The sequence below is a fragment of the Podarcis bocagei genome (genome assembly GCF_964188305.1).
Source record: "Podarcis bocagei genome assembly, chromosome: 3".
Taxonomy (NCBI): domain Eukaryota; kingdom Metazoa; phylum Chordata; class Lepidosauria; order Squamata; family Lacertidae; genus Podarcis; species Podarcis bocagei.
Window position 1 is genome coordinate 87,514,214 of NC_138127.1, and position 59,828 is coordinate 87,574,041.

Here is a 59,828-nt window from a genome sequence, read left to right on the forward strand (position 1 = left end):
CTGCCCAGAGAGATCAAACAGGTTGTACCATTAATAGGTCTCCACTGAGCATCCGATCCTATTTAAAGCTACAATTTGTTGGGCCAAACGCCTTTTCTGTATCCATGAAATATAATAGTATGGTTTTATACAATTCCCTACTATATTATAGTTAATAACTCCTAATTTAAGGCAGCCGGCTATAAAACCATTCTTATGGATATCAATATAACCAACCACAAGCACATCACGTTTCCTGATCAATATGATATTCTAAAGGTTGAAAGGAGTCTGTATAATATGCCTGCTACATTTTACTCTGCTTTGCATTCAGGATTATATTGGTTTCTTTTCAAGAATGATGGAGATTTCCATTGTAATTTGATAGTGAAATGATGGGGTGAAAAGCAAGGAGCACAGAAGAATGAATGGAGCCATCTCTTCACCCTGAACAATAAATTTCCACATACAGTGGTACCTTGGGTTACATACGCTTCAGGTTATATACGCTTCAGGTTACAGACACTTCATGTTACAGACTCCGCTAACCCAGAAATAGTGCTTCAGGTTAATAACTTTGCTTCAGCATGAGAACAGAAATTGTGCTCTGGCGGTGTGGTGGCAGCTGGAGGCCCCATTAGCTAATGTGGTGCTTCAGGTTAAGAACAGTTTCAGGTTAAGAACGGACCTCCGGAACGAATTAAGTACTTAACCCAGGGTACTTGGAAACAATATATACAAGTACAGTGGTAACTTGGTTCTCAAACGCCTTAGTTGATTATCAAATCAGTTCCCGAACGCCAAATTCCCAGAAGTATGTGTTCCGGTTTTTGAATGTTTTTTGGAAGCTGAACATCCGACACAGCTGTCGGTTATCTTTTTCTGGGGCTCCTGCACCAATTGAAAGCCGGACGTTGATTTTCAATTGTCTCAGGAGTCGAACTGTCGTCCGGAACAGTTTAAGTTCGAAAACCAAGGTTCCACTGTACATTTTATGGGGAAAGTGCTGCAAATGGGGGTATTTCTCCCATTTCCTGGATTGAAGTCACAAGGGAACATGAACAGAGGGCTTCTCCTTTAAAAAAAATAACACTGCATGGCTAAAAAGCAAGGCTATTTAATATCTAACTTCAATTTAAGTGCCAGGTCACTACTACTGATTCTGTGTAGATATCCTCACTCCTGAACAGAAGACTAGGTGATGCACCCTGACTTCAAGTATCAAATCTGTTATTGCGTGGCAATTCCCACCCCATCCCCAAGATGAAGTTAAATAAAGACACCGGACACCAAATTTAGGTTAATGGGCGAAAATGGCCACAACTTTATTGATTACAGGAAAGAGCGGTATTGGCTTTAGCATTGGCCCTACCAGACTATCCGGTCTAACCGGGAAGGGTTAAGCACCAACCGGGGGAGCCCCCGAGATGTACATCCCTGGGTGCCCCCCAGGGTATCACCGCTCGGGGGCGCACTTTAGACCCTAGCCTCCGTAGGTTTCGGACGAGGCGACGCCCCCCGGAGTCCTTTAACGAACTACCCTTCAATCTTTGGGGGAGGTGATGGTGTTCCTCCCCCCGTCCTCATTTCCTTAACAATACCCCTGCCAATGCCTAACCGCCATACGAGCCCGGCTCGCGGCCAATACCCTCAGGCCTATAACCAATCCCTGATCCCACTAAAAATGTCTGCCAACGAAACATCGTTTCCCTCATCAGAAAGATGCACGCCATCCCTGCAGTAGAGAGCCTCCCTGCTATAATGGATACCGGGGTGTTCGATGACCCGTCCCCCCATCGCAGTCACTCTACGCGCTACCGAGCGCTCTAGAATCCTCCTGGCTCTATTAACGGCCACAGGATTAGCGGTGTCCCGCTAACAGCGCCTCTCCAGAAAAGATGACCATATAATTGTAAGCCCTGGAAAGGCGGCCCGCAACACCTCCAGATCATTGACAATGTGCCACCTCACATCCACCCCCTTTCTGTAGGCCAGGTCGTTCTCACCCAGTTGAATGACCAGCGCCTCGGGTGGGCCCAGTACAGCAATTTTATTTGATATTGCTGGAAGGAATTCCTCCCAGCGCATTCCCCGACGAGTGAACCAGGAGATGTTAACGTTGTTAGGGAGTAGCAGATCATGGCAGCGGCCCCTGCTAAGTGCCCGCAGTCTTGCCCAGTGGACGATGCTATGGCCAAAGATCCATATACGCACAGTCCCACCACCCGAAAAATAAGAAGGCAAGAAAAAGGGATCAGGGAGGGGTGCAGATGGGGGAGGAGTTAGCGCGATTTCTGGATGTAACCCTTGTAGGCGTTCGACTTCCATCTCCCCAAGTCCATTATCCTTTCAGCCGGTAAACGCATATGAGCGGCTGTGGTGGCCGCCCCTATGCGGAAAGAGTGTGCGGCGAATTCCACTGATGGCAGCCCAATGGCCTCAATCGCCTTGCGCATGACCCTTGTGAACTGGTGTTTGGTAAGGTTGGAGCCATCAGCGTGTATGAAGAAGGGGCCGCCTGTTTTTTGCCTTAGGCAGAGGAACTTCCTGGCGTCCTTAACTGGGCATGGACCGGCCCTACTCGTAGCCTGTAGACGGACCAGGGCCCCTCGGCCATGCTGGTTAGTCTTTGAACTACGGATTTTCAGGATGACCTCAGAGCTAGACAATGACACGTCCTCCAAGAGGAGCCCCCTATTGAAATTGGCCGGATGGTTGTCGCAAACGACCTCGCCTATGTAAAGGGCGCCGAAGAAAGCGAAGGAAAATGCTGAGGAAAATAACCTGGCCTCGTACCTGGACCAACAGATAACCCTGAGCTTAGTACGTAATTGCGCAAGTATGTCGAAAGTTATAGGTCTTCTGCCATCCCTGCTGGGAGGGTGAGATCTGCGCCACCCCTCTAGCATCTTCCGCACCACGAAGTGTGCGCAAGGGTCTACTGAAAACAGAGCTTTGGAAAAGAATGATATCGCTGCCGAGTGAATGTTGAGGGTTTTGGGGGCCCGACCTAAATCGTGGAGACGCACCATGTACTCAATAACCTCTGACTTAGATGGGGGTTGCCCGGTTTAAACCGTCCCTTCTTTTGTCTAAATAGTGTGAAATCTAACCAAGCCTTGTTATAGGATCTTAACGTAGAGGGTGCGATTGATGACAATACTCCCTTTATAGCTTCTCGTTGCCAATACTCCAGAGGTGCTCCGGAAACGGCTGCGGCAGCTGCTGCGCATCCGGCGCCAATGAGCGAAAGCGTTCCATCTGGAAACGAGACAACGCGTCCGCAATGTCGTTATCAATACCCGGTACAAATTTGGCAGAAAAACATAAGTTAAGCTGAAGGCAGGATAAGACAAAGTAACGTAGTAAAGATGCTACTCTTGGGGAGCGAGCGGATTGTCCGTCCAGAAGCATATTCTACGGTCCCTAAACTGTTCTGCCCACAGATGGGTTGCTACAACAATAGGGAAGAATTCTAAGAACGTCAAATCACGAAGAATGGGCTTTCCCTGCCATGCAGCAGGCCAGCGCTGTGCGCACCACTGTCCTCTAAAGTAGACGCCAAAACCCAGAGACCCTGCTGCGTCTGAATGCACCTGGAAGTCTGCATGCAGGGCCAAACTATCCTGCCATAATGAAATCCCGTTATAGCCATCAAGGAACTGGAGCCAAACCTGAAGATCAGATTTTACTGCTCTTGAAAGGTGCACCCTGTGATGTGGCAACCTTAGACCTGCGGAGAGTTTAGCTAAACGACCACAAAACGGACGACCGGGGGGAAACTATCCGGCATGCGAAGTTGAGGTGACCCAAGAGTGATTGAATTTGCCTCAGGGTCACCTTCTTTAGGGGCAAAAGCTGAGAAATGAGCTCCTTTAGGGCCATCAGCTTTTCAGCAGGTAGGCGTGATGTTTGAGTGATGGTGTCAAGCTCAATACCCAGGTAAGTCATAGTGGTGACGGGGCCCTCAGTCTTCTCTTCTGCTAAAGGAACGCCCAGTTCGTCAGCCAAGGATTTAAAAGCCCGCAGCAGAGCGTCGCAATCCAGTGCGTTATTTGCAACCAAAATAAAGTCATCCAAATAATGCCCCACCCCTTCGGAGCCTGTTTTAAATTTTAGTGCCCATTCGAGGAAGGTGCTGAAGGTCTCAAAGGCAGCACAAGCGATCGAGCACCCCATGGGCATAGCTTTGTCGATAAAATAAGAGCCCTGGAATTTAAACCCTAGCCAACGATAGTCCTCTGGGTGGACTGGGAGGAGGCGAAAGGCAGATTCGATGTCGCATTTGGCCATGAAGGCGCCCTTACCAAAACCCCTGACCAACTTCACGGCCTGATCGAAAGAGGCGTACTTCACCGTGCAAAGTTCTTGAGGGATAGCATCATTAACTGAGGCGCCTTTGGGGTAAGACAAGTTGTGTATTAACCAGAATTCGCCAGGCACCTTTTCTGGAACGATGCCGAGTGGTGAGATATGAAGCTGATCAATTGGAGGGATTACAAATGGACCAGCAACCCTCCCCGCAACGATTTCCTTCTGTATCTTTTTCCAAGCAATGTCTGGTCTCTCTAAAACCGATTTTTGGTTAGGGGGGCAACTGGAGTTGGGAGTGAATGCTACCGGAATTCTGAACCCTAAAGAAAACCCTTCCCCTAGAAGAAGGGCAGCCTGCTTATTGGGATATAATTGCAAAAGGGATCTCAGGGGTGGGAGCTTAATTGGTGAGCGGGCTAGGGCCAGCGACAAATTAGTAGCGATTCCCTGCTGCTCCTTGGGCGGGTCCTGTTGTGCCGGCGGGGGCACCCCGGTTTCCCTGATGTGGGTGACCCCTGCCGCCACGAAAGGGCTGAAGCAGTTAACAGCAGGGTGGTTGCCTGCACACTTGTCGCATTCATGCAAGTACTTACAAGAATCGCGCTGGCATACTCTATTAAAGTCCCAGCATTGCTTGCGACGCTTTGAGTCCGCCTTACCAGATTTTGCTTGGTCGTGCGTTTTCTTTTCAATGTTGGGGCCCACGTGTTCCATCCAGCAGTTATTATCTCTCTGGTCCCAGCGTGTGGAAGACAGGAGTGAGGCGTTCCTACGGAATTCCTCATCATACGAAATGGCGGCCTCATCTCCAGCCAGTTACCGGGCCCTTCTCACGTGTGCAAGATATGATGCAAGGTGCAAGCCCCTCTTAGGGTAACATCCCACCACTATCCCCATGAATACCTGGTAACCATTGAGCCAGTTCTCAAATGTACGCTCCACTCGGGGGGACCTGTACCTTTTCTTACCATAATACCGCTTTTTCTCACCTTTTCCCTTTAATTGAGCCGGCGGTAGCAAGGTAAACAAGTCTACATAATCCCCATTCAATATCTTGTTCCTCTTTCTCTTAGAGAGGTGATTGCCCAGGATGAAATCGGTGGCAGAGTGCATTGAGACTTTTACGTCCTCAACCAGCGCCCCATCTTTCCACTCGAGGGTACCGTTAAAGGTTTTTCAGTGGGAATTAGCCCTCCTCTCATGCACCCACAGAGGAACTCCGGTCTGTTCACCCTCCCCCCAATAAGTCTCCATGGGAGCGTCACTATCACCCTCTGAAGAAGAGGTACCTGTTTTGTCGTCAGAATCAGATGGGTCGCTCCTCCTGCTCCTCTTGCTCACATGCTTCTTCTTCGCCTTGCGTTTACCCCCTCGTTTGGCGTTGTCCCGTGGTGTTGGATCACTGTCCGCTGGAACAGCCTGCTGCGGCGGAATCTCATCCTCCGAAGAGGACTCCTCCGAAGGGCTAGGCGGGGCCACAGGATCCTGGAAGATACTAGGAACACCAATCCCCTGATGGCCGGGATTAGAAGGTGCTTTAGATTTTTGAGAAGCAGCCCTTGGCTTTTGCGCCCCGGATCTAGTCTTGCGCCCAGCAACCTTGGATTTCTGGGTGTGCGAGGTCTGTGAACATGTTTGGGGCCGCTTAAGCTGATCTCTGCCCTGATGTGACGTACTCGCCACGGCTGTTGATGGACCAGCCTGGCCCTGCTGGCTGGGGGGGGGGGTGTCCGGGATGCAATCCTGAGATACCTCAACGATGTTGGGATTTGGAGCCACAGGAGGGCTGCATTGTGTGTAAAATGTTTGCTCGATTGAGGCAGCTGGGGGTTGCCCCTATTTGCCATGATAACCATCTCTTTTATGTGTGAGAATGCAGGTGCGTATGTCTAAAGTAAGGGAGCGAGATAGGGCCCGTTCAGTATTGGTAAAGGCGCGTGATCCTTAATTCAACCACCCCTGTTAATTAACTTAAGGACATAAATTATATTTTAATTGAACTGCTCTTTAACCTGAATCAATTCCTCTGTTAACTGAATAATTAATATTGAATAACTGAAGTCTGAGTTAAGCCCTTTAGCACTTTAGCAATTTCCCAAATATATATTTAATAAGTAATGAACTCAGTAAATGAGGGCAGTAGCAGAAAGGCAGTAATAGAAAGGCAGACACGGTGTGTCTGATGGTGTCAGGCCTGCTCGGCTTCCCTTAGATTAAGACGCCACCCAGTGTACTGCTAAGGTTCAGTGCTCCAGCCCAAAAAGCGATATCACTAAAAGCAATGCTTAAGTATAATAAAGATCAGCCGTGCAGGACAATATCCACGGATCGCCTGCCATGAACAACACTGATTTACTATCAATACAGACCAAAGACTGACAGCACAGGGTGGGGTGGGGAGTGTAAGCGGGGGGGGGGGTAGAGCGGGAGAGGTAAGGGGGCGGGTGTTGGGTGAGGGGAAGGGTAGGCAGGCAGCAGATGGATTGGGGAGGGCAACTTAAAAACCTATCAATAAATCAAGCAAATCAGTAGACCAACAAAGGTAGATTAATGAGAGGCAATCCTATCAATGAACGAAGCAAAGTGGCAAGGCAGGCAAAGGTAGATAAATGAGAGGCAAACGATAGGAGCAAGCAAAATTGGGGAATCAGCGCCAGCTGCCCCCGTGGTACCACAATTTAGTATCCCAAGAGGCCGTCAGCAGCCTGCGGGTCTCGGAGTGCCTCACCTAAGATGGCGCCCGGAGAGGCTCACGTAGCCAAACAAAATGGCGCCCGCCTACCTAGTTGCCTCGGCAACCGTATCACAAGAAAAGCCAAATAATAAGCTAAAATATTACCAATAAATCGATCTGCGATTTGGGGACAACGCGAAGCAACACACAATTTGGAATACAGCCACCTGGCCCCGGATCCGAGGATGCGTTAAGCAATCGCCGTAAACAGCTAAACGTAGAAACAAGCCTGCCCTCCCAAAGCCGATACTACAAAGCAAACCTCCTGTGAGCGCTGAAGCAGCTCACGCGAGCGAACCGACGTGGAGGGCAATGTAATATACGGCGGCGCGAGCTCTCAGTCCTGCCGGCTGGCCTCCGGACTGGGAGGTACTCCGCTTGCGGCTAAAATCCAACAATGAGGGATGCAGCTTTGTTAAAGGAAGGATGAGCTCCAATAAGGGTGAGCAGATGCTCCGAGAAACTAAGGCCCTTGCCGGTCAGAAGCTAAAATCACAGTGACGAAGAGGGAAGACCTCAAACCGCTGCTGCTGGGGAACGAAAGGGGCGAGCCAGAGCTACCCCGACCTTAAGTGAACCTGGGAGGGCCCGCCCCTTGCGGCCGCTGATTGGCTGCCGCTGTGGGCGGTGAATATTGATGAGCTGGGGGGGAATCCCTGCTTCTTGCGGGCCGACGCTAGCCCCGCAAGATTGTTGAATGGGGTCGTGAGCCCACAACCCCACCCCCTCTCTAGATCAGGAGTGGCTTTCCAACCACTTCTTGTTTATCCTTGCCCACAAACCTTTGGAAAGTGCCTAGAACGTACAGTACACTGTTGATTCCTGCAACTAACTTGGAAGATCAATGAGTTTAGTAGTGTTTCAATCCTTAAATTTTGACATGACAAACATTATTTTGCATTCCTAGAAACTGAAATGACACAGCCATCGGTCTGTGGGCCTTGTCCGAGTTTTTCATTTCTTCATTTGCCTTTCATGTATGTGTGTTCTCGGCCAGCGAAGGCATTTGCTCTGGTACACTTCCCACAGTGTACTGTGCTATCTGGAACATCTGGTAGAGATCAGCCAGATTCAACTATCCTGTGTACTTTAAGTACAATGTGCGATTATGTGCTCTGCTTAAGGGTTTCCTGTGTGCCCTGAATGCGTTTCTAATGTGCAGGAGCTTTGCGTACCTATATGTTGGGAATACTTTCTCTGGCAATCACACATTGAGAGCTGCTTCTGAATACTAGTTGCTGAAAATAACTGGAGGGGAGAAGACCCTTGTGCTTTGGTCCTTCAAGCCAGTTTCCCACAGGAATTTGGCTGACTCTTGTGATAACAGGATGCTGGACCGGATTGGTCATTGGCCTGATCCTGCAGTCTCTTCTCATCTTCTTAATTTTGCAATCTAAACCAAATTCTGAAATTCTAAACATGGTACAGTTGTACCTTGGTTGACGAATACCTTAGTAGTCTAACCTTTTGGCTCTCGAACGGCTCAAACCTAGAAGTGAGTGTTCTGGTTTGCAAACATTCTTTTGGAAGCTGAATGTCTGGTGGGGTTTCCGTGGCTTCTAATTGGCTGCAGGAAGCTCCTGGAGCCAATTGGAAGCCACGCCTTGGAAGTTGAACCTTTTTGAAGTAGAAAGGACTTCCAGAAAGGATTCCATTTGGCTTCCAAAGTATGATTGTATTACTAAATATTTTGGACATTACCTTTACCATTATGAAATGTAATCTCCATGTTCATTCAGTGAAACCTGGCAGCAACTCAACAAGATAAATTTGTGCATTTGCAACAATAAAACTGTGATCCTTTATGGGTCTACTCAGAAATCAGCACTGCTGAGTTCAATAGAGCTGATTCCCTGGTCTCTTCAATACATAACAAAACAGAGGACATTGTAAGTCCGTCCTTCTTCATTAGGTGGGGGAAATGCATTTAATCTTTCAGGAACCCTGAGACTCAGTCACTGCTCCCATTGTTCGGTGCAGCTCCTGCCCATTTAGTAGTTCAAAAGCATGTTAAGTGCAAGTAGATAAATAGGTACCACTCCAGCAGGAAGGTAAATGGCATTTCCGTGAGCTGCTCTGGTTTGCCAGAAGTGGCTTAGTCATGCTGGCCACATGACCTGGAAGATGTCTGCTGACAAACGCCGGCTCCCTCGGCCTATAGAGCAAGATGAGCGCTCAACCCCAGAGTTGTCCGCGACTGGACCTAACGATCAGGGGTACCTTTACCTTTTACTATCAAAATCTGCTACAAGATTGTTACCTCCGTCTTTTGTATACAGTGAGGCTGCAATCCTGTATGCACCTGAGGAGAAAGGCTCATTGAACTCAATGGGGCTTACTGTTGAATAGGCATGTCCAAGGTTGCAATGTAAATATAGCCTTGTTTGTGGTATTAAAATGGACATTTCTACAATTTAATTACAGTAAAATATAAATATTAAAACCACCATCCATAGGTTAGTGTGCAAGAAGTGAAAATATTGATGATTACCGATCTTGTCCTGCAGTTTTTTGGTCCTAAAAGTGGCAGGTGTGCCAGTGGAGACTTGCAGAGGCCACTGAAGCCCTGACATCAAAGAATCTGTTCCACCCACACTTCAAGTCCTCACTTAAATTGGGATTTTTGTTCTGTGATGAGTGGCTAGTTCATGATGTTATGGCCCACCCATTTATCTTTATAGTCCCTTTCCGAGGACACCATGCTCTCTAGGCTGTTGTTAAAAGGATCAAAGGAAGAAGCTTCTCCACCCTGGAGGAATCTAGTGAAGGTCCACATCTATTCCTCTGTGATTTGGAGCTCTGCTGGAGAACACACCTTTTGATACCAAGATGTCCATCCCAAGTCAAGTACTTCTTGCAATCTCTGTTTTCCTGTTCCTCACACCTGGAGGTATGTTCTTTTTGCAAGAGCTGGGAAAAGCACTGTCAGCCAAGGGAGGCAGCTTAAGTGCAGGTTGACAGGCCTAAGAGAGAAGGCAAATGCAATTTAGGTAGTTTAATACTGAACCAAACCAAACTTAACCCTGCCCCTCCATAAAATCCGAACTTAGCCAATGAAATGGCCCTTCTTCTGTTCTCTCCCTCTGTTGCACCTGAATGGAAAGACTGTTCCTAGGTGATAACTGAGGGAGAGGGTGAGCCAAGGGCAGCTGTTGTTGCAGTAGAGCTGATCAGAGAATCTTAGAGTTGGAAGGGACCCAAGGGTCATCTAGTCCAACCCCCTGCAATCAATGATGGAGTGGCCCTGCTTCACATCTCTTCCTTTACTGCAGCCTGCTAGTCTGCTCAAATTTATTTATTTAAGCCACTCTCCCTAATATTTAAATTTGTGTGTCAGGGGTTTTCTGAGTAAAGATACTTTGCAAGTAGAAAATAAGATTCAAGATTTGAGCAGGCTATCGGTGTCGTGCAGCGGTAAATCAATCAAAGCAGAGTCTTCTTCATAAACAGAATAAAACTTTTACTCGAGAAAATAAAGTTGTTCATAAACAGCATAGTTAAAGAGTATACACAGAGTGCTCATAGCAGCTATCTGACTCTTCACAGAGGCACAGTCTTAGTTACTGATTTACTAGAGTCCTGGAGCCACTCTGTCTGCAACAACACAACACACACACCTAGCTGAGACACACACTGGCTGGCTACTTTTGTAGGGAGAATGAGTCTTCACTCAAGATGAGTCATGGGTCACAGTGACTTAGCAGTTTGCTGTTAACAGTTAGCAGTTAGCAGGCTTGAATGATTGTGTAGGCCTTACTGCTTCTGCTCTCAAGAACCTTTGTCTCAGGACAATAGGTTCCATCATCTAAGAGCTAGGGATGGGTGGATCAATATATTTCCCTCCTGGGGTGGCACCCATTTGGTGCCTATTGTGTGAGGAACAAGCCATCAGAAATCCACCCAGCTTTACAAGCAGAAATATGAAGTGAAATTTCTGGGTGAAATTCCATGTAGCACAAAGTGTGGGGTGGAAAAATTAAATTCTGGTGACCCATGTGTGTGGGTGAACAAGAGAAGAGCCAGCAAGATACCTAGATAAAAAGAGCACACAAAAAGACCCAGGAGAGTTTAAAATCATGTCACAATTTGTGCAGCAGTACAACTAGGGACAGGCTATTAAACCTGTTTTAACATCCCATTTATGGTGTTTCCTGCTTGGCAGGGGGTTGGACTCGATGGCCCTTGTGGTCTCTTCCAACTCTATGATTCTATGATTCTATGATTCTATGATTCATATTCACTTTTTTGACAGTCAATACCTCTATTGGCGATATCCACCATGGGATTTTCCTTTCCAATAAATTTAAATTGACCTTCTGATCACATGATTTAAAAAACCTTTATGAACTTTTACCTTATCATACCACAGGTACGAGTGCTACCCGTACCTGTTGTCAGGACCTTCTAAATCCAAAAGGTCTGTATTTTCCAATGTTATCCATTCCTTTAACCATACGAGACAGGGTGCTTCATAATAGAGATTCATATCTGGTAAGGCAAACCCACCTCTTTCTTTTTTATCTATCAATATTTTCATTTTAATCCTCGGCTTTTTTCCCTGCCAGACGAATCTCGACAATATTTTTTGCCATTCTCTACATTGTCCTGTCCCCTGAATCACTGGAATTGTTTGGAATAAGAATAACATTCTAGGCAAAACGTTCATCTTAATCACTGATAATTTCCGCCTGTTCCAAATTTCTAAATCCTTTTTAATTTCTCTCCATGTGATTTTGTAATTATCTTTATACAAATTTATATTTTTGATTGTCAGCCAAATTCCAAGGTATTTCACTTTATTAACCACCATAATTCCTGTCCTATGTTGCAATTCCTCTTCTTTATTCATTCATTCATATATATATATATATATATATATATATATATATATATATATATGAGAGAAAATAAGCACAGACACATATTTCCTGGCTGCTGCATGGTTGAAGAGAGTGTGAGCATGCAAAGGAAGTGAAGGCTTCACTTCCTCCTGCACTGGAGAAGAGGGTGTGCATCTTAACTGAGTCTAGGGAACATGGTTCTCTTGTCTTACTTTATACACCAATTAGCACTCATGCACACTTATCCTTGACAGCAATTTCCCAGTTTGCATGTGGGTAGCTACGTCTGCTCACATAACAATCTTCCCCCCACCTCTCCTATCCACATGCATGCCTGAGGTTTTCCCCTACCCTCTAGAGCAGATTTAGGAGTGCACGAGGATGGGGAGGGTGGAACATGTGTGCCTATACTGAGAATAGCATCAGCATTACCCGACTACAGGCAACTCCTCACTTGTGCAGGGATTCCATTCCCAGCTGCCACATGCACCAGCAAAACATATATAATTGTGTCCTTCCCTTCTCCGCCCCTGCGCTGCCCTCACCTCACCCCCTTCTGGTGCCAAAAATGCCACATTGACAGCAGCCCCTCGTGGGCTGATTGTGCACAGGTAGGGCGGTGCCTGTTATTGTTTCTGTGCTCTGAAGTGGTTTAGTCATGCTGGTCACATGAGCCAGAAAGCTGTCTGTGGGCAAACGCCGGCTCCCTCAGCCTGAAAGTGAGATGGGCACCGCAACTCCATAGTCGCCTTTGACTAGACTTAACCGTCCAGGGGGCCTTTACCTTTTATTTTACTATATACAGTGGTACCTCGGGTTAAGAACTTAATTCGGTCTGGAGGTCCGTTCTTAACCTGAGGTACCACTTTAGCTAATGGGGCCTCCCTCTGCCACCGCGCTGCTGCTGTGCGATTTTTTGTTCTCATCCTGAAGCAAAGTTCTTAACCTGAGGTACTATTTCTGGGTTAGCAGAGTCTGTAACCTGAAGCGTCTGTAACCCGAGGTACCACTGTATACACCAAACTCCCAGTCAATAGGGAATACAGACACAACTCATTGGAGAGCACCTTGGATATTTTATGTGAAATCCAGTTACTCATTGTCGTGGTGGTGGTGATGACCCAAACATTCACTCTTTTTTCTCTTCCTCTTTCCTCCCTTCCACCCCTTGTCTCAGATGGGAAAGTTTCTGGGAAAGTACTTGGTTGCAGGAAGCCTAATTCTCCGAAGTGTGGTTCTATAGCTTATAAGCCAGAGATCGTAACCCATTATGAACTCCACTGCTGCAGGGGTAAGGATTTATGCAATGGAAAATTGTAAGACAGGCTGAAAGCAACATCAAGATTCTACACTCCTGCAAACAATAAAAGTTTGTGCTGTTTCCCCTTGGCTTGTCAATTTTTTATTGTTTTTGTTTTAATTGTTCTATGTTGTCAGGGAACTGCCATCAGAGGGAAGAGGAGAGGTAAGACGCTCCAGTGATGCAGGGGAGGGAACTAGCAAGGAGAGAGAGAGAGAGCTTCCTCGGGGGAAGGAAATCCAGGGGACACCAGGGAGAAAGGGGAAGCTGAGAGTACAGCGGAGGGGAGGCTCCGAGACTCTTCTAGTGAAATCAGCGGAGACAGCACAGGACCTCCGCTTGGCACGCCCATGCTGCGCAGAAGGCTTCCACGCAGAGAATCTAGGAGGAGACTTGGAGTCAAGCAACTTTTATGTTGGAAGAAATTTAGGTCACGCCCACTGACGGATTCTGCCAGTGACTAAGACAGTCGTGTTTCAAGGGCTGTCAAACCAGGGAAAGTTTTAGCTATACGGCTATCTTGGAGCAGTTTGCAGTTTAACCACAAGCAACCCCGATTCCCATTACAGCAATCCATCAGTCACTCATTGCTTGTGCGGAGAGCAGCAGAGGCAGCGTCATGAGTCAAACTGGAGGAGCAGGCGCCGGAGAGGGGGCCAGGAAGGAACCAACGCTCGAAGAGAGAAACAGAGAGTTGGAGCAGCAACTGGCTATCCTAGCGGCGCGGCTGGATGAAAGGCGGACTCAGGATGCCCAGGGGAAGCCCACCCCCATCGCAAGAAAGGTACCGGGACTAGTGCAGAAGTTTTCAGGCAACCCCAGAGACTATAATGCTTTTAAGACAGAAGTGCAATATGCGCTGGACCTGCAGTATGAGGACTTTGCAGACGATGGGGGGAGGGTCGCTTTTGTGATAGGGCACCTGGAAGGCGGGGCCAGAGAATGGATTAGGCTCTTAATGGCATCAGAGAATGCCGCCTTAAAGGACTTGGGGAAATTTTGTAGCGCCATGGACCATATGTTCTCAAGTGATGTGGAGCAAAGCGTGACACGCCAGCAGCTGATGGGGTGCAAACAAGGGAACCAATCAGTGAGAGAGTACTGGTCACGATTTGCAATGCTAATCCACAAACTCGGGTGGGAACTGGGTTCAGAACCAGTGCAAATGCTATTTGAGGAAGGCTTATCCTCTTGGGTAAAAGATGAACTTTCCCGCTCGCCCCGCCCGCAATCGATGGACCAGCTGACTAAAATGGCGCTTGCTGTGGGAGTACGCCAAGTGGCGCGCGCTCTGGAAAGGCGGGAAGGGAGAGCGGAGCGTTGGCATGACAATCGCATTCCAGACGTGCCTGGGCCACCTGCACCGCCCGCGCCACCCACGGAACCAATGGAAATTGGAGGAGCGCGCGCGCGCAGGGTTTCAAACTCCGGCGAGGTTCACAAGAAAGAGGGGAAAACGACCAGGAAGTGTTTTCTCTGCCTACAGCCGGGACATTTTGCCAGAGTCTGCCCTCAGAGAAAAGTGTGGCAAGGAATGGTGGGGGCCGCGGGGGGAGAGCAGGAGCAGGGAAACGGCAAGGCTTGGCTGCAGGAGAGCGGGCACAGCAGCCAGGCGAGCAACCAGTGAAGGTGCCCAAACCAGATCCCCCCCCCGGGCAGCCATAGCCATAGAGGTGGTGTTAGAACTCCCCAACGGACACCCTATTAAGGTGAAGGCATTGCTGGATTCTGGCAGCTCTTGCAACTTCTTTAGCAGGGATTTTGCACTAGAACACCAACTCCAGGTGGTGCCTCTCGAACACCCCCTGCAAGTAACAACCAGACCCCTCCCATGAAAATGAGGGTCGCCAGACACACTGAGACAATTGCCTTTCACGTTGCCACATTAGCAGGGCCACCAATCATACTGGGAATGAGCTGGCTAGCACTGCACGATCCAGTAGTGGGGTGGCACCAGCGGACAGTCACCTTTGGGTCAGCTCACTGCGTAGAGCACTGCCACGAAGGGGAAGCCCCGAGGATGGCAGTAGCCAGGGTGGTAGGGATGGCGGTGGGAGAAAAGGTGAGAGTACCACCTCAGTATGCAGACCTGGAAGAAGTCTTCAGTGAGAAAGAGGCGGATAGACTACCCCCTCACAGGCCCTTTGACTGTCAGATCAACCTACTCCCAGGGGCTCAGTTACTAGTGGGTAAGCTGTACGCCATGTCGGACAGGGAGATGCAGGAGTTGTGGAAGTTCATTGACAAGAACCTGAAGAGGGGCTTTATACGTGAATCAAGGGCGGTGGGGGGCAGTCCAGTGTTCTTTGTGGACAAAAGAGACTCCAAGGAGCCCCGCTTAGTCGTAGATTATAGGTCCGTCAACCGGGTGTCGGAACCAGTGACCTTCCCAATGCCCAGAATTGATGACATTTTGGCCAGGGTAAGGAAAGGGAAGGTTTTTACCAAGTTGGACCTTCGAGGGGCGTACAATTTGATAAAGATGAGGGAGGGGGATGAATGGAAAACCACGATGTTCACCCCTCTGGGGGCCTTTGAGTACCTCGTGATGCCCTTCGGATTACAATCGGGCTCCAGCACATTTCAAGCTTTCATGCACCACGTGCTGGGGTCCCTGCTGTACAAGAATTGCGTGGCCTTCCTGGACGACGTGCTTATCAGAGAACGAGGAGCAGCATGTGAAAGATGTCAGGGAAGTGCTGAAAAGGCTGCAGGAGCACCAGCTGTGGGTCAAACTGGAGAAATGCCAATTCCACGCCCGAGAGGTGGAGTTCCTGGGTTACAGGTTGTCGGACAAAGGTTTGGCCATGGACCCAGGCAAGGTGCAGGCGGTACTAGAATGGAAGGCTCCCAAGACCCGGAAGGACGTGCAGAGGTTCCTGGGGTTTGAAAACTTCTATAGAAAGTTCATCAAGAACTTCGCCCACTTGACGGCACCAATAACTGATTGTCTCAGCAGCAAGAAGAAGTTTGAATGGACAGCAGCGGCTCAGGAGTCTTTTGAAAAGCTAAAGAAGGTGTTCGCTTCAGAGGAGCAACTCTTACACGTGGATCTGCAGAAGCCTATGAGGGTGGAAACAGACGCGTCAGACAGAGCGGTGGGAGCTGTGCTGCTCCAGCCAGGAAATCGATCAGAGTGGAAGCTGTGTGCCTTTTTTTCTAGGAAGCTGAACAAGTCAGAGCAGAACTACACGGTGTATGACCGGGAATTACTGGCAATTCATGAAGCCTTTCGACGTTGGAGACATTTTCTGATAGGCGCGAAGCACAAGATCCAGGTGTGCACGGACCACAAAAACCTGGAATATTGGAGGACTGCTCGAGTTCTCAACCAAAGATAGGTGTGATGGGCACAGGAGTTTTCCAAGTTCTTCTTTGAAATTCAGTATGTGCCCAGAAAAGAAAACGTCAGGGCAGACGCCCTCTCCCGTAAACCAGAGTACGTGGAAGGAGAGGGAGAGCCAGAAGCACGACATGTGATACCCGAGGACCGATGGGTGTGTGGGGGAGTGTTGATAGGGAGACAAGAACTAACCAGGTTGACGAGGAATGACGAGTACGCACAAACTAAAATCAGGGAGATACGAGACGCAGAAGAAAATCAGGGGGGTTTTGAGGAAAAGGAGGGGGCGCTGTACTATAAGGGAGCATTGTACATACCAGAAGGGGACTTGAGGAGAAAAGTACTCAAACAACTACATGATAACCCCACGGCGGGACATTTTGGTCAACACAAAACCATGTTGCTTGTCACCAGGCAGTTCTGGTGGCCAAGAGTGAGGGAAGATGTGAGAGAATACGTAAGGGGGTGTTAGCGCTGCCAGAGGGCTAAAGGGGAGAGGGCACCACCCGCGGGGCTACTGGAGCCCTTACCCACCCCGGAAAGGCCATGGGAGGGGTATCCATAGATTTTATGACCGATTTACCCAAGTCCAGGGGGAAAACAGCAGTCATGGTGGTAGTGGACTTGATGACCAAAATGTGTCATTTTATTGCTTGCTCGCATGCAGTGACAGCAGAGGAGACAGCCAGGCTGTTTATAGATCACATTTTCAGGTTGCATGGCGCCCCCTTGAGGGTTTTGTCCGACAGAAGCAGACAGTTTACTTCCAGATTCTGGAAGAAGCTCATGGGCCTGCTGGACATCGAAGTGAGCTTCTCGACAGCCAGACACCCGGAGACCAACGGACAAGCAGAAAGAGCTAATAGCGTACTTCAGCAGTACCTACGCTGCTACGTCAACGAAAGGGGGAACGATTGGGTGGAAAAGCTAGCGCTGGCTGAATTTGCATACAATAACGCTGAACATGTGTCCATGGGGATGAGTCCCTTCATGGCCAATTACGGGTGTCACCCCAGGGCCTTCCCAGGGGAGGGGGAGGGGAGGGGGAGTGTGCCGGCGGCCGAACAATTTGTGGAAGAAATGGAAGCTTTACACCAACAACTTAAGGTTAACCTGGAGAGGGCTAAGGAAGTATACAAGAGGCAGGCAGACAAGCACTGAAGAAGAGTTTGAGGGGTGGCCAGCCTCAGAAGAGGAGGAAGGAGGGGAAGCCGAGGGAGAGGAATCCGACTGGGGAGATTGGGCAGCGGAAGGAGATAGCAACAGATGGAGAGCGGTGTTTGACTCTTCTGAGGAAGGGGATAGCTCCTTCCCGGGGTTTCCCGCATCGCCGTCCAAGGAACGGACGGGAGAGGGGGAGGGCCCTGGGAGGGATGTGGATGTCAGGGAACTGCCATCAGAGGGAAGAGGAGAGGTAAGACGCTCCAGTGATGCAGGGGAGGGAACTAGCAAGGAGAGAGAGAGAGCTTCCTCAGGGGAAGGAAATCCAGGGGACACCAGGGAGAAAGGGGAAGCTGAGAGTACAGCGGAGGGGAGGCTCCGAGACTCTTCCAGTGAAATCAGCGGAGAGAGCACAGGACCTCCGCTTGGCATGCCCACGCTGCGCAGAAGGCTTCCACGCAGAGAATCTAGGAGGAGACTTGGAGTCAAGCAACTTTTATGTTGGAAGAAATTTAGGTCACGCCCACTGACGGATTCTGCCAGTGACTAAGACTGGGCTGTCAAACCAGGGAAAGTTTTAGCTATACGACTAGCTTGGAGCAGTTTGCAGTTTACGCACAAGCAACCCCGATTCCCATTACATATGTGAATTGGTCTAGTGGTCTGGGTTAGCAGGCAGGGTCTGGGGGTTTAAAATGGAAAATATTCTACAACGCTAAGCATTTAGGAACACTGAAAACCGAAGGGGCTTTGGTTTCAAGAGAATGGTGGGTAAATTTATTATGGACAATGTGTTGATTATTTAGTTAATTGGAAAGAATTTACTGGATCCCTAAATTCAAACATGGAACTGAAGACTCTCTGGTAATAAAGAGCCCCCCCCCCAGTGTTTTAAAAATACAGCATTAAAGCATGGGAATATGGGCTGTTAGATCTTCTAGAGATCCCATTCTAAGTCAATTACAGTGTTTCCCCTTTCTACCTTCTGTAATATTTAATAAACCACACCGTTTAGTAAGTTAAAATGGTTTTACTTACAATCTCCAAAGGTCAGATTCATGTGTTTTTGCATACAGCAGCAAGAAAAACTCAGGCTGAAACCTTGGGTTACAAAATATGGTAGAAAGTTTATAAACATAAGAAGAGTCTCCTGGATCAGGCCAATATTTTATCTAGTCCAGCATCCTGTTCTAATAGGGACCAACAAGATGCCTGCAGGTAAACGGCAAGGAAGACCCAAACACAAGAGCACTCTGCTCTCCTGCAGTTTCCAGCAATTGACCATGGAGGCAAAGCATATGCCTCAATCATAGCTAATGGTCATTGTTGGCCTCCCACTCCATGAATTTGACCAGTTCTCTTTCAAAGGCACCTAAGCTGGTGGCCATAACTGCCTCCTGTAGGAGCCAATAGCTCTGTGGTCATATGTGAACGATTCCATTCACTCACAAAAAGGAAAGCTGGTGTTGAGGACAGCATCCTCACAGAGCATGTGAAAAGTATTGCTAATTAGAAGGGCAAGTGTATTATGTTTATGACACTATGGGCTCATCCCAAGATGTGCCTCCAGCGTGGCCCACCATCTGCTAGGGCTGATGGGAACAGAGAACAGCTAAGACAGGCACAACATATATTAAACAAGTGCCCAATGGGGTTGCTGCCATCACCATTGGCTATAGCACTGCGCCATCTCTAGTTTGTGTTTGCCAATAGATCACATCAAAAGAAAAGACAAGAGAAGAAATCCAATATATGAACACGGTGCCCCATATATACTAAGCCTGTACTTGGCTATGACTCTTCTCAGAACAGAGATGGAGACATAGCTGTCAACTTTTCCCTTTTCTTGAAAGGAATCCTATTTTGAATAAGGGAATTTCCCTTAAAAAAAAGGGAAACGTTGACATCTATGGATGGAGAATCTCTTCCAGATGTTGTTGGACTTCAGCTGCCAGCTGCCCTAGCCAGGATGGCCAAAGTATTTTAATTGTGTCAGTTTGACAAGATTTCTCTACCACCTATTTGACAAAAAACCCTGTAGTTTTCATAAGGACATATAAAATATTCATTAAAAATACTGATAAGACATTAGATAGAGTTACAGAGAGGGTGTCTCTGAGAAATATTAATGGGTAGGCACTTCCAGGGAGTAGGGGCTATGCTAAAGGAACAGTTTATTGGGGTGGATGTGTTGAATAATACATATAATAATACATATTCTCTCTATATAGCAGACAGATGAGGAATCAGAAGTTCTTGGGAATCAGGTGGGGGATTCCCCCCGTTTCTTGGATTGAAGTCACAAGGGAACAAAGGGAACGTGAACAGAGGGCACCTTCTCATTTTGAAATAACATGGCATGGCTGTTAAATTGCAAAGCAATTTAATATGTACCGTATTTTTTGCCCTATAAGACGCCCCAGACCATAAGACGCACCTAGTTTTTGGAGGAGAAAAACAAGAAAAAAAATGTTCTGAATCCTAGAAGCCAGAACACCGAGAAGGATCGTTGTTCTGGCTTCTGGGATAGCTGCGCAGCCTCTTCAGGGCAGCGGGATGAAGGCTCCCCATGCCCTGAAGAGGCTTCGCGTGGCTAAGCCAGAAGCTAGAACAGTGAGAGGGAGCGCTCACAGTGATCCCTCTCACTGTTCTGGCTTCTGGGATAGCTGCACAGCCTGCATTCACTCCATAACACACACACACATTTCCCCTTACTTTTTAGGAGGGGAAAAGTGCGTCTTATAGAGCGAAAAATATGGTAACTGCTTCTTAATTGGTAACTCCGTCCAATTCAGTGTGGATATCCTCACTCACAACGTGAGGGCTAGGTAATCTCTCCAGACTCCAAGCATCATATCTGTTGTTTCAACCACTTCCTCTTTATCCCTTTGAAAATGTGCCTGGAAAGTACACTACATCCCTGACTCCCCCAAGAGCTTTGAAGATCAATGACTCTAGTAGTGTTTAAGGGAGCTCCCTGTCCCAGATCCACTAGCAGTTTAAGAAGGTGAGCTTTATTTTTTTAAAAAAAAAAAATCCTCCCCCACAAGTGTTGTGGCCAATGGCATGGCCAATCCAGTCCAGCATCCTGTTGTCTATTCAGAGTCCCTAAATGCTTAGCTTTGTAGAATAAGGTAAAGGGACCCCTGACCATTAGGTCCAGTCGTGATCGACTCTGGGGTTGCTGCACTCATCTCGCTTTATTGGCCGAGGGATCCGGCGTACAGCTTCCGGGTCATGTGGCCATCATGACTAAGCCGCTTCTGGCGAGCCAGAGCAGCACATGGAAACACCATTTATCTTCCTACCGGAGCGGTACCTATTTATGTACTTGCACTTTGACGTGCTTTCGTACTGCTAGGTTGACAGGAGCTGGGACTGAGCAACGGGAGCTCACTCCATTGTAGGGATTCAAACCACCGACCTTCTGATCAGCAAGTCTCTGTGTTTTAACCCACAGTGCCACCCGTGTCCCAGCTTTGTAGAACACAGTGCCCAAACTGTACTCATGAGGGGGGGGATAGTACTTTCTCTTTCGAACCCCCAGCCCCTGCCTGCTTTCCCAGACCACTGGACCACTTCTCATAGCTCAATTAAAACAAAAACAAGAAAAATTGACAAGCCAGGGGGAAACAGCATAAACGTTTATTGTTTGCAGGAGTGTAGAATCTTGACGTTGCTTTCAGCCTGTCTTACAGTTTTGCATTGCAAAAACCCTTACCCCTGCAGCACTGGAGTTCATAATGGGTGATGACCTCTGGCTTATAAGTTATAGAACCACACTTCAAAGACTTATCCGTCTTGCAACCAAGTATTTTCCCAGTAACCGAGACAAGGGGTGGAAAGGAGGAAAGAGTAAGAGAGAAAAGCGTGAATATTTGGGTCATGACCACCACCATGACAATGATTAACTGGATTTCACATAAAATATCCAAGGTGCTCTCCAATGAGCTGTGTCTGTATTCCCTATTGACTGGGAGTTTGGTGTATATATTGCATCAGAGTACAGAAATAAATGCAGGCACCATCTTCTTGCGCACAATCAGCACATGTGGGGCTGCTGACATGAGCAGCATTTTTGGCACCAGAAGGGAGTGAGGTGAGGGCAGGGCAGGGTGGGGGCAGAAAAGGGAGGGACAGAATTACGTGTGTTTTGCTGATGCATAGGGCAGATGGGAATGGAACCCGTGCACAAGTGGGGGTTCCATTCCCACAACACCAGAATTAATTTTAAAAGTTGGCAGGTGTCAGTATATAGGTAGAAAAAATCAATTTCAGAATTCATAGGGCTGAAAGGGCTGGAGTGGGGTGAAGGGAAGGATCTGTAAAGTCTGAGTCAGAAGTTCATAGATCCCACTTGAAAAAGCCCAAAAGCGCTGTGTAATACGAAGCTGAATTAATGGCTTGAAACATAAGTTTTGATGAAAATACAGAGTTGATGAAAGTTTTGAAAGTAGAGGAAATAAGAGCGAGTGATGTATATATATAGCCAGTTAATTCTTTTTGATTAACCAAGAAATCAACACATTGTGCATAACACTTACCCACCATTCTCTTGAAACACAAGCTCCTCATGTTTCATGTGTTCCTAAATGTTTAGCTTTGCAGAATACAGTGACCAAAAATCTCACCTTTCATGCTGTTTGGGCTGCTTTTTTCCTTTTTAAATCATTTTTCTTAAGTTTCACCTTTTAACAATCCAATCAAATTACATAGAATGTTCAAAATTAAACAAATACATATCAAATAGTCCAAATATTCAGCCTAAATTATAAATATTTTGTTGGGACTTCCCATGCTTCAAGTTTGGCGGGCTCTGATCTGTTTGGGGTTCTATCAGATACTGCAGCCAAAATAATACTCACCCCCCCATCTTGGACATCAGTGCATATAGTATATTTGAAAGAAAGGAAAAAACAAGAAAGGTTGACAAGCTGAGGGGGAACAGAATAAACGTTTATTCTTTGCAGGAAGGCAGAATCTTGAGGTGGCTCTCAGCCTGTTTTAAAAGCTTGCATTGCAGAAATCAGTATCATCACAGCACCTGAGTTCCTGAAGCATGTTGTTTCGCTGTAAAGAATTTTCACACCGCACTTTATCCTTCTTTGCACAATCGAGTATTTTATCTATAAACTTCTCATCTGAGACAAGGTGTGAAGAGGAAGAAAGAGGAAAAGAGAAAAGAGTGAAGATATGTATCATCCTCACTCTCAGTCCTCACAATGATTAACTGGAATTCACTTAAAATATCCAAGGTGCTCTCCATTAAAAAGCCTGGTAATACTGATGGCTGAGAAATTCAGAAACAAAAGGGCTGAATCGAGACATATATATATATATATATATATATATATATATATATATATATATGAAAATGTGTTGTAAAGTTTATAATGGGAAATCACGTTGGAGAAAGATGGGACTCCACAGTGCCATCCAGTGTCATAATGTTATAACGCATAATATAAAACGCTTTTTCTTTACTAATGCAGCTGAGTCCAAGGTTTATTACTCTGGGGAAACAAAGCTATTCTGAATACATGTCTCTCTCCACCTTCTTCTACAGCCCCTAAATCTGATCTAGAAGGTAGAGAGAAACCCACAAACAAGTTTAGGAGGCACATACGGGACTGAGGGGGGGATGCTTATTTTGTGAGCTGACCTTGGTACCCACATGCATACAGTGGGATATTGCAGTGAAACATAAGTATGCATGGAGGCTTTGAGACCAGAGAGCTGTGTTTTATAGAATTAGGTCGCACACCCACTTCTCTGGTGATGTAAGTATATTATTTGACCTTCTTTTCATTATTTCAATGTGCTGGGGAGGGTGACAATAAATTTTCTGCACGGGGTACCACCTGACCTTGATACACCACTGGGTGATGGGGGAAATAAGACCTTCTCTTCCTTTCTACACTCACACTCTCTTCAACTATGTAACAACCTGGAAAGAAATGTCTGAGCTTGTTGCATACAAGCTCAGACTGCATGCTTGAAGCTATGCTTCTGACAAAGACATTTCCATGAATTATTCCACTTTGTTGTATCACTAAGCTGAAGGAAATGGAAAATAAGCAGAAGGGGAATGTGGACCATGGAGCCCAAACAAGGCACTACCTTTGCAGCTGTTTCTTACTTTTATAGGTGATGATGCCAACACAGATTCCTTCATCATCAACTTCACATGTTTTGTGTTTGCATGGGACTCCTGGTATCACAACGATGCATTTTATACAGAGGCGAGCATCTGCTCCAAAAGAGAATACAAAAATGTTGTGAATAATGGAGGGTTGCTTTGATCGATGGATTATATTTCTATGCCACTTTTCATTCAAAGGAACTCCAAAGTGTCTTAGAAACAATGAATGACAATAGCATCATAGAGCATCAGAAATACAGCAGAAATCATATAGAATAATTAACAATGTTTTTAAAAAGTAATAGCCAAATGGCTACGGAGTTTCCCTAAGCATCTGTAAAATGTGAAATGGAGAAATGGAGAAAGAGGCAGCCCCCAGACCACTTCTGAAGGACTTTCTGCTTGTAAAAGTAAAGCTGGTTGGATTTTTCATGGCTTGTTCTTTAAAGAATTGACCCCAAATTGGATTAAAAGGAGTTGGCACAGGATGGGAAAACACTGAGCCATCCACCCCTAGCTTTGAGATGAACCCATAGTTTGCCCTGATCTTGTTTTTTAAAAAAATAATAGTTTTTATTAAAGATTTCTTGTGCTACAGAAGGCTTGCCCATATCGGGAGTTTTATTTTCTGTTTGCAAAGTATCTCTACCCAGTAAAGGAGTCAGTTTCCCTGCTTGAATATTAGGGAGAGTTGCTTAAATACATAAAATGTTGAACAGATTCTAACAGGCTGCAGTAAAGAAAGAGATGTGAAGCAGGGCCACTCCATCATTGATTGCAGGGGGTTGGACTAGATGACCCTTGGGTCCCTTCCAACTCTAAGATTCTCTGATTCTCTGATCAACTTCACTGCAACAACAGCTGCCCTTGGCTCACCTTCTCCCTCAATTGCCACCTAGCAACAGTCTTTCCATTAAGGTGCAACAGAGGGAGAGAACAGAAGAAGGGCCATTTCATTGGCTAAGTTCAGATTCTATGGACAGAGCATAAATTTGGTTTGGTTCATACTTCAGTATGAAACTACCTGAGTTGCATTTTCCTTTTCTTAACCCGCCTCCCTTGGCTGACAGTGCTTTTCCCAGCTCTTGCAAAAAGAACATACCTCCAGGTGTGAGGAACAGGAAAACACAGATTGCAAGAAGTACTTGACTTGGGATGGACATCTTGGTATCAAAAGGTGTGTTCTCCAGCAGAGCTCCAAATCACAGAGGAATAGATGTGGACCTTTACTGGATTCCTCCAGGTTGGAGAAGCTTCTTCCTTTGATCCTTTTAATGACACCTTAGAGATCATGATGTTCTTGGAAAGGAAGTATAAAGATAAATGGGTGGGTCGTAACATCATGAACTGGCCACTCATCACAGAACAAAAATCCCAATTTAAGTGAGAATTTGAAGTGTGGGTGGAACAGATTCTTTGATGTCAGGCCTTCAGTGGCCTCTGCAAGTCTCCACTGGCACACTTATAGCAGATTTTGATAGCCAAGATGTGTAAATAAGAAGCAGAGTCTTGACGTTCCTGAAAGACTAAATGCATTCCCCCACACCCAAAGAACAAGAAAGTGTTATAGGACTTCCTTTCAACATCCTTTGTTTTATTTCGTACAGTCACACCTCATGTTGCGTCCGCTTCAGGTTACGTGTTTTCGTGTTGCGTCCTGCAGCAACACAGAAGTACCGGAAAGGGTTACTTCAGGATTTTGCAACTGGTGCATGCGCAGAAGCACTAAATCACACCGTGCACATGCGCAGACGCAGCGCTTTGGCTTGCATCAATTCCATGTTATGGACGGGCCCCCGGAATGGATCCCATCCATAACATGATGTTCCAGTGTATTGAAGAGACTTTATCCACTCAGTCAGTAAACCTACACCCACTTACCAAGGAGTAAGCGCCATTTAACTAAGTAGATGTCACTTCTGAGTAGACCCATGCAGGATCACCTTTTTTCAGGTTTCATTCAATGAACATGAAATGTGACATGTAGTGTTAATGGCAATGTCCAGATTATCTAGTAATACTTTATTTAGAATTTCAGCATTTGGTTTTGAGTGCAAAATTAAGAAGATGAGAAGAGCCTGCTGGATCAGGCCAATGACCAATCCGGTCCAGCATTCTGTTCTCACAAGAGTCAGCCAAATTCCTGTGGGAAACTGGCTTGAAGGACGCAAACACAAGGGTCTTCTCCCCTCCGGTTATTTTCAGCAACTGGTAATCGGAAGCAGCTCTCAAAGCGTGATTGCCAGAGAAAGTGTTCCTGACAAATTGGCACACAAAGCTCCTGCCCATTAGAAATGCATTCAGGACACACAAGAAACCCATAAAGAGAGAATGCAATTGCACATTGTACTTAAGGTACACAGTATAGTTCCATCTGGCTGAACTCAGATAGCAATGTCCCAACTCCTGCCTGCCTCCATATAATTTCAGTACACTGTGGGAAGTGTACCAGAGCAAATGCATCCGCTGGCCAAGAAAGCACATACATAAAAGGCAAATGATGAAATGAAAAACTCACAAGGTCATAGGCTGATGACTGTTTCATTTCAGTTTCTGGCCAAAAACCTCCCCTTTCATGCTATAAGGCATGGAGAGTCCTCCCCTCCCTTCAGTGACTTCAAAGACAAGAATTAACAAGCACTTTCTATTTTATAGTCCTTTTTATTCAGTCATCTGGTTGCAAGCAAAAATCCATATCCCTCCACAAGGAGCGAAGTTAGCTACTATGAATCCTCCCCTTTCCATCTCCCACAACATCGCGGGCGTCAACAAGAAGTTCCTCCTCTCTGCATTCTTTGTTCTCTAATACGGACAGACCTCCTAGTTTTGGGGGAGGGAGGGTCTCCCATACTCTAATGTCGTCTCTGCTGGCTGTTCCTTCCCTTCTGTTTTTCTTTCCATTATCTCGTAGCTAGGCAACTCCTGTCTAAGATGCTCTGTGTCAAAGAAGATCTGATCTGCCTGAGAATGCATACCCCAATCCTCTGATTCAGACCATTCCCTGACACATGCTGATTGGGCTGTTCTAGGATACTACGGGTGGCATTGTGGTCTAAACCACTGAGCCTTGGGTTTGCCAATCAAAAGGTCGGCGGTTTGAATCCCCGTAACGGGGTGTGCTCCCATTGCTCTGTCCCAGCTCTTGCCAACCTAGCAGTTCAAAAGCACGCCAAAAAGTGCAAGTAGATTAATAAGTACTGCTCTGGCAGGAAGGTAAAGGACGTTTCCGTGTGCTGCTCTGGTGTCGGTGTTCGTTTGTGCCAGAAGCAGCTTAGTCATGCTGGCCACATGACCTGGAAAAACTGTCTGCGGAGAGGACAAACAGTGGCTCCCTCGGCCTGTAAAGCGAGATGAGTGCCGCAACCCCAGAGTCGTTCGCAACTGGACTTAACTGTCAGGGGTCTCTTTATTTTACTGTACCTTAGGATACTGCAGCTGAAATAGCACTGACTAATTTGAACCCACTCCTCTTTTTCAACTCCAGGGAAATTCTGAAGGTGCAAGGGGTTCATGCCAGTGGCCACACACATTGACTAAGAAGAGGCAGGCAGCTTATACACACATGCCATGGGAGAGAAGCACTATGACAACTGACACATTTGTTAATTTTGGATTCTGTCTCATTTCTTGATTCCTAAATTCAGTTTTCCAGAATTCCACAACAATTCATTATTTTAATGATATTTGGAAGTAATTGTGCTGGGCCCGGGGGTAACACGAGAACCTTGGTCCAAGTCCAGTCCAGAATCTAAAGGTTCTGCTAGGAGTCAGTCCGACAGGGTCAAGGCAGGACACGAGGCAGGAAACCAGGCAAGGACAGGTACAGGATCTGGCATACAGCAATGTTGCTCCCGCAACCTGGGGCGGGGTCTGACAGCCTTTTATCTTTGTTGGGGTAACGGCCGGTCTTGATCCCCCAGCGACTCACCTCCCTGTTTCACTCGAAGGTGAGCACTCCTCCTGCGAGTACTCAGGTCTCTCCTTCTCTCAGACCTCAGCCTCTGCAGCCAGGGAGACGTCGTTGTGTTACTAGACCCAGGGGCTGCCTCAGCCTCCCCTGACCAAACCGGTAGTGGAGCAGCTGTAACTGAGGGCCCAGCTGAAGGCAACAAGGTAATCCCCGCATCTGGAGCCAGGGCAGGCTCAGGCACCTGACTCGGCCCAGTTGGTGTTTGTTGCAAGGGAACCTGTGCAGACTGGGACTCTTCAGGATCAGACCCCAGACTTGGTTCAGATGATAGGCAAAGGATCCAGTGCAGACTGAGACTCCTCTGGTTCCGAGTCTGAGCCTGAGTCCCAAGCCATCACAGTAATACTGTCTCCAACCCTCGGGGCAAAGCATAACTATCATGGCTACTAGGCACGGATAGCCTTAACTTCCATTAATATGTCCAAACATCACTGAAAGCCATCCAAATTATTTGCCAGTTCCAGCAAGCTCTTCTTACATTCTTAATTTTCACTCAAAACCAAAATCTGAAATTCTATTTTTTTTAAAGTGATATTTATTAAAGTTTCAAAAGGTACAAAAAACAAAATAGAAAAACAAAAACAAAAAAGAGAAAGAAAAAAGAAAAACACAGAAAAAAAGGTTCCACCTTTTAGATCTCATTTTCAGTAACTTCCTTTCACGACTTCCCCACACCTGCCCTTCTTGTATTCCAGATCCAATTATTTGTTCAACAATTTTTTATCCTTAATGTCTTAACCTTAATTTGTTAATATATTTCTTTGTAATAAGTTTAACCCTTAGTTCATTATTATATTTAGTTCCGTTTATAAAACAACTTTTAAATTATATACCTTAGTCATATATAAAAAGAAAGAAACAAAAAGATACTTTTTCTAAGATTTACCCTAATTCCCTTCCACGAATTCCCCATTCTTATAATAATAAACAACATAAAATTTTTACACTGCAAAATAACGATCAGGCCCCCTTTGGACTTCCAAACCCCACCCTTCTCTCCCCGGTTTCAATCCCAAACCATAGTCCATCTTTTTAGCCTGGTGATCTTACGTCCGAGGCTCTCAAATCTCTCTCAGTCCCTTTCAGCTGGCTTCTTTGGAGGTCTCTTATGATTGACACCCAAACTCGAAGAGATACTTTCTCAATACTGACCATGATCCTTCCAGCCAGGCCTACTTGTTTAGAGGTGGAGCTCAAGCTCTGTTTCTTAAATCCATGTGTCCCAAATAGTCCAGCTTTCACCTTGGTCGAGCTTGAAGTCGTCTTGACAGGTCCCCGGCTCTCGTTTTTCTTCTGTAACATTTCGGCCACCCCTCCTTTCTGCTCCTCCTGTTCAGCAAGTGTCTTTTCCTCCTCTTCGGTCTTTGGTTTCTTTTCTTGTCCAGCTGCCTGTGTTTTGAACATCAAGTCCTTTTCCAACTCAGTAGATATGTTTTCTGTTGACTTCGGTTTTGTAGGACTTGTAGACAAAACATGGCCTTGCTCATACATCTTTCGCAGCTTTCCCATGAGAAAGACAAGCTCAGCCAAATCAGCTCGTATTTTCTGACCTATTTCCATTCTTGTAATGTCCGTGAATCCCCTCTAGAGGGATTCTGGTTACTTAATATTCCTTTCACTTCCGATCCAAAAGTCAAATTTATTTGTAACAATCTTTCTTTACTTTCAATACTTTGTAGCAATTTAACCGGCTAAAGCTAAAGCTTTCAGTTTTTTCCGACTTTGACAGCTAATTTGACAGCTGTCAAAGTCTTCTGTAAATCCTCAGCAGGCTCTTTTCACGGGTTACTCCCGGTCTCGAGAAAAGTGGCACTTAATCTAAACAAGTAGACTCTTGTCCTCCAGCACAATAACTTAGACTTTTAAATCCGTGGAATTAATAACTTTTATCCAATCAGGAAGAAAAAACAGCTCTTCTCGCAACCTTAGTTGGCAGATCCTTGCTTTAAACTGTTTACAATGGGGGGGAGACGGACTTCCTCTTTTCACCTCCCCCGCTCGTGCCAAATCTGCAAACGAAATAATTTTAGTCCAATTTCCAAATTACTCACGGGTTGTTGTTCTTGATTTTAAGTCCGAATTTTAAAAGAAAGAAGTCAGCGCTCTCCGACAAATGGCATGCGGCTTTGCTCGGCAGGGGAAGCAGAAGACTCACAGCACCACGCCGCTCCCCGTCACCCGTTCCGTAGCCTTTAAAAAGGCTCCTTCGCGGGTCGGGAGGGCGCTAACGGTGCCCGCCGAGTCACCATGTCCACGGGCATCCGCGCCAGTGGTTTTTAAGGGTCCCCGCGTCACCGGCACGGCAAGACCCGGCCCCTGTCGAGCAGATTCCCTCCGGAGCTCGGAGGGAATCCGCCATTAGCCGAACACGCTAACCCGGAAGTCCCCAAAATCTGAAATTCTAAAGACTCTCCTCCCTGAAAGAGAGGGGAGGGGTTGTGGTCGGGAGCCCGAGCACCGCCCAGCAGGGGGCATGGCCCCCTGCCTCCAGCTCACCTGGCTGGCGCTCACGCCCCCCCGGTGGCCACCCAACCAGGTGCCACGGAGGGGGCGTGTTCAGCAGCCTTTTGCTGCAGCGCCAGTCTCTCCCCGGCCTCATTCCTCGTCATCGCCCCATCGCAAGTCATCCACCCTCCACTCCCTTTTAGTTAGGGCTTAGGTCATTGGCCTTGCTATGGACCTTAGGTTGGTCGCCCTGGTTGCCCAGGGGGCCTGGTAGGAGTTTTTCCATTTGGCATTAGGCTTTTTGGTTTTTTCGCCTACCTCGTAGCAATTGTCACAACTTTTGTGGTATTGGTGGGTAGGTTAGGCATTGGAATAATGTGTTGTGGTGTGTCGAAGTGCTAGGTGTGGCCATCGCCTATGCCTTCAATTTTTAGGGGTATTCCGTTAAAGGAATCTGGGGGTCGTGTATTCCGTCCGATGCCTGCTTGGCGGGAGGCCATGGCACGACCCTCGGTGACAGCAGGGGTGAGCCTATAGTTGGATTAGCATCAACAGGCTCCACCTACTGGTGAATAACCCACTTGTTTCGATCCAATGCCTAAGCCAATACCTTTTCATTGATGTAATCAATAAAGTTGTGGCCTTTTCTAGCCCATCAACCTTATATCATGTGTCCTTGTGTCTTCATTTCACTTCGCGGGGGTCGGGTCTTCGAACCACAAATAAAGTATTACTAGATATTCTGGACATTACCATGAACATTATACGACTCATCTCTTGTTCCTTGAATGAAACCTGAAAAAGGTGATCCTGTATGGGTCTACTCAGAAGTGAACTCTGCTGAGTCCAGTGGAGCTTACTCCTTGGTAAGTGGGTGTAGGTTTACTGACTGAGTGGACAAAGTCTCTTCAATACAAAATAAAACAAAAGACGTTGAAAGGAAATCCTATAACACTTTCTTCTTCTTTGGGAGTGGGGAAATGCATTTAGTCTTTCAGGAACGTCAGGACTCTGCTGCTTATTTACACATCTTGGCTATCAAAATCTGCTATAAGATTGTCACTCCCATCTTTTCTATATTAGTGAGGCTAAAGAAGTTATTTTTGAATGGACATGCATAAGGTTGTGAGGTAAGTATGGCTTTGCAGTGTTTATATTGTCATTTCTACAGATTTATTATATCAAATTAGAAACATTAAAACCATTGTCCACTTATTGTTGGGCAAGCATTGATGACATTTCTGATTTTGCCCTGCATTTATTTGGTCCTAATGTTGGCTATTTGCAGACTAGTTGCGCTGCAGAGAGCATGCTGGGGAGACCACACATTACAAGGAACACAAAATAACTTTAGGTAGGTTTTAATAACAAAAACAAAAACTCCTTTTACACTTAATATATCAGTAAACATGCCCCATCCACCAACCCAACCACCAGTGTACTGAGACTATATTATGAAGCCTCGTGTCTTTGTTGGATCAAAGAGTGGATTGTTTTAAAGAACACAGATTTGCTGGGTTTAGAAGGCTTTTACATCAGATTTGGATGGCACGCATATCTGTGGCACAACAAGGAAAAGGTGCATAAAGGATTCTCTAACCACATCATTAGAGGACCACTGCTCGAGGTATGGGAGAAAAATAAAAAATTGCTTGAAAGAAACACCCCCTGGTGGTTATCACTAATTGATATTTTAACAATTAAAAAAATAAATATAGAAGGTGAAAGATGGACCTATGAAGATCTTCTGGTAAGAACAGAAAAAGGATGGAAAATCAGAACATATGAAGAGTTAAGAAATAAATTAACAGGCTGGCTGCAATTTCATCAATTTAATGCTCTGTGGATTGAAGATAAAAAGATAGGGATGAATGAAAAAAAAATTCCAGATATCAGGTAGAAATATTAGAAGGTAAATCCAAACTTTTATCCAAAATGTATATCCAGTTGCTAGAATGGGATACCAAAGATGAAGAGATAAAAGAAGTTATGGTAAAATGGGTGATAGACTTTGGATATAATTTAGAATATGACAGTTGGGCGAGGCTTTGGAATAAAGGAATGAAATTCACAGCTTGTGAATGGAAAAAATGATGTAACGATGGTACATCACACCTGTAAAATTGGAAAAAATGTATAAGACTGGAGATAAAGCATGTTGGAAATGCAAAATCAAGGAAGGCAATTTCTACCATATGTGGTGGACTTGTGAAGAAATCAAAAAGTTTTGGGAACTTATTTATAATGAATTAAAAAATATATTTAAATACACCTTTGTCAAAAAACCCGAAGCCTTCCTTTTGGGGATAATTGGAGACAAAATTAAGAAAGAAGATCAGATATTATTTCAATATGCAACAGTAGCCGCCAGAATATTGATAGCACAAAATTGGAAGACACAAAATATCCCAACTGTTAAAGATTGGCAAAATAAATTATTTGAATACGTAGAATTGGCAAAAATGACACAAAAAATCAGAAACCAAAAAGGTACAAAGTTTATTAATGATTGGAATAAATTTATAACATATATTGAAGCAGATGTAAGAAACTTAAAAATCACAGTTGGTTCAATAGAAATCCTGCGACGTGCAGATGCTATAAAACGAAACTGCAGAAAGAAAAACTTATGTTACATAGTCCAAAATCGAGTTGGAGGGAAGTCAATTATTCTTATGTTGTTAATTATTGTTTGTCTTGTTTCTTGTCGTGTTTTTGTTTTGTCTTTGTTTGTTTTTGTTTGGTTAATAGAAACTAATAAAAAGAATTCAAAAAAGAAAAGAAAAGAAAAGACATACACATCTTGTGGAACAATAATGAACCGTCAAATTTAAAGAGACCATTCAACACCTAAAGTTGAATTAAACATTAAAACCATTGTCCATTTATTGTTGGGCAAGCATAGATGATATTTTTGATTCTGCCCTGCATTTATTTGGTCCTAAAAGTGGCAGGTGTGCCAGTGGAAACTTGTAGAGGCCATTGAAGCCCTGACATCAAAGAATCTGTTCCACCCACACTTCAAGGTCTCACTTAAATTGGGATTTTTGTTCTGTGATGAGTGGCCAGTTCATGATGTTATGGCCCACTCATTTATCTTTATAGTCCCTTTCTGAGGACACCATGATCTCTAGGCTGTTGTTAAAAGGATCAAAGGAAGAAGCTTCTCCACCCTGGAGGAATCTAGTGAAGGTCCACATCTATTCCTCTGTGATTTGGGGCTCTGCTGGAGAACACACCTTTTGATACCAAGATGTCCATCCCAAGTCAAGTACTTCTGGCAATCTGTGTTTTCCTGTTCCTCACACCTGGAGGTATGTTCTTTTTGAGAGCTGGGAAAAGCACTGTCAGCCAAGGGAGGCAGCTTAAGTGCAGGTTGGCAGGCAGAAGTATGAACCAAACCAAATTTATGCTCTGTCCATAGAATCTGAACTGAGTCAGTTAAATGGCCCTTCTTCTGTTCTCTCCCTCTGTTGCACCTTAATGGAAAGACTGTTGCTAAGGGAGCAAATGAGGGAGAGGGCAAGCCTTCTGTAGCACAAGAAATCTTTAATAAAAACTATTCTTTTTTAAAAAACACAAGATCAGGACAAACTATAGGTTCATCTCAGAGCTAAGTGTTGATGGCTCAATGTTTTTCCATCCTCTGCCAACTCCTTTTAATCCCATTTGGGGTCAATTCTTTAAAGAACAAGCCATGAAAAATCCACCCAGCTTTACAAGCATGCTCTCATATCGTAACACAGAAGTGGTCTGGGGGCTTTCTCTTTCTCCATGTCTCCATTTAATATTTTACAGCTGCTTAGGGAAATTACGTGGCCATTTGGCTATTAGTTTTTAAAAATCTCGTTAATTATTCTATATGATTTCTGCTGTATTTCTGATGCTCTATTACCCTAATGTCATTCATTGTTTCTAAGACACTTTGGGGTTCCTTTCAGTGAAAAGCGGCATAGAAATATAATCCATCAATCAAAGCAACCCTCCATTATTCACAATATTTTGGTTTTGTCTTTTGGAGCAGATGCTCGCCTCTGTACAAAATGCCTAATTATGATACCAGGAGTACCATGCAACCACGAAACATGTGAAGTTGATGATAGAGGAACCTGTGTTGGCATCACTACCCTCGAAGGTAAGAAACAGCTTCAAAGGTTGTGCCTTGTTTGGGCTCCATGGTCCACATTCCCTTAGTGATACAGCAATGGGGAATAATTTATGGAAATGCCTTTGTCAGAAGCATAGCTTCAAGCATGCAGTCTGAGCTTGTATGCAACAAGCTAAGACATTTCCTTCCTGACTGTTGCATAGTTGAAGAGAGTGTTAGTGTAGAAAGGAAGAGAAGGTCTTATTTCCCCCATCACCCAGTGGCGTATCAAGGTCAGGTGGTACCCCGTGCAGAAAATTTATTGTCACCCACCCCCAGCACATTGAAATAATGAAAAGAAGATCAAATAAGATACTTACATCACCAGAGAAGAGGGTGTGCGACCCAATTCTATAAAACACAGCTCTCTGGTCTCAAACCCTCCATGCATACTTATGTTTCACTGCAATATCCCACAGTACGCATGTGGGTACCACACAATACTCCACTCCACTCCTTCCCATATATGCTTCCTAAACTTGTTTGCGTATTTCTCTCTACATTCTAGAGCAGATTTAGGGGCTGTTGAAGAAGTTGGGGAGAGACATGTGTACCTGTATTCAGAATAGCTTTGTTTCCCCAGAGTAATGAACCTTGGACTCAGCTGCATTAGTAAAGAAAAAGCATTTTATATGCATTATAACACTGTGACACTGGATGGCACTGTGGAGTCCCATCTTTCTCCAATGTGATTTCCCATTATAAAGTTTACAACATTACAACATTATAAAGTTTACAACACGTTTTCCTAAAATGTTTATATATATATATATATATATATATATATATATATATATATATATATATATATATGCTTTCGTAGATTTTCACGGGTACAGGAATGCAGGTTTTGGTGTCTTCGGGAAGACTCTTACACGGGAAGACACCCGAAGACACCAAAACCTGCATATATATATATATATAGGAACTCAAACACTCAAAACCTGCATATATATATATATATATAGGAACTCAAACACTGAGATCCTGCTCTGTTCTAGTAACAAGAAGCCGAAAGCACCAGCCTGAAGATGACGAGTGAGACCTCGTCGAAACGTCGCCTAGACACCCCAACTCTTACACGGGAAGACACCCGAAGACACCAAAACCTGCATTCCTGTACCCGTGAAAATCTACGAAAGCATATATATATATATATATATATATATATATATATATATATATTTTCAGCCCTTGTGGATTCAGCCCTTGTGTTTCTTTATTCTTTCAGCCATCATTATTACCAGGTTTTTTAATGGAGAGCACTTTGGATATTTTATGTGAATTCCAGTTAATCATTGTGGTAACTGAGGATGAGAATGATACATATCTTCACTCTTTTCTCTTTTCCTCTTTCTTTCTCTCCACACGTTGTCTCAGATGGGGAGTTTAGAGATAAAATACTCGATTGTGCAAAGAAGGATTTGGTGAACTGTGATATGCCTTCTCCTAATCAAGATGGTATCAGTCTGGAAGTCAAATGCTGCGATGATTCTGATTTCTGCAATGCAAACTTTTAAAACAGGCCGAGAGTCACCTCAAGATTCTGCCTTCCTAAGATAATAAACATTTATTCTGTTTCCCCACAGCTTGTCAACCCTTCTTGTGTTTTCCTTTCTTTCAAATATGCTATATGCTGTGGTGTAATGGTCCAAGACAGAGGGGGGTAAGTGGGTTTTAAATGGCCAGGACTATTTTGGCTGCAATATACGATAGCAGCCAAATCAGCATGAAAGGGGAGATTTTTGCTTACTGTATTCTGCAAAGTCAATCATTTAGGAATGCTTGAAACATGAGGAGCTTGGGTTTCAGACCACTAAGTGCACCTTGTGGTCTGGTGCATCTTATAGAGCAAAAAATATGGTATATGAATGTTCCATGAATAGAAAGCAGAAGGAGCAGCGATGCACCAATAATCTGAGTGAGAGGAGGTGGCCATTTGCAAAAGGTGGCCAACCTCACATACTGTTGTATACTTACGCAGTCTGTTCTGGAATGAGAAGGCTGTCTCCATTTGCTAGACACAGGGTATTACTGTCAGCAGTAACAACAGATGTTCCTTCCTGAAAAGGCAGGAACAAAAGACAGGCTTTTAATTCTTCCTGGACTGTCATTAGCAGCCACAAACTAGGAAGTATATCTTAATGAACTAATCAGTCAGTCTAACCAAATCATCAGTAATCTAGTGATCTGGAAAATAAACAAATCAATTAATTCTGTAATGGCAGGGCTTGTGACCCAAACTAGTCATTAACAACTATATGCCACAGGCTTGATAGACATCCTTGGTTCTCCTCTTTCTGGGACATGAATAAACTGAATGGTCATTGGGACAAGAACCTAGATTTGGCTGGTGGTGGGAGATGTTTCATTTACTACAGTGTTTCTCAACTTTTTTTCAGTCCATGTCCCCTTTTAGCTAACATAAAAAAGATGCCACACCCCCTTCAATCCCAGCTCACGTAATAATTTAATTTGTATTTTTCACATGGATTAAAATTTCGTAACTTTAAATTTGTTTACTTATATTGTACATTATAAGTACATTATAAGTACATTGTACATTAGGGATGCAGGTGGTGCTGTGGGTTAAACCACAGAGTCTAGGACCTGCCGATCAGAAGGTCGATGGTTCGAATCCCCGTGACGGGGTGAGCTCCTGTTGCTCGGTCCCTGCTCCTGCCAACCTAGCAGTTCGAAAGCCCGTCAAAGTGCAAGTAGATAAATAGGTACTGCTCCGGCGGGAAGATAAACAGTGTTTCCTTGTGCTGCTCTGGTTCGCCAGAAGTGGCTTAGTCATGCTGGCCACATGACCCAGAAGCTGTACGCTGGCTCCCTCGGCCAATAAAGCAAGATGAGCGCCGCAACCCCAGAGTCGGTCACGACTAGACCTAATGGTCAGGGGTCCCTTTACCTTTACTATTGTACATTACCAAAAACAAGAACAAAAAAACCCCAACACACTCCACACCAAATTCTTTGTATGCCCCCGTTGGTTGTGAAGAACTGATTTAGTGCATCACAAGTTGTGCAAACCTAGTATGCAGTGAAAAGGTTATCCTTTGTTTTGATCAGTTTAGGGCTCATTACTTGCAGGAGGCGGGGGAATTGATACCAATAATGTGAGTCGATGTAGAACTTTGGGGGAAAGCTGTTCACCTCTCCCTGGAATTCTGTAGTGATAGCTGACCTTTTCATTTGTGGAACTATTTGATTTGAAATAAAAAAACAAACAAACTGAGTGAGGCTTAACCTCCATAGTAAAGCCAACAGAAAAACTCCCCTGCTACCCAGTACAGATGCACTGTGAGGAGCAGCAATCAGACTGAGTTTTGCAGCCCACAGCTCCACATAATGAAGTTGTCTTGAGGCGACCCACTTCTGTGGTATTGTTAATCAACTAAGCTAGCAGTGTGCTGATAGATATGTCAGCCTGAAAATACGGCACTTGGTCGTTCGAAGTATTTTTCAGTCTTCTCATCAGATCCTTGAAATACTTTCCAGGACCTGAAAAGTTGCTCACCAAGCCAACAGGGACTAGACTGACATTACTACAAGGAAAACCATGCATATGCTACTAAAAAGGGCTCATATCTGTATTGTAAGAATGATGCTCTGTGAGCTATTTCATTCCTGTGAGGACTAATGGAGGTCTTGCGTGAACAGAAGTATTTCAAATGGGCAAGTAGGGATAATGCTTTTACACTCAGGCTGTGCTTGTGGGCTGCCAATGGGACATCTGGGCTATATGGACTTTTGACCAGATCCAGCAATAATCATCTTATATTCTTAAACTGAGGCATAGCCAGCATCAACAGTAGACTGGGTTCAGAGACTGCTGAGGAACCCAAGGGTGAACCCCACTGCCTCAGTCCAACTGCAGTGATGACGAGGGTGTCCCAGCGTCATCTGTAACGCCTGGAGTGAAAGACTTTTCTCCTGAACCAAACTCGAACCCACAGTTGGATCCTCTGCTCATGGAGGCTTCACCGAGTGGGGCAGAGCAGCTATGCTTGCTTTCTAACAAGTGTGTTGTTATTGCTTGCTAGGAGGAAAAGGGACAAGGCTGTGGGGTAGGGTTAGGGGAGACATGGCCAAACACTGGATTGGCTTTGCAGCATGCCAGCCTCTATGTCAACTTGCTGCTCTCCCTCCAGATAAGCAACTGGCTACCCCAGAAGCTACCATAGCAGTTCTATCCTACCTGTTGAGCCACTTATGCTCATTGCACACACCTCATTATTTCCATTGCTTGTTCGATGGAAGAATTACCGTATTTTTCGCTCTAAAGGATGCACCCGACCATAAGATGCACCTAGTTTTAGAGGAGGAGAACATGAAAAAAAAATCCCTCTCTGCGAGACTTTCGGGGTGGCGCCATCGGTAATGGCGGACTCCCTCTGATCTGGAGGGACCAGCTCCACGGGAAACGGGTCTTTTCCGCTATGGCGAAGCGGGGACCCTTTCAAAAATCACAGGCGGATGAAGCCTGTGACCATGGGTCTCGGCGGGCACCTTTAGCGCCCCCCAACCCGCAAAGGAACCCACTAACGGGCTCCGGAGCGAAGAGGGGGAAGTGGTGCGGTGCTAAGAGTCAACTGCTTCTTCTGTGGAGCGAAGCCGCACAGCCGTTGCCAGAGAGCGCTGCCTTTTTCCTGGGACAATTTGGCTTTTAAAACAATCACCTATGAGTATTTAAATTTCGGACAATTGGACTCTAAATAAGGATTTGCGAGAAGAAAGGAAAATTGGACTTAAAAGTTTATTTTAATTTGGCACTGAAACGGGAAGGTCTAAACAGGAAGTCAGCCTTCCGTTTCTTTATAGATAGATTAAAGCAAAGACATGGCAAACTAGAGTTCAGAAAATCGCTTGTAAAGGATTAATTTTCATCATTTAATATTGTTGAACCCCCTTCGGAAGCAGGAGAAGAGGGTGGATTTTTCCGGACTGTTTAAACCTGCAGAAGTGAGTGTAAAGCAAAGTAACTTTCCACCATCTTGATCCTGGAGCGGGGTGTCAGGACTGACGTTCTTTGAAGCTCATTGACCAGAGATAAACGTTTTTTGACAGATAGCAAAAAGAAGAGAAACATAGTGATTCCATTGTTCCCTTTCACAAATATTGACAAAATATCTGAAAAAGGAAACTTTGTTGTTAGATCTCTCTTTAAAAGAAAAGAACAAATAGAAGTTCTTCCCCTAGAGGGAGCCTGTGAAACTGTAACCAATTCTGAATCGGGGAGCTTGCAGCCGTTACAGATTATGATCATGGGAATAGACTTCTGACCTTGCAGGACAATGCATTCAGAAGCTCTGCTTTGTGCTTTCTGTAAAACAAGTGCCCTACTGGAACAGCTACATGAGAAGATGGACTTGATGACTGATGCGATCAGAAATTTTGGACAGGCAGTGGGAAATTTTGGACAGGCAGTGGGAAATTATATAGAGCCCACCCAGGAATCAAATCAGGAGTGTGCCCTGACAGAACAGATGAGGGAAGAGGATGTTGCTGAATCTTGGGCGCCAGAGATGGAGGGAGCTGTGGCCCAGCAGGAACATGAGTTTTTGGATTTGACAAATGAACTTGGAAAAAGCCAGATTTGGAAAGATAAAGTTTGGTTTGGTTTGGAAATGGGGGGTTGCATAGACCCCCCTATGCAGGGATGCTTGGACTTTTCAAGTCTGGCAATGGGCCATGAGATGTTTGGGGTTGTGGGGGCTCTTAATTTTGTAGGGACTTTGAAACATGTTCTTAAATACCACATGGAGTTTAGTGTGGACTATGGAAAAGGGGCTGATTTGTCGAGAAGGGTCAAAAGCATTGTCAAGCTGGAGTTCCCAAGAGTGAAAGGAGCAGGAGATAAAGGAAAATACCGCTATAAATATGAAGAAGAGCCGCAGAAGGGACATGGAAGGGACTTAAGGGCCTCAGACATAAGATTACCAGGTTAATGCGCTAGATTGATGGGATAGAAAGGACTGACAAAACCCGGGACCAGGAGGAAGAGACGCTGGATGAAGATTGGATTGTTGTTGTTTTTTATTAGAATTGTTTTATAAAATTGATGAATGTTAGAAAAATGCTGGAACGAAATTATTTGGCTTTAGTAAAAATGTTTAAAGAATTATGTAAGAATACTATGGTTATGAGAAATTGGTAAAAATAAGATTTAAGTTTTAAGCTTTAAGGATTTTTTATAGTAAGATAAGATTAAAATAGATTAAGGTGATGTAATGACAGAATATTATGAAATATGGAAAGGATTTGCTGCGACAATTAACAACTAGGATACAAAAAAAGGGAGGAGGAGGAGGTCAAAGAAAGAAGGTAATGACAGTTAAGGATTTGAGAATATTGGATTTCTTTTTAAATGTTTGTGGTATATTTTTGTCTTTTGAGCGTGTTGTGTTATTTTTTGATTTTGATTTCTATTAATTTCTATTGTTTGATAGTGGTTTGTTTTTCTTTGTTTTTTCTCTTTCTTTTTTTTCCTTTGTTTTCTTTTGTAATTCTAAAATTTTCAATAAATATCATTAAAAAAAAAATCCCTCTCTGCGCAGCGCCCCTTCAGCGAAGTGGCAAGAGAAGCGGAGCCCCTTCCATTTCTCCTCCTGCTGCGGCTATCCCTGAAGCCAGGAGAGTCTTGCTCTCCTGGCTTCAGCGAAAGCAACGTGAAACCTCCGGAGCACAGCGGGCAGCTGCTGTTGCTTTGCCGGTGAGTCTTGGGGAGGACCGCTCCCTCCGAAGCCCCTTTTCCACCTTGGGCTGGGGGGCGGGCCCCATACTCCACCACAGCATATAAGGCTCCAAGGAGGCCTCGGGACATTGCTGCTGCCGCTTCGCCGTGAGTTTGTGGGGAGGACCGCTCCCCCCTGAAGCCCATTCTCCACCTTGGGCCTGGGGGCGGGCCCCATACTCCACCACAGCATATAAGGCTCCAAGGAGACCCGGGACATTGCTGCTGTTGCTCTGCTGTGAGTTTGTGGGGAGGACCGCTCCCCCCTGAAGCCCTTTTTCCACCTTGGGCCTGGGGGTGGGCCCCATACTCCACCTCAGCATATAAGGCTCCAAGGAGGCCTCAGGACATTGCTGCTGCCGCTCTGCCTATGAGTCTTGGGGAGGACCGCTCCCCCTGCAAGCCCATTCTCCACCTTGTGCCTGGGGGCGGGCCCCATACTCACCTCCGCAGTTTATGGGGCTCCAGGGAGGCCTCGGGTGTGTGGGGTGGGGTGGGTGTTTAGTTGGGTGTGGGAATTTGTTTAATTTAATTATGTTGTGTTTGTAACTTTGTTTTTTGTTTTTATAGTTTTATTGTTCTGATAGTTTGTTTTTTATATAGGCTTTAATTTGTAGTTAAGGGGAGGGGTCAGGGCTGCCTGGGAGTGGGTCCCAGCAAACAAAATGGCTGGGTCAGGTTCCACGGGGGGATGCACTCGGACAACCGATCTCAGTGATCATGGGTAGGAGGAGGAGTTACGCTAAGACCAGACCATGTCATTACCGAGGAAGCAGGCTTAGTCGTTGTCTGAGGACTATCCCTGCCTCCAGGTCTGGTCCTGACCGGAAGGATACTTGAATCAACAAGGGAAACCCACATGACCTGAAAGTGTTGCTGTGCAATGCCAGGTCAATGATGAATAAAACTACTGCCATCCACGACCTGATTGTGGATGGAGGATTTGACCTGCCATGTGTGACAGAGACCTGGTTGGATGAAGCAGATGGGCCCGTCCTTGCCGCTGCTTGTCCACCAGGTTTCTCTTACGCACAGCAACCCAGGCCTTGTGGGCGGGGAAGGGGGGGTTGCAGTGATTTTTAGGAAGTCATTAGTTTGCACCAGGCATCCTATTGGAAAGACCCAGTTCTCTGAGTGCATGTTCTGGAAGTTGGGCAATAGGGGCAGTACAGGATTCCTATCGGTGTACCGACCTCCCCGCTGCACCAAGGATTCCCTGCCCGAGCTGCTTCAGGTCATGGCGGATGTCCTCCTGGAGACACCTAGTTTGGTTGTCCTAGGGGATTTTAACATCCATGCCGACACGACCTTACAAGGGGCCGCTCGGGACTTCGTGGAAAGCATGGCCTCCATGGGGCTGTCCCTGAATAAGTCTGGCCCAACTCATAGCCACGGGCATGAGACCTGGTGTTCACCTCTATGGATATTGGTGATCTGACACTAAGTAAAAGCAAAACCAAAGAAGTGCCATGGTCAGATCACTTCCTGGTGCAACTGGACTTCTCCGCGACCCTTCCCCTCTGCAGGGAGGTGGGACCGATTCAGATGGTCTGCCCCTGCCACTTAATGGATCCAAATGGTTTCCAGAGAGTGGTAGGGGATGTTTTATGCCATGTTGATGGCCTTTCAGTTGATTCCCTGGTGGCCCGCTGGAATGTGGAGTTTGTTATATTTGCAGAGTCCTGTACACAGCGGAAGGATGAGCAGTACGTGTCACATGCTTAACTTTGCTTTATTTTCACTTCAGTGTTGAGAGATTACAAACATGCATCTTGCCTCTGCGGGAGCAGAGAAGCAACCATCCTTCTCCTTGGAACAAAGAACACCCAAGAGAAGAGTGAAAAACAGGAAACCAGTGTACGTCACATCCAGTCTCCCATTCCCGTGGGAAAACCCAACAGTACTCTGACTGTGGAATGCAAAATATTGTCCCGTGACAAGCACTTCGCTGCACAGTGAAGAAAGCAGAAACCAACATCCTCCCCCTTTCTGTGAACATCACTGGGCAGCGTGTTCGTACAAAATCAGTACAAACCCAACTTCTGTACATAGGTACAGTGTTGATCCCTTGATACAATCTTGTACAATACATCAGCAGGAATTTCATTACCTGGCATATAGGACACCGTTACGAGTCCCTTCTGAATATGTTCCCTAGCATGTTGCAACTTCAATTGCAAGTGCTTCGTGCTTTGCTTACAACCTTCCGAATTCAGCAAAGCCAAACATGCTTTGTTGTCCTGGTAAACCTGGATTGGACATTTGACAGGAATTTTCATGTCTTTGCACAATTGTAACAACCATTCACAATCCTTAAGTGAATAAGACAGTGCATTCAGTTCAGCTTCACAAGTACTTAAGCTTATTGTTGTTTGCTTCTTGCATGACCAATCAAAAAGACCCTGATTGTACATGTAGCAAACTCCAGACGTACTTTTCCTGTCTGTAGCGTCACTTCCAAAACTTGCATCTGCAAAAATCTCAAGACCACCAGACTTCTGATTGTTAAATCTCAGTCTGTAATGCATAGTGCCTTTCAAATAGCGTGCTATGCGTTTTAGAGCTTTCCAATCCTTAACAGTGGGATTGTTAACTTGTCTGCTTAGCAAATTACAGCTAACAGCAATGTCAGGTCTTGAACATCTGGCAATGAAGTTTAGCTTGCCTAGCACACTTCTGTACAGTGTAGTGTCAGAAAATGCTTCTTCAGTGTCTTCTACCTGATAACCTGTTGTCATCGGTGTGTCTACAGGGTTAGCATCCATCAGGTTCAGTTTGCTTAACACATCAGCAATTTTCCGTGACTGGTGTACTAGAATGTTACCACTTTGATCTCTCTCTATTTCCAGAGTTAGGTAGTTGTTTACCTCACCAAGATCTTTCATGTCAAAGTGCTCTTTCAGTTGAGCTAGGGCGTTATTGTACATTGTGACATCTTTCCAAAAGAATAAAATATCATCAACATAAAACAAACAATACAGCTTCTTTTGCCCCTCCTCTTTGACAAATACACATGGATCAGCTTTCCCTTGCTGAAAACCTAGAGAAAACAATGTCTCAGTGAGTTTTGTGTGCCAACACCGTGCACTTTGTTTGAGACCATAAAGGGACTTCTTTAGAGCACAAACAAATCCCTGTTTTACCTGTACGCCATCAGGTGGAAGCATATAAAGTGATTCACCTAGAGATCTGTACAAAAATGCTGTATTCACATCGTGGTGACTAACGTGTAGATTCTCCTCTGCAGCTAGCTTGAGCATAAGCCTAATGCTCTCATACCTCATGGTGGGTGAGTAGGTCTCGTGATAGTCTTCACCTGGTACCTGTGCAAAACCTCTGGCTACCAATCTGGCTTTGTGTCTGACTATCTTGCCATTTTGATCTGTCTTCACTTTGAAGACCCATTTGCTTCCAAGTAGTTTCATTCCTGGAACTACTGGAACTAGCTCCCATGTTTTGTTCCTTTCTAAGGAATCAAGCTCAGCCTTCATGGCATTTAACCATGGCTCAGCTTCCTTAGAATCCAAATCCTGGATTTCTTGGAAACTTGAAGGTTCAAATACCTTCTTGGAGCTTTTAACAGCTGCTACTACTGTCTTAGCAAATTCATCAGCAAATCTCTTTGGAGGTCTGCCTTTTGTGGCTCTTTGTGACCTGCGAATTAGCCTTAAGTCCTCAACACTTTCCTCTTCTTTCTTAGGAGAAAAGTGGCCTATTGTGAACAATGGTTCTTCCAATTCTTGATCAGAGCTTTCAGAGGGTCGCATAGAGGCTTTCGCACTCTTGAAATCCTCTGAATCATCCGATTCAGTTTCAGACTCAGAATCAGAACCTTCATCAGTGGGTGTGGGTTGTTGCGGCTGCTTTTGCTGTTGCTTATCTCATCACTGTCATCAGGATAACATTGGAAAATTCCCACATTCTCCCCCCACTTGGCACTGTACTCAACACTTCTTGTGAGCTTAATTGTCTTAGATTCAGTCATCATTATTCTGTAAGAACCTTTCTGATAACCTAGAAAGATACCATGCAATCCACGCTTGCCTAACTTGGAGCTTTGTGGTGTGTGAACCCACATGTCAGAACCAAAAATTCTCATGTGTTTGATGTACGGTTTCTTGCCAAACATCTTCTCATAGGGGGCACAACCAATCGCTGAAGATAACCTGCGATTGTAACTGTAAACAAAACACGAGAGAGATTCGGCCCAATAACTCTCTGGAAGATTGGCATCATGCAGCAAGGTTTTTAATCCTTGAAGCAAAGTCTGATTTGCCCTTTCGCAAAGTCCATTCTGCCATGGTGAGCGAGGACTGGACAAATCGTTTTGAATTCCTTTCTCAGTCAGAAAAGCGTCAAACTGCTGAGAAGTGAATTCTCCCCCGCGATCAGTGAAAAGTGTCTTTATCTTCTTACCATGCACATTTTCCAACCAAGCACAGAATTCCTTGAACCTTGGAAAAACCTCTGATTTCTGCTTGAGATTGTACACATAAATATACCTGGAAAATGCATCAATGAGAACCATGAAGTACCTATTTCCACCCAAAGAGGGTGATAGTGGACCAACTAAATCAGCATGAACAACCTGGTATGGTTCTGTAGCTTGCCTACTAGACACCTTACCTTTCACAGCCATTTTCACCTTGTTTGCTGCGCATGCCTTGCACTTCATGTGGTACCTGCAGGGTTTAATAGTCATACCTTCAACCAAGGCAGGCATTTTAGATACTGCCTCAAAATGCAAATGACCAAATTTCCTGTGGAAATAGTGAATACATCCTGCATGCAAACTTTTGTTAGAACCTGCAATGCAACAAGTTTCATTCTGCACAACATCATCATAATACAAAACAAACAAACGATCAACACATTCAGCATGCAATACATAATCGTTTTTCTTTGTGATGGTGCACTTCTTGTTCTTGAAGGAAACGTCAATGTTCCGTTCATTCAGCTGCATAACACTGAGTAGATTGTGTGTGGCATCTGGTACGTAAAGCACATCTTGTATCGATAAGTCCAAACTGTGAAGTACAACAGTTCCGTAGCCTTGACTGGGGATTGTGTGGTCATCCGCCTGGTGAATCGCACCTTCCTGCGGTGTAAAAGACACGAACAGTCGCTTATCGTTGCACATGTGGTGGATCGCTGCTGAATCAACAACGAAGAAAGATCTAGACGTCTTCTGGACCTTTGCGACCTTTGGAGTGAAGCGCGAGAGATTGCCTTGTGCTGCGTTGTCCTGGACACTGGACCTTTGCCTTTGCTTTGGCCTTTTCCACGCGATGAGCTTCCGCTGCGCTGCTCTGTCTTGGCCCTGGGATATCTGCATTCCCTCTTCATATGGCCCAGACGTCCACACGAGTAGCATTTCACTGCCTTCAAAGCTTTGGCGCCATCTGGTGGTTCCACTGCACTCTGGGATGATGTCTGTGAAGACTCCCCCTTACCCATGCAGCTAGCACCCCGGCGGTCTGCTTCATTCAGAATTACGGCAGTAACATAGGCTACTGTGAGCTGAGCAGTTGGCTGAACAGCAATCTGAGTGGCAACGGACTCCCAACTTGGACCCAAAGAATGTAGTATCATGAAGGAATACACAGCCTCTGGAAAGGTGAGTCCTCTCTGTTGCAGCTCATGTCTCAGATTCTGCATCTCCATCAGATGTGTACGCACATCTCCACCTTCAGCTAGAGCCATACCATGCAGCTTGGCATAGTAGTACATTGAGGAACCAGCCTCTGTCCTCAAGTAAGCCTCTCTTAAAGTGTCCCAAATTTCTCTGGCTGTGGTCTTATAACGCAACAGCAGAGCTCTTCTGGGGATACTATCAATGTAAGAGTTCCCTTCGCCTTGGAATCCTTAGCTTTCCATTCGTCTGTAATTGGAGCTGGGGGGTTGTCTGTAATAACTTTGTACAGACCCTCTTTCCACAGAATAGCCTCTGCATAGAGAACCCAGTCCGCGTAGTTTTTCTTATTGAGCTTAGGAATCCCAAAAGCATCAGCCAGCTTTGCATTTGCCATCTCCGCTGTGTTTAATCAAGCTGCGTCACTGCTGCTTTCAAACCTCATTCCAAAAGCACTTTCAAAGGTACTTTCGGTTTTCAAGCCTCCCAAGCCTGTGAGCTTGTGCCTTAGAGCCTTTGCCTGTATCGCGGCAAAACGGCTTTAAAAGTTCAAAGTCCAGCCATAAAGCCATCAACTAGAAGCTGGCAGGCTGCCCGGAGCATGAGCACATACCTCTCATCAATCAACTCGACGCGCAGAGCAGATAACGCCGATCCGTTTCTCTGTCACTCTACCGGCATTCCGACTCGGCTTTCTGGAGTCCATCCTTCAGTTTGACTGCGTTTTTCTGGGCCCGGAACCAATAATGTTATATTTGCAGAGTCCTGTACACAGCGGAAGGATGAGCAGTACGTGCCACATGCTTAACTTTGCTTTATTTTCACTTCAATGTTGAGAGATTACAAACATGCATCTTGCCTCTGCGGGAGCAAAGAAGCAACCATCCTTCTCCTTGGAACAAAGAACACCCAAGAGAAGAGTGAAAAACAGGAAACCAGTGTACGTCACATCCAGTCTCCCATTCCCGTGGGAAAACCCAACAGTACTCTGACTGTGGAATGCAAAACATTGTCCCGTGACAAGCACTTCACTGCACAGTGAAGAAAGCAGAAACCAACACTGTCCCTGAATAAGTCTGGCCCAACTCATAGCCACGGGCATGAGACCTGGTGTTCACCTCTATGGATGTTGGTGATCTGACACTAAGTAAAAGCGAAACCAAAGAAGTACCATGGTCAGATCACTTCCTGGTGCAACTGGACTTCTCCGCGACCCTTCCCCTCTGCAGGGAGGCGGGACCAATTCAGATGGTCTGCCCCCGCCACTTAATAGATCCAAATGGTTTCCAGAGAGTGGTAGGGGATGTTTTATCCCATGTTGATGGCCTTTCAGTTGATTCCCTGGTGGCCCACTGGAATGTGGAGTTAACCAGGGCTATTGACTGTTTGGCTCCGAAGCACCCTCTCCGATTGCATGGAGCCCGGACAGCCCCGTGGTTTTCCACGGATCTGAGGGCAATGAAACAATCCCTGAGACGGCTAGAGCGCTGCTGGCAGATAACCCATTCTGAATCTGACCGGACACGGGTTAGAGCTCAATGTCGAGCCTACCAAGTGGCGATAGCGACGGCAAAGAAGACTTTCTTCACCGCCTCTATTGCATCTGCAGAAACCAGCAGCAGGAAACTCTTTCAGGTGGTTCGCAATTTAGCGGAACCACCTGCGACATCGGGGCCCAGTACGGGCCACATGATCTCCTGCAATGACTTTGCAAAGTTTTTTGCAGATAAAGTCACTCAGATTCGAGAAGAGGTAGACTCCACCGTGGGAGCAGGGCCGGGGCGGGAGGGTGCTAGAGTCCTGTCTAGTCAAGTTGTGTGGGATCAATTCCAATCTGTTACCCCCGAGGATGTGGACAGGATGTGGACGAGTGAAACCAACCACTTGTCTCCTTGACCCTTGACCATCCTGGCTTATAAAAGCTAGCTGGGAAGGACTGGGCGATGGGCTTCGTGGGGTGGTGAATGCTTCCCTCCGTGAGGGAGCCTTCCCAGACCCGCTGAAAGAGGCGGTTATTAAACCGCTTCTTAAAAAACCATCTTTAGATGCGGCCACGATAGCCAACTATCGCCCAGTCTCAAATCTTCCATTCTTGGGCAAGGTGATTGAGCGAGTGGTTGCTGAACAACTCCAGGCAAGCCTGGAAGAAGCGGACCTTTTGGATCCCTTCCAGTCGGGATTCAGGCCTCATCATGGGACTGAAACTGCCTTGGTCGCACTGGTTGATGATCTCCGGCGGGCTAGGGACAAAGGTGAGAGCTGTTTCCTAGTTCTGCTGGATCTCTCAGCGGCGTTTGATACCATCGACCATAACATCCTTCTGGACCGTCTTGAGGGGCTGGGAGCTGGGGGCACTGTTATACAGTGGTTCCGCTCCTTCCTCCTGGGCCGTGTTCAGAAAGTGGTGGTGGGGGATGAGTGTTCAGACCCCTGGGCCCTCAATTGTGGGGTGCCTCAGGGTTCCGTCCTCTCCCCCATGCTTTTCAACATCTACATGAAGCCGCTGGGAGAGATCATCAGGGGATTTGGGCTGGGTGTTCATCAGTATGCAGATGATACCCAGCTCTACCTCTCTTTCAAATCAGAACCAGTGAAGGCAGTGAAGCTCCTGTGTGAGTGCCTGGAGGAGGTTGGAGGTTGGATGGTGGCTAACAGATTGAGGTTGAATCCTGACAAGACAGAAGTACTGTTTTTGGGGGACAGGAGGCGGGCAGGTGTGGAGGATTCCCTGGTCCTGAATGGGGTAACTGTGCCTCTGAAGGACCAGGTGCGCAGCCTGGGAGTCATTTTGGACTCACAGCTGTCCATGGAGGGACAGGTCAAATCTGTGTCCAGGGCAGCTGTTTACCAGCTCCATCTGGTACGCAGGCTGAGACCCTATCTGCCTGCAGACTGCCTCGCCAGAGTGGTGCATGCTCTGGTTATCTCCCGCTTGGATTACTGCAATGCGCTCTATGTGGGGCGGTGACCCGGAAACTACAATTAATCCAGAACGCGGCAGCTAGACTGGTGACTGGGAGCGGCTGCAGAGACCACATAACACCAGTCTTGAAACACCTACATTGGCTCCCAGTATGTTTCCGAGCACAATTCAAAGTGTTGGTGCTGACCTTTAAAGCCCTAAACAGCCTTGGTCCAGTATATCTGAAGGAGCGTCTCCACCCCCATCGTTCTACCCGGACACTGAGGTCCAGCACCGAGGGCCTTCTGGCGGTTCCCTCACTGCGAGAAGCCAAGTTACAGGGAACCAGGCAGAGGGCCTTCTCGGTAGTGGCGCCTTCCCTGTGGAACACCCTCCCACCAGATGTCAAAGAGAACAACAACTACCAGGCTTTTAGAAGACATCTGAAGGCAGCCCTGTTTCGGGAAGCTTTTAATGTTTGATGTATTATAGTATTTTAATATTCTTTTGGAAGCCGCCCAAAGTGGCTGGGGAGGCCCAGACAGATGGGCGGGTTATAAATAAATAATTATTATTATTATTATTATTATTATTATTATTATTATTATTATTATTATTATCCCTGAAGCCTGGAGAGTGAGAGGGGTCAGTGTGCACAGACCCCTCTCTCTCTCCAGGCTTCAGCGAAAGCAACGCGAAGCCATGGAGCCTGCATTTGCTCCATAAGATGCACACACATTTCCCCATAATTTTTGGAGGGGGAAAAGTGTGTGTTATAGAGAGAAAAATACGGTATTGCCAGTGAGGAAACACCGGCTCCCTCGGCCTGAAGTGAGATCAGCGCTGCACCCCATAGTCGCCTTTGACTGGACTTAACCTTCCAGGGGTCATTTACCTTTTTACCCTACCTACATAGTTAGTGCGAAATGGAACTAGCATCCGAACTTCCGGAGGCGGCACCTCCAACAATGGCGGATTCCCTCTAAGCTAGAGGGATAAAGCTCCGCAGAAATCGCGTCTTACCGCTGCAGCGAAGCGGGGACCCTTCAAAAATCGCAGGCGGGTGAAGCCTGCGACCGTGGGACTCGGCGGGCACCTTTCACGCCCCCCCCATCGGCAAAGGAACCCTGCAAAGGGCTCCGGAGCGAGACGGGGTGCTGGCGCAGTGCTGTGAGTCAATCGCTACTTCTGCGGAGTGAAGCTGCACAGCTGTTGTCGGAGAGCGCTGTCTTTTTTCCTATGACAATTCGGCTCTAAACAACAACCCGTGAGTCGGACAATTGAAAGATCGGGAGATCAAAGGAATTCCGCCTTTGATCAAAAGAACAACATTGAATTTGGCACCGAAGCGGGAAGGTGTAAATAGGAAGTCCGCCTCCCGTTTTTTGTAATTAGATCGAGGCAAAGATCTTATAAGCTAAAAAGCCGGAAAAATAGACTTTAAGATTGGAATTTCCTGCACCTATAACCACAAAAAACCCCTTGACAGCAGGAGAAAAGGGGGGAAGAAATTTTGACCTTTTAATCCTGCAAAGAGAGTGTAAGAATTTAAGTTTCCATCGTCCCAAACCTGGGGATGGATTGTCAGGACAGAAATTGTCGGTGATGATTATTAACTGAAATTGAGAAAACTACTGACAGATAGGACTAAAAGAGAGATAAAATAATTCTAATGCTGCCTTCTGCTTGTATGCATTATATTGAGAGGAAACAAAGAATCTGAAAATCGAAAGTAAATTTCCCTTCGTTGGATACATTTTAAAGATGGATGCTAAACAGTAACTGTATCTCCTAGAGGGAGCTAGCCAGTGTGTGGGCTGTAACTTATAGAGAAGATATAACATCTGTGAATTCTGACCGTGGGACCAGCTATTTGACCTTGAAAGAAAATGAATAGGGAGGAAGTTTTACTTGGAGCCCTTGGCAAAATAAATGCTAGGCTGCAGCAGCTGGATGAGAAAGTGACCTTGATGAACCAAAAGTTGGATCTTACATCTGCTACAGCCGGTAAAGACGAACTAGGAAAAGAAGTCAAAGAAACTCCACAACAGCTAATACAGGAATCTGGCTTAACAAGGCAAGTCCAAGGGCAGAGGAAGATGGAAGAGGTTGCGATTGCACCTCAACAGATACAGAGACTTAAAATCCCACATGACCAAAAGCTGCAATATTGGAAGATTGAACTTGGGGAACACCTGCTGAATTTCAGAGTTAAGGAAATCTTCATCTCTGGTGGGAATGTGAAGCAAGTTGATGATTATTTTTGGAACAACTACTTTTTGGATTATAAATCAAAGGTTGGGGAGTGGAGTATCGGGGAGTGGAGTATCTGTTTTGTATTTTTTTATTTTTGTAGTTTTTCTTGGCTTTTGTATTCTATGTTTAAATTTTGAAGCTTTTGATTGTTTATGAAAATTCAATAACTATTACTTTAAAAAAAAGAAAGTGTTCCTGACAAATTGGCACACAAAGCTCCTGCCCATTAGAAATGCATTCAGGACACACAAGAAACCCATAAAGAGAGAATGCAATTGCACATTGTACTTAAGGTACACAGTATAGTTCCATCTGGCTGAACTCAGATAGCAATGTCCCAACTCCTGCCTGCCTCCATATAATTTCAGTACACTGTGGGAAGTGTACCAGAGCAAATGCATCCGCTGGCCAAGAAAGCACATACATAAAAGGCAAATGAAGTCCATTAATCATTCCCCCGTGTCTCTTATTTAAGGATTTTTTCCTCCCACCACTAGGTCCGCGTGCTGTTTGCTCCATTTGGTCTATGACATTTGGATGATCATCTTCATTAATTGATAGACTCCTACCTTCAGGAGCACTGTCTCCCTCCCCCACATTAGTCAGTTTAAAGCCCTCCTGATGAGGTTTCTGAGATTTTTGGCAAAAACATTTCTCCCAACCGTTGTGAGGTGCAGCCCATCACTTGCCAGAAGTCCATCTTCAAGAAACTGCAGTCCGTGATCTAAGAATCCAAACCGTTCCTGTTTACACCATTTGCGAAGCCAGCTGTTCACTTCCACTATTTTCCCCTCTCTCCCTGGGCCACGTCGTTCAACTGGGAGGACAGACGAGATGACAATTTGTGCATTTAGTTGCTTCAATTTCCTGCCGAGGGCCTCGTAGTCTCTTTTGATCTTCTGGAGGCTATTGCTTGCAGTGTCATTGGTTCCCACATGAACCAAGAGGAAGGGGTATTTGTCAGTGGGTTTTATGATTCCTTGCAGTCGTTCAGTTACATCTTGGATCTTAGCCCCGGGGAGACAGCACACTTCCTGAGACATCTTGTCAGGCCCACAGATCACTGCTTCTGTTCCCCTCAGTAGGGAATCCCCTATCACCACTACACGCCTCCTCTTGGGTTTGGTCGGGGTTCTTCCGTGAGCTGTCCGTTCCAAGGTCGCCTGCACATTCCCTGAGGACTGACTTTGCTGCTCGTCTTCATATACCTGATTGACTGTAATGAGGGAGAGATCCTCAAATGGAGTCTGCTCTTCGTCTTCCATGCTAGGGGAGAGGACCTCAAAGCGATTGTGTATTTCTAAACAATCAGAGTGAACCCTGGGCCTCCTACTTCTTTGAGTCACGTTTCTCCATATATCTGGCTCCTGTGTTGGTGAACTAGCCTCCTTCTCAGGGGAGTCCCCTGTCTCCTCCTTGGTGGGGACGGTGTTCTCTGTTGCTTCCAAGAAGAGCTCCAGCTCTCTAATTCTTTGGAGCGTAGCTACACGTTCCTCCAGTTGCTGGACTTTGTCTTTTAAAAGGGCAATCAACATGCAATTGCTGCAGGTAAAGCTGCCTGCAACCTTTGGCAAGATGGCAAACATTGCGCAGGAATCGCAGGCGACTGCAGCTGTTCCCTCCCCTTCCATCTTGAGATCGTGTCGTTGGGGGTGGCTACAGCGGTCCTCCATCATAAAAAGCTTGAAGACAGGACAAATAACTTCCCACACAAAAAAAACCTAGGTCTCCCCCAACAAACGTTTGAGACTAGCTCCCCTAAATCTAAAAGATGGGTATAACTGCGCGCGCCACTAGGCGCGCGCCGCTGCCCTACAAACTCTGATAAGCTCCTCCCACAGCTAATCCCCTGCCTCGACAGAAACCTTGCCCCCTCTGACCTTTACACAGGGAAAACAGCTAATCAGCCACAAAGAAACACACACACACACACACACACACACAAGAAAACCCTTTTTGCTCCTTCTTCAACTGCTGCCCTGCAAACTCTGATAAGCTCCTCCCACAGCTAATCCCCTGCCTCGACAGAAACCCTGCCCCCTCTGACCTTTACACAGGGAAAACAGCTAATCAGCCACAAAGAAACACACACACACAAGAAAACCCTTTTTGCTCCTTCTTCAACTGCTGCCCTGCAAACTCTGATAAGCTCCTCCCACAGCTAATCCCCTGCCTCGACAGAAACCTTGCCCCCTCTGACCTTTACACAGGGAAAACAGCTAATCAGCCACAAAGAAACACACACACACACACACACAAGAAAACCCTTTTTGCTCCTTCTCCAACTGCTGCCCTGCAAACTCTGATAAGCTCCTCCCACAGGTAATCCCCTGCCTCGACAGAAACCTTGCCCCCTCTGACCTTTACACAGGGAAAACAGCTAATCAGCCACAAAGAAACACACACACACACACACAAGAAAACCCTTTTTGCTCCTTCTTCAACTGCTGCCCTGCAAACTCTGATAAGCTCCTCCCACAGCTAATCCCCTGCCTCGACAGAAACCCTGCCCCCTCTGACCTTTACACAGGGAAAACAGCTAATCAGCCACAAAGAAACACACACACACAAGAAAACTCTTTTTGCTCCTTCTTCAACTGCTGCCCTGCAAACTCATGCCCTGCCCTGCAAACATCATGCTTGAAAGAAAAGAAAAAACCAAGAAAGGATGACAAGCTAAAGAGAAACAGTATATAATTTTTATTCTTTGCAGGAGGGTGAAGGCTGATGACTGTGTCAATTCTGTTTCCAAGAATTGCCATGTCCAAGCTTGCCATGTCAACATTTAAAGGGGAAATATATTAGTGCAGAGATGGATCCTCTTTTTCAACTCCAGGGAAATTCTGAAGGTGCAAGGGGTTCATGCCAGTGGCCACATACATTGACTAAGAAGAGGCAGGCAGTTTATACACACATGCCATGGGAGAGAAGCACTATGACAACTGAGACATTTGTTAATTTTGGATTCTGTCTCATTTCTTGATTCCTAAATTCAGTTTTCCAGAATTCCACAACAATTCATTATTTTAATGATATTTGGAAGTGATTGTGCTGGGCCCGGGGGTAACACGAGAACCTTGGTTCAGGTCCAGTCCAGAATCTAAAGGTTCTGCTAGGAGTCAGTCCGACAGGGTCAAGGCAGGACACGAGGCAGGAAACCAGGCAAGGACAGGTACAGGATCTGGCATACAGCAATGTTGTCCCGCAACCTGGGGCGGGGTCTGACAACCTTTAAACTTTGTCGGGGTAATGGCCAGTCCTGATCCCATGGAGACTCACCTCCCTGTTTCACCCCAAGGCAAGCACTCCTCCTGTGAGTACTCAGGTCTCTCCTTCTCTCAGACCTTAGTCTCTGGAGCTCGGGAGACGTCGGTGTGTTACTAGACCCAGGGGCTGCCTCAGCCTCCCCTGACCAAACCGGTAGTGGAGCAACTGTAAGTGATGGCCCAGCTGAAGGCAACAAGGTAATCCCCGCATCTGGAGCTAGGGCAGGCTCAGGCACCTGACTCGGCCCAGTTGGTGTTTGTTGCAAGGGATCCTGTGCAGACTGGGACTTTTCAGGATCAGTCCGCAGACTTGTTTCAGATGATGCCTGAGGCAAAGGATCCAGTGCAGACTGAGACTCCTCTGGTTCCGAGTCTGAGCCTGAGTCCCAGGCCATCACAATAATACTGTCTCCAACAAGTCTCTTCAATACAAAATAAAACAAAAGACGTTGAAAGGAAATCCTATAACACTTTCTTCTTCTTTGGGAGTGGGGTATTGTCAGGAAAAAGCAGCAATGCAAAAGCCAGCTGCACGTGGCTGGAATGCAAAACAGGATGTTGATGTCTGGAACTGTACTGGTGGGGGAAAGGGGCAGTCTGTTCTCTGTACTGAGCACCGGATGTTAGCTCAGAGTGTCATCTGACCTGTACTGGAAGTACAGGGGTGGAGTCGTGACTCTACTGCTGGAGTCTGGAGGGTGCAGTCACGTTTCTATGTACTGCTGAATGACAGGAATAAAGACATGTAAATAGACTCCTGTCTGTCTCTTTTCCCCTCCCTGCGGAATGCAGAGAGGGAGAAGGAGGAGGGGGTGTTCTTCTCACGTCTGAGGAGGATCGCCGATTTATGGCCTTGCCTGGATCCTGCCGTGAGATGCAGATCGGAAGGTCAACAAGTATCTCAGTCGGTTGCCTGGGGGGGGGGCCAGTTACCTCTGACTGTGAGCTGAGATACTGACATATGGTAGCAGAGGATGGTTGCGATTCATCGAACATCTGCATGAGAGGCTGGTGGATCGTCCTCCTCTGCTCCAAGGGAGGAGATAACGTCTGAGAGCAGCCAGAGGCTGAACAGGCGGCTGGACACCGAGAGGAGGTGTTTTCCAAGCAACGGAAGCCCCAAGGTATGCTGAATTTCGGGCTAAAAGTGTGAACGCAGATTGATTTATTCTCTGGTTCACGGGAGCTGCGTTTGGGAAAAATACAGCTCTGATAGAAGAGGCCTGCAGCTTGGCAGCTCAGCCTGCATTCCAGGAATTCTTGTGGTTGATAAGCTTTCCTGTTCAAAGATTGGTATACACAGTTGCTAAGCGACGCCCGTCAGAGACGTGGAAATTTACTGACTGTGCAGATGGCTCTGAGAGAGCCTGGGAAGAGAAAGTTTTGTTTTGGCTATCTCCGATGCTGTGCAAGGACTGAGAAACTGCTTGCAGTTTTGCCTGCCAGAGAAGGCAGAAAACAACCCAGCAAAGGCTATTGGCTTTTAGCAAGGCTGGAGAGTGAGAGCTGAAACTTGGCTTCAAAATGGATGCCAAGAAGGGGGGAGCCCTGCCTTACCCATCTCCCCTGGCTAATGACAATTATTCATCTTGGTCTGGAAAGGTGACTACCCCAGAAGGGGTGAGCCAAGATGATGCTGGGCAGGTTCCTAAGAGCTCATCGAAAGCCGTGGAGAGCTTTGACCCCAGATGGGGGAGTGAAGGAACCATGCAAGCTGCACTGGAAGTGAAGGACAGGGGGAGGGAAGAACAGAGTTCAAATTTCCCCACTGCTGTTGCTACTGGAGAGCATGCTGTAGCATTAAGCACTGTCCGATGTTACAATTGTGGACAGGCTGGGCATCTACAGCGAAACTGTACGAAGCCACGCCAGCCAAAAGGAGCTAAGAACAGCTCTGCGAAGCCTGAGGCATCAGGCAAAAGCCGTACCAAGTGTCAGGTGAAACCTGCAAAGGCTTTGATGTCGAAAGGAACCACGCCAGATGTTGGGAACGCGTTTATAATCGACACGGGTTGCACGGTTCATATGTGCCCACACAGAGAACTGTTTTCTACGTTTAAGAAGCAAAGCTTCGCTGTGAAACAGGCCAACGGTCAGGAGTTGGAAGAAGAGAAGAAGAAGAGTTTGGATTTGATATCCCGCCTTTCGCTCCCCTTCAGGAGTCTCAAAGCGGCTAACATTCTCCTTTCCCTTCCTCCCCCACAACAAACACTCTGTGAGGTGAGTGGGGCTGAGAGACTTCACAGAAGTGTGACTGGCCCAAGGTCACCCAGCAGCTGCATGCGGAGGAGCGGAGACTCGAACCCGGTTCCCCAGATTACGTGACTACCGCTCTTAACCACCACACCACACTGGCTCGACCGGGATTGGGACTGTGTATCTTGAGAGTCTGAACTTGACTATAAACAATGTGTACCTGGTTCCAGAATTGCGGTTCAATCTGCTGAGTGTGTCGCAGATTGCAAAGAAAGGACTGAAACTGTCCTATGATGATAAGAGCTGCAAGATCTTCAAAGATGGAGAACTGTATCTTACTGCCAGAGAGAAAGATGGACTGTATTTGTTGACTTTTGATCAAAGTGATTACATGAAATGTAACTCTTCTGATTCTAACGCAATCTCTCTTGCAGGTGTGACCAACACGGACGCCAGGAAGGTGACCAAGAGGGTTGACAGGGCATTTCAGCGGGTGTATGCTGATGTGATTGGTCCTCTAGAACCATCTACAGGCAATGCAAGATTTTACCTTGTGCGTGTGGATTGTTTTACTAATTATGTTTGGATTTTTATGATGCAGAAACCACAGGAAACCTTAGAAAGGTTTCAGGAGTTTTGTGACAAGGTTAAAAATGTGCATGATGCTAACATTGACTGTCTCTTCACAGATGAGAAGCCAATTTTTCTGTTACAGAAGTTTCAGAAGTTCCTGGATGGAAAAGGGATAGACCACAAAGTTCCTGTTTCAGCAGAAGCGTGGAACAGGGGGGTCTGTGTGAGGGTGAACAAAGAATTGCAAAAAGGGATGAATGCGCAATTGCTGAGTTCACATTTGCCACATGAATATTGGGCGGAGTCGTTAATGTCCTATGTTCACACGTGGGTGAGAAAGGTCTCAAAAGAGTTGGGTAGTTCTCCTTTTGAGAAGCTGTTCAATAGAAAACCTTCTGTTGCCTATTTTAAGGTTTTCGGGTCTCATGTGAGAACAGAAGCTCCAGGTGGAGTGAAAAATGCCAGAGGCATTTTTGTGGGTTATGAAAAGGGTCTCTACAGAGTAATTTTGTCTTAATCTGGTCAGGTGATTCTCACAAGGTTTCTAGAGAGTGCTCCTGAACAGGAGCAGGTAATAGTACACACATTTCCCACAGAGGACAATTCAGATGATGATGATGATTTTTCTGATTACACAGATTACAGTGGTACTGATGATGACAGTGATAGCTCAAAGAGCTCAGTTGAAACAGTCATTGAGAGGAAATCTCACATAATGGCTAGACCTTCACAAGTGGAGGATGAACCACTGTTAGCCATTGGTACTGGTTCTCAACAAAGTCCAGAGGTTGAACCAGTGAGCAGAGAGGATCAGCACCTCATACGCAGTTCTGAGAGAGTAACAAAGGGTGTACCACCAAAAAGGTACTCAAAAGAGTTTGCTAATTTAGCTGTTGCTTGTGTTGCTATTGTTAACAACTCAAAGCAGGTTGAAGCAGTGTCTAAGTCAGAGACAAAGACACGACAGAGAGCTGCTAGCCAAGGTAATGCAGAAGCACTCATTCCTTGGAAGCCAGACAACCAGAGAGGTACACTGGGGAAACCAGTGATGGGGAGTTCCAAAGGTGGAACTGAAACAACAGGAGACTTTTATATGTATAACAACTGTTTGTTTTCTTCTCTGGATTGTGTTTTGCACATTGATGCTTTTGGGGGAGGTTGTCAGGAAAAAGCAGCAATGCAAAAGCCAGCTGCAGGTGGCTGGAATGCAAAACAGGATGCTGATGTCTGGAACTGTATTGGTGTGGAAAAGGGGCAGTCTATTCTCTGTACTGAGCACCGGATGTTAGCTCAGAGTGTCATCTGACCTGTACTGGAAGTACAGGGGTGGAGTCGTGACTCTACTGCTGGAGTCTGGAGGGTGCAGTCACGTTTCTATGTACTGCTGAATGACAGGAATAAAGACATGTAAATAGACTCCTGTCTGTCTCTTTTCCCCTCCCTGGGGAATGCAGGGAGGGAGAAGGAGGAGGGTGTGTTCTTCTCACGTCTGAGGAGGATCGCTGATTTATGCCCTTGCCTGGATCCTGCCGTGAGACACAGATCGGAAGGTCAACAAGTATCTCAGTCGGTTGCCTGGGGGGGCCAGTTACCTGACTGCGAGCTGAGATACTGACAGGAAATGCATTTAGTCTTTCAGGAACGTCAGGACTCTGCTGCTTATTTACACATCTTGGCTATCAAGATCTGCTATAAGATTGTCACTCCCATCTTTTCTATATTAGTGAGGCAAAAAGGTCTCCTTGAAGTTATTTTTGAATGGGCATGCATAAGGTTGTGAGGTAAGTATGGCTTTGCGGTGTTTATAGTGTCATTTCTACAGATTTATTATATGAAATTAGAAACATTAAAACCATTGTCCATTTATTGTTGGGCAAGCATTGATGAC

At 46.0% G+C, this 59,828-nt stretch overlaps 2 protein-coding genes across 3 annotated transcripts; one reads left to right on the plus strand and one right to left on the minus strand.

Moving 5' to 3' along the window:
- Positions 1-9,737: 9,737 nt before the first annotated feature.
- On the plus strand, positions 9,738-35,964 carry LOC308582711 (uncharacterized protein). Of its 2 annotated transcripts, XM_081186162.1 has the most exons (4): positions 9,738-9,917; positions 33,347-33,543; positions 34,251-34,364; positions 35,757-35,964. In XM_081186162.1, exons 2-4 carry the CDS (start codon positions 33,483-33,485, stop codon positions 35,894-35,896), a joined length of 315 nt encoding a protein of 104 aa, XP_081042288.1. In that variant the 5' UTR covers positions 9,738-9,917; positions 33,347-33,482; the 3' UTR covers positions 35,897-35,964. The 2 variants fall into 2 exon arrangements, with proteins under 2 accessions (XP_081042288.1, XP_081042289.1); XM_081186163.1 differs by lacking the exon at positions 9,738-9,917 and having other exon boundaries at positions 34,254-34,364.
- On the minus strand, positions 21,302-25,083 carry LOC308582713 (uncharacterized protein). Its single transcript, XM_081186165.1, has 3 exons — positions 24,917-25,083; positions 23,812-23,922; positions 21,302-22,813 (listed from the first exon to the last, which is right to left on the minus strand). Exons 1-3 carry the CDS (start codon positions 24,975-24,977, stop codon positions 22,677-22,679), a joined length of 309 nt encoding a protein of 102 aa, XP_081042291.1. The 5' UTR covers positions 24,978-25,083; the 3' UTR covers positions 21,302-22,676.
- Positions 35,965-59,828: the final 23,864 nt, after the last annotated feature.

Coding starts and splice junctions, on each gene's coding strand:
- LOC308582713 (XM_081186165.1), bottom strand. CDS start 24,977: ATGTCCATCCCAAGTCAAGTACTTCTTGCAATCTGTGTTTTCCTGTTC. Junction 23,923..24,916: donor CCTGTTCCTCACACCTGGAG/GTATGTTCTTTT, acceptor CTTTTGGAGCAG/ATGCTCGCCTCTGTATAAAA. Junction 22,814..23,811: donor TGGCATCATCACCTATAAAA/GTAAGAAACAGC, acceptor ACCTTGTCTCAG/ATGAGAAGTTTATAGATAAA.
- LOC308582711 (XM_081186162.1), top strand. CDS start 33,483: ATGTCCATCCCAAGTCAAGTACTTCTGGCAATCTGTGTTTTCCTGTTC. Junction 33,544..34,250: donor CCTGTTCCTCACACCTGGAG/GTATGTTCTTTT, acceptor TGTCTTTTGGAG/CAGATGCTCGCCTCTGTACA. Junction 34,365..35,756: donor TGGCATCACTACCCTCGAAG/GTAAGAAACAGC, acceptor ACGTTGTCTCAG/ATGGGGAGTTTAGAGATAAA.